Genomic DNA, 72089 nt, shown 5'->3' on the forward strand with positions numbered 1-72089 from the left:
AAAATTATTTTCCGATGCACGCAAAAAATGGAATTACTGCCCAGGCCTCGTGGTAGCTGGGCGGTAACTCCAAATTGACATGCGTTGGGTGTGCATAGGTGCCTATCAGCCTTATTTTCGAAAAGTGATGGGTGCCCATATTTCGACCCAAATCGGGAGATGGGCGCCTTTCTCCGGTGGGCACCCAAATCGGTATAATCGAAAGCCAATTTTGGACGCCTCCAACTGCAATCTGTCACGGGAACGAACAAAGTTGATGGGGGCGTGTCGGAGGTGTGGTGAAGGTGGGACTGGGGCGTGTTTATCGGCCGAGCAAAGATGGGTGCCCTCGACTGATAATGGAAAAAAGAAAAGTGTTTTTAGCGAGAAGTTGGGTCACTTTTTCTGGACCCTTGTTTCTCACGAACAAGCCCCCAGAAAGTGCCCCAACTGCCCAGATGACCACCGGAGGGAATCGGGGATGACCTCCTCTGACTCCCCCAGTAGTCACTAACCCCCTCCCACCAAAAAAAAAAAAAAAAATTAATCTTTTTTTGCCAGCCTGTATGCCAGCCCCAAATGCCGTACCCAGCTCCACAGCAGCAGTATGCAGGTCCTGGAGCAGTTGTTAGTGGGTGCAGTGGACTTCACCCAGGTGGCCCCAGGCCCATCCCCCCCCCCCCCACCTGTTACACTTGTGGTGGTAAATGGGAGCCCTCCAAACCGCCCCCAAAACCCACTGTATTCACATCTAGGTGCCCCCCTTCAGCCATAAGGGCTAATGTAATGATGTAGATTTGTGGGCAGTGGGTTGTGGGGGGTATTTGAGGGGCTCAGCACCCAAAGGAAGGGAGCTATGAACTTTTATTTCAAATTGTTACAAGTGCCTAGGGTGCCCGGTTGGTATCCTGGCATGTGAGGGGGACCAGTGCACTACGAATCCTGGCCCCCCCCATGACCCAATGCCTTGGAGGAGTTAGTTTTTGAGCTGGGCGCCTTCAGTTTCCATTATCGCTGAATAACGAAACCGCCCAGCTCAAATCCGCACACACCCAATGCACTTGCCCGGCACAAACTATTATCAAAAAAAAAAAAGATGGGCGCCCATTTTTTTTCGAAAATACGGTCTGTCCAGCCCCTTCACGTACCCATTTTCAGACATAGATGCCCATGGAGATGGGCGTTCACGTTCGATTATGCCCCTCCACATGGCTTAGTAAAAGGGACCCTCGTATCCTGCATTACTTTGCTACAAAGTGACTTTTCTTCCGTGAACTTACAAGTCATTGGTACTGCAAGTATGCAACACCACCAAAGGAAGTGGAAAACAACTTCAAGAGATCAATCCGAGACACCAGGGTGAGATGCTCCAGAAAACAAACTTTATTTGGACCCTACACGGTCCGTGTTTCGGCTTTTAAAAAAGCCTTCATCAGGGGTCTATAAAATAACATATATATAATAATTAAATTAAAATCAGACAAAATCTCTCTATATAAAAAGCAACACCAACGTTCTATGAAGCCTCCAACCGGAAGTGTGAAGGGGGCGAGATATCCGGTTTCCCTATGAGTGTCTGCCCCGCTCTCTCTGTAACACAGTCAGTGAAGGAAAACAGCAGAGCACGAAATCAAATCGCTGGCTCTGTAACAGTGAAGGACTCAGAGGGGGGTGGGGAGAGAGGCCAGAGGGCAGGGACACACACACTTGCACATGCACACAGAAGAAAACATTGCTAGCCCCCGTTTCATTTGCATCAGAAACGGGGCTTTTTTACTAGTATTATATGTTATTTTATAGACCCCTGATGAAGGCTTTTTTAAAAGCCGAAACACGGACCGTGTAGGGTCCAAATAAAATTTGTTTTCTGGAGCATCTCACCCTGGTGTCTCGGATTGATCTCTTGAAGTTGTGTTTTCCACTTCCTTTGGTGGTGTTGAATTTTTTGTGGAAACTGCGAACCCCATCTGTTTCTGCACTTGCAGAGATGCAACATTTTGGCTTCCACAGACATTCATGCATTTTTAAGTTGGGGGGTCTTTTACTAAGGTGCGCTAGCATTTTCAGCTCATGCTATAAGTCAGCTGGTGCTAAACACTGAAACAGCCATAGGACTATAATGAGCATCTCAGCGTTTGGCACAAGCTGATTTTTTTTAGCATGAGCTACCACCACTAGCGCACCTTAGAAAAAGGCCCCTTCGTTGCATTTAATTAACTTTGTTTAATGCAGTTCAATTGGCCTTGCTTCATCACATTAACTAGGTGGTCAAGTATTACATGCTTGCATGCTTATATACCTACTATTGTTTGAAGCTGTTATTTTACCTTTAATGACATTGTTTTATGCTCATTTGCTTGAATGTAGTTTTACCATTGACCGTATGCTTTGTCTACTCAGAAGACGCTATCAGTTACATTTAATGTGAACGAATAAACACACACCCTTATATTTTTTTTAACTAGTATTTCAAGCTGTTAAGCACTTGTTTGCTCACTATCTTGAAATAAGAAGGGAATCGTAGGGGCAAAGCCCCTGCCTATAACACTATGAGAGCTTAGAAACAACCTTACTACCAGAAACTGCAAATCATGCCTAAATACAGCATGACTTGTGCTCTGATTCTTACCGAGGTCCTGCATAACAGAAAGGGATCGCTTAAAATCGTGTTGCCTAATGTAATCAGCTGGCAAACATTCTTAAGACTATGACATGCACCCCAAGTCACAGTGACCCAGGCCATTTCAGAAAGTGTGCATCAGCATAAAACCAAAAGCCACATCACTGGATCATGTGGAGCCCGGGGCACTGGAGTTGCAATTTGCTGATACTACACGACTTTGCAATAGTTTCCTGGGACAGAAGCTCCAGAACATGGAGCTTGCAAGTTTCAAGGACTTCTGCCTCCACCAGAACCAAATAATGAGATGCTGGAAACAAGGAAAGTAAGCTGGTTCTTCTGGCCCAAGTAACATTATGCAGGTTGCTGTCAGAGATCCCCCTCTGCCTGCACTGCTGGGTATCTTCTATACATAGCTGTTCATCTGATGCCCTCATCTACAGTCAGGTTGTTTGTTATCAAAAAGGTAATAGAAGGAAAAATTAATTACCCGATAAGGATCTAGTCCCAAAGGACCAGTTCAGACAAATGGGTTGTGACCACCTGCCAGCACAAGCACTCTCAAAAAGAACTGCAGTGGCTGCTTTTTTTTTTTTTTCTTTTTGCTAGGAGACAGGAGAAAGAGAAGGGAAGACAGAGAAAGAGATCTAAAGTGGCAATGGGGGAACAGGGAGGGACCTAGACCACTAGGCTTACACCTGAGGTACAGGATATTCTCAACCCCAAACTAAACTGAACCTGCAAGTAGGACAGGAGGCCAGGGGCGTAGCCAGACACCCAGTTTTGGGTGGGCCTGGGCCCAAGATGGGTGGGCAGAAGAACTCTGCCTTGTCCCACAAGTGATATGGTTTTGCCCTCTCTCGCCTGCATGCCATATGGTCTCGCAAACATCTCCCCTCCCCCGCATACCTTTTAAATAGCAGATTTTCACCGGCAGCGAGCAGCAACTAATACACACTGCTCATATTGGCCCCACAGCCTTCCCTCTGATGCAACTTCCTGTTTCCGCATAGGTGGGGGAATACATCAGGGGGAAGGCTCAGGGTCTGGAGTGAGCAGTATCTATCAGTCGCTGCTCACTGGAGGTGAAGATCTGGGCGAAGATCTGCCTCCACCTACCCTCCTCTTTCCTCTACACATTAATTGATTTGCTTGCTTTATTTTTTGTCTATTAGATTGTAAGCTCTTTGAGCAGGGACTGTCTTTTTTCTATGTTTGTGCAGCGCTGCATACGCTTTGTAGCGCTATAAAAATGCTAAATAGTAGTATTAGTACCCAGGAGGGACAGTTGTTGGGAGTTTTCGGCTGGTGGGGCTTGGGGATCCCTGCCAGTCACATCATAGGTGTGCTGCTACTGGGTGGGCCTGAGCCCAAAGTGGGTGGGCCTGGGCCCATCCCAGCCCACCCTTGGCTACACCACTGCAGGAGGCAACAGAAGTCACCACAAAGCACAGGAGCAGCTATCCCACCTGCTGGAGATAGAGAATACTGGCTTGGTTGCTAAGTGCAGGAGCTTATGAGGTACAACTCAGAGTTTCATCTCCACCTGCTGGTCACAACCTATTTGTCTGGACTGATCCTTGGGACGTAATGGAATGTAAATTATACACAAAGTGCAATAATTTACACCTGCCTTACCAGACTGCAAAAGGGGGGGGGGGGTGATAGAATTAATAGCACCAGTGGAACCAGAACTGACTAAAATCTGACAAACTGGTTATTTGCCTCATTTTATCCAAAGAGCAGCAGAAAGCTGTGATGATTAAGACACTTGCTACTGCTTGATGTGATGTACTCCATATTGTCATTGCCATTACATGGATATTAACTTCCTACCATGTGGAGGAGTGGCCTAGTGGTTAGGGTGGTGGACTTTGGTCCTGGGGAACTGAGGAACTGAGTTCGATTCCTGGCACAGGCAGCTCCTTGTGACTCTGGGCAAGTCACTTAACCCTCCATTGCCCCATGTAAGCCGCATTGAGCCTGCCGTGAGTGGGAAAGCGTGGGGTACAAATGTAACAAAAATAAAATAGATACTATTGGAGATTCTACATGGAATGTTGCTACTATTGGAGATTCTACATGGAATGTTGCTATACCACTAGCAACATTCCATGTAGAAGGCTGCGCAGGCTTCTGTTTCTGTGAGTCTGACGTCCTGCACGTACATGCAGGACGTCAGACTCGCAGAAGCCTGCACGGCCACATTGGTGATCTGCAAGGGCCGACTTCTACATGGAATAGCAACATTCCACGTAGAATCTCAAATAGGCCCATATGGATTTATTTTGAACCCCATACAGAAAGCATGGAAATGGTTGGGTAGGACATATAAGTGGAACAGTGTAGTTTCCCCATTACTTCCCATAAAGGGCAATCTGGCGTTTCCTAAGGAGGGGGGGGGGGGGGGGGCCAGTCTGCTTTGTTCAAGAAATGGGACACTTGTGGTATCAAATACTTGTTCCAGGTGGTGTCCGAAACGGGGACTATTAAAACCTTTCAGGCCATGTGTGAAGAATTCGGGCTAGGGCAGCAAGATCATTTTCAGTATATGCTGCTCAAGCATTATGTTAGAACATTGCCTGCATCAGACCTCCTTACACAGGAAACATGGGACTCTGTGTGATTTGCTGGGCCTAGAGGCTCAGTTAAAAGTGCCGCTCCGATATTTCAATCGTCACCTCAGGGACCTGCAGGAGTCACTGGACTATACGCACATATCGCAACAATGGCAGCAAGAACGGAGGTGGAAACCGGATCCAGGACAGATTCAACTTTGTCTGACAAATGTGTACCAGGTGACAGAATGTGGCACGGCAAGAAATACAATACAAATTCGTTATGAGCCTGTATATTTCACCACATAGGGCCTATACAGCGTCCCTGAGGGCCACAGATGACTGCCCAAAATGCGCCAAGGGGGAGCTTCTTTAGGACACATGTTCTGGTTTTGCGCGGTAGTGACCTCTTTTGGACAAGACTAGGACAGCAGGTCTCACAAATGTGGAAAGTGCAATGGCAGCCAACACCAGAACAGCTCTTTGATGTTTACAAGGTCCGTGGCAAATCGCCGGAAGGACTTAAAGCTTTTTTTGAAAAAAGCAGTATTGATGGGTAAAAAGATCATACTACCGGGGGGAAGAGGGGTTGGTGGTTGAGAGGCTAGGATGGGGGAGGGCAGACTTATACGGGGTCTGTGCCGGAGCCGGTGATGGGAGGCAGGACTGGTGGTTGGGAGGCGGGAAATACTGCTGGATGGTCTGTGCCCTGAAAAAAAGACAGCTACAAATCAAGGTAAGGTATACACATGAGTTTAACGTGGGCAGACTAGATGGACCGTGCAGGTCTTTTTCTGCCGTCATCTACTATGTTACTATGTAGCAACAGTGGAGGAGTGGCCTAGTGGTTAGAGAGGTGGACTTTGGTCCTGGTGAACTGAGGAACTGAGTTCGATTCCCACTTCAGGCACAGGCAGCTCCTTGTGACTCTGGGCAAGTCACTTAACCCTCCATTGCCCCATGTAAGCCGCATTGAGCCTGCCATGAGTGGGAAAGCGCAGGGTACAAATGTAACAAAAATAAAATAGATACTATTGGAGATTCTACATGGAATGTTGCTATTCCACTAGCAACATTCCATGTAGAAGGCTGCGCAGGCTTCTGTTTCTGTGAGTCTGACGTCCTGCACGTACGTGCAGGACATCAGACAAGCAGAAGCCTGCGCGGCCACATTGGTGATCTGCAAGGGCCGACTTCTACATGGAATGTTGCTAGTGGAATAGCAACATTCCATGTAGAATCTCAAACAGTAGCAACAGTGGAGGAGTGGCCTAGTGGTTAGGGTGGTGGACTTTGGTCCTGGGGAACTGAGGAACCGAGTTCGATTCCCGGCACAGGCAGCTCCTTGTGACTCTGGGCAAGTCACTTAACCCTCCCATTGCCTGCCGCATTGAGCCTGCCATGAGTGGGGAAAGTGCAGGGTAGAAATGTAACAAAAATAAAATAGATACTATTGGAGATTCTACATGGAATGTTGCTACTATTGGAGATTCTACATGGAATGTTGCTATTCCACTAGCAACATTCCATGTAGAAGCCTGCACGGCCACATTGGTGCAATAGCAACATTCCATGTAGAATCTCAAATAGTAGCAACAGTGGAGGAGTGGCCTAGTGGTTAGGGTGGTGGACTTTGGTCCTGGGGAACTGAGGAACTGAGTTCGATTCCCGGCACAGGCAGCTCCTTGTGACTCTAGGCAAGTCACTTAACCCTCCCATTGCCTGCCGCATTGAGCCTGCCATGAGTGGGAAAGCGCGGGGTACAAATGTAACAAAATTAAATTACCATATAGTGCTGCCAAAACATTTTCACCACATTATACAGATTTTATTTAAGTTTTCACTAAATTCAGACATCCATCATAAGAAGCATTAACAGTCGAAGTCACCAGGTATGCCACTTTGGTACAGCTAGCAAAAGCTTACGAACAGATCACAGCACTAGAAAGATCCCAGATTCAAAATATTACATTCTATATACTGCCCTGAGTCGAAAGGCCAGCAAAGATCCAAAAATCATGGCTTTACAGAACCCTTCCAGTACAGCTTCTTGACCACATACGAGTCAGGTAAGAAGCGGGCCCGAACATACTAGAACGGACACAGCCAGTTTACAGTCCAAAGTCTGCACATTCTGGTTTCCCCTCCAAGTACAACTTCAGATAGCCCTCAAAATCTTCAGAGCTGGTCAGCAGTGCTTTCACAGCTGGATCCTGCATCATGGCTTCACCCCATTTTTTGAGCTTTGGAGCATCATTTAAAGTCCTGTTGAAGAAATGAAAAACATTAAGCTACAGGTACAGGCCGATAAAGTGGCCATACTGGGTCAGTGGAACAGGTCCCATCAAGCCCATCATCTTGTCTTGAGCTGCATCTAATACAGGTAATATTGAAATCCCTTTTCTATTGCTTACTGCCATAAAAGAACGTGGTAATCCCCATTATAGAAAGTTTGTCCAAACCAAAATCACTAAAGTCAGTTAAGGAAATGTCATCAAAGGGGTCCCTTTTACAAAGCTGTGGTAGAAAGTGGCCTTAGCACATGAGGAAAACCCACCTAAGACCATTATTTTACCACAGCTGAAAAATGGCTGATTTTCTATTTCCTGAATTAATAACCATGTGCTAATGTTGCCGTTAATGTGTGAACCCTTTGTAGGTGGTAAGGGCTCACATGCTAATAATCCTCCTATGTTAGTTAATCAGCTAGCGTGAAGCAACGTAGATGTGCTTAGTGCAGAAACACCCACTCTGCTCCCCAGACACACCCCCTCCCAGAAAAATTAACACTTTTAGCATGTGGTCTGCGTACAAATTTGGAACAATCTTACGGTAAGCTGTGGTACACATATTAATGCTTACTGCAGCTTAGTAAAAAGGAGCCCAAAAATGTCTTAACAGGATAACACCGGCATATTTTCAAAGCACTTATGGAACTTTGGAAGGCTAAGTGCTTTGAAAATATGCCTCATAGTAAATGACGGCAGATAAAAGACCTGTACGGTCCATCCAGTCTGCCCAAAACTGATTTTACATGGTATGCGATACTTTATACTAGAGTGATTAGTCCTTGCCATTCTCAGGGCACAGACCGCACCTACAGCCACGGCATCTATTAGGGATGCATATGGCCGAAGAGGTCAGTCTAAGCATTGAAGTTCTTGCAATTGTGTCTCCATCCCACCCCAATTTATTTTTTGTGCAAAGTGTACATGCACAAGAATTGCTGCATGCAAATAGATTTAACAACATGTACAATTCCTAAATATGTACACACAAGTTATTTGTGTTCACATTAAAATTCAGGTGCCTCCCCCCACCCCCCCCCCCCCCCCTTTATGAATGCACACCTCTCTAGATGGAAAGTTTGCCTTTATACATCCTTAGAAATTATCCCAAGGAAAGTAGGTTATACATTTGCACCTAAGGCATTTGTTTTGTTTTGTTTTTTTTACACTAAAAACATACTGATACTGGCACACAAAGATGTACTGAAAGTGTCAATCCTCGCCCCAGCAACATCTACATTATCACCGAAGTGCCGCGACCTCTGCACCTCTGAATGCATAGATCATAGGTTTTGGGGTAATTTTATAAGCTAGTTGACCACATAAAATTGTATTCTAAGAAAAACCATGTTTTCATAAAATGTCTCTCACTAAACTGCAGTAAAAATGGCCTTAAAATGGGGCAATGCGGGATTTTTTAAAATGGTAAGGCCATTTCTACTACAGACCATTAGCACATGGTAAAAATAAATAAATAAAAATAAAATAAAAAGACATGGGAGCACTTACTGCCTCCTATATATGAAGTGTTAAAGGCTCCCATGTTAAGCCCATGTAAACCAGCGAGTGCGCAGTAACGTCAGCACAGTAAATAGTTTACACTTCCATTACCATTCTCTGCCCTGATCCACCCCTTCCATTCTTATTTTCCGGAGTTACTGCTCCCACTTTTGCTATCAAGACCCAGCAACAAAAGTAAGCAATCCCATTTTTTTTTTTTTAATATTTATATCCTCTACAAAAAGTGTTCCTACCCCCATTTTTTTGTGGCTTTTTAAATTGTAGATTTCTGGCCTAAATCTTAATCTTATGACCTTTTTGCACATCTCACAAGCAGGTCCTTTTGTTTAAGTGAGGAATCCTCCACTGATGTCTTACCCCTGGATATTCAGCCTCCCCCCCCCCCCCCTCAAGATTGATTAAATTAGGGGAGGAGTTAAGAGAAGATTGCAACTAGGAAGTTCTTTAATAGACAACTTATCTGGACACTTACAGGTGGAAACTGCTTCTCAAACTCCATTGCATACGTTTTTCAACTGTCCATTTCCAGTGACCACAGAGTGGGATATGGTTTTATCAGCCAATAACATACTCTTTTTTTTTTTTTTTTTAAATGTCTATGTAGGACACCCATCTTTCAAAGTCAATGCTTATTGGATCTTGGTCTACAGCAAAACTTGTCACTGTCCCAAATCATGCAGCTGGTCACACTTGACTTGGTAATTTCATGTTGTCATTTAGATAAAAATTTTCACTATTTGTTTCCTGGTCAGATTCCCCCCCCCCACCCCCCCTAAGGTCCATCAAGCCCAGCATCCTGTTTTCAACAGTGGCCAATCCAGGTCACAAATACCTGGCAAGATCCCAAAAATGTACAAAACATTTTATGCTGCTTATCCCAGAAATAAGCAGTGGATTTTCCCCAAGTCCATTTTAATAACAGCTTATGGATTTTTTTTTTTTTTAGAAGCAATCCAAAACTTTTTTTAAACCCCACTAACTGCTTGTACTACATTCTCTGGCAACAAATTCCAGAGTTTAATTACACATTGAGTGAAGAAATATTTTCTCAGATTTGTTTTAAATCTACTACTTTGTAGCTTCATTGCGTGCCCCCTAGTCCTAATATTTTTGGAAAAAAAAGAGTAAACAAGTGATTCATGTCTACCCGTTCCACTCCACTTTAGGAATGATCTCTACCTGTCCAGCTGTTTTATTCCACAGAGAAATTGATCAAAAGCAACCCTAACTCCTCAAGATCACCACTTGATTCCACTACTCATTCGAGTGCACTGGCTCTGTCCACATCTTAGGAAGGCCACATGGTAAACTTAGCATGACATTTCTTTTCATACGCAGTTCTGCATTAAAAACCCAACATGCTGAATGATCTATTCAAAAACCATTTCACACTGATTTAAACAAGCACCTTTTACATAAGTACATAAGTAGTGCCATACTGGGAAAGACCAAAGGTCCATCTAGCCCAGCATCCTGTCACCGACAGTGGCCAATCCAGGTCAAGGGCACCTGGCACGCTCCCCAAACGTAAAAACATTCCAGACAAGTTATACCTAAAAATGCGGAATTTTTCCAAGTCCATTTAATAGCGGTCTATGGACTTGTCCTTTAGGAATCTATCTAACCCCTTTTTAAACTCCGTCAACCTAACCGCCCGTACCACGTTCTCCGGCAACGAATTCCAGAGTCTAATTACACGTTGGGTGAAGAAAAATTTTCTCCGATTCGTTTTAAATTTACCACACTGTAGCTTCAACTCATGCCCTCTAGTCCTAGTATTTTTGGATAGCGTGAACAGTCGCTTCACATCCACCCGATCCATTCCACTCATTATTTTATACACTTCTATCATATCTCCCCTCAGCCGTCTCTTCTCCAAGCTGAAAAGCCCTAGCCTTCTCAGCCTCTCTTCATAGGAAAGTCGTCCCATCCCCACTATCATTTTCGTCGCCCTTCGCTGTACCTTTTCCAATTCTACTATATCTTTTTTGAGATACGGAGACCAGTACTGAACACAATACTCCAGGTGCGGTCGCACCATGGAGCGATACAACGGCATTATAACATCCGCACACCTGGACTCCATACCCTTCCTAATAACACCCAACATTCTATTCGCTTTCCTAGCCGCAGCAGCACACTGAGCAGAAGGTTTCAGCGTATCATCGACGACGACACCCAGATCCCTTTCTTGATCCGTAACTCCTAACGCGGAACCTTGCAAGACGTAGCTATAATTCGGGTTCCTCTTACTCACATGCATCACTTTGCACTTGTCAACATTGAACTTCATCTGCCACTTGTCCAAGCATCATCAAGGTGCTAGGAAAGCTACTGTATATCAATTTCCATTAAAGTTTCAGATGTTTTCTTGTTTCAGAGCTGATAAAATTTTATATTTCCAGAGTGACAAAGGGAGTTTCTATTACCAACCAAGACATAGCTTTATGAGGCTAGCTTGCCTTGGCAGGATCTATGTGAAGATGCGCAAGAGGCTTTCAGAGGCCTATACGAAGTGGGCTTAAGTCCGGGCTTAAGTCAAGGTTCTGCAGAAGTGGATTATTATAAACTGGCAACAGACATGGTTGTTGATCTGCAATGTGTTCTTTCACACACACTGCTACAGGCCTTTGTGATGGAGTATACACAAGGGCTCCCGGTGTACTCTTCAATTAGGAGCTTCACTATGAAGTTGCACCGTGACTGCTTGTTTCTCTATGAATTTGCACCATGAATGCTCGTTTCCCCTAAGAGATGTCATCTTGTGGGGTTTGCACCTGGAAACTGTTGCCTCAAGCGATCGGCAGCCGGGGCCTCCCTAGGTCATGTGTTTCGGTCCTGTCTGGTTACCACCTCATTTTGGAAACAATTGTTTGCAAGGTTTGCGGCCTTATAGTCACATAATGTGCACTTGGACCCAACTGTTTTATTTGGGGACTACCATATAGAATCACCAGTGCCTAGGAGTGGATGGCGCTTCTTGCAGCAATCTGTGCTGTTGGCAAAAAAAAAAAAAAAGACAATTTTAGTGGAGTAGCCATCACCCTCGCCTTCTAGTGCACAGATGTGGCATTCCCGTATGTCGACTCAGATGCGTATGCAGAGGCTTGAGGTACAGGATACTGGCACCCCTGCAGGTCTTTGCTTCCAGCATATTTGGGAGAACTTATGGTCTACCCTTCCTCCAAAAGTCCGAAGTAGAATTTTAAACCTGTAAATGGATCTTGGGGAGATAGTCATTTGGTTTGGGGATGGGGTGGGAATCCTGTTGTAGTGCTGTATACAAAACAGGCTTGCTTCCCTATGGTTGGTGTTAACTGTCATTTATTTTTAATACTGTTGTTCCATGGTTGATACAACCTAATAAAGATGTTTTAAACATAAAAATACGTTTTAAAAAAATTTTGAAGAAATTTATGCCTTACTCTTCCACACCGAACATTGACAGTCGTTCAAACCAAGGCCAAACCATGTAGTCGATCATAGATACCGAGTCTCCATCAAGGAACCGTGTGTCAGGTATCAACTGAGAAACAAAAAAAATACAGAATCTTTTTCAGACACCAGGTCTCAGTTTATCATCATAAGAACAAAGGACTGTCTCCAGTAACTGCTTTACACTATCCAATTATTTTCCAAAGACTACATTTTGTTAGCATTTTCAATAATACATCATACATTAACAACAGTTCCTTGTTCACATTCTGCTGTGTTACAGAAATGCATTTTTTTTTTTGTTACATTTGTACCCCGTGCTTTCCCACTCATGGCAGGCTCAATGCGGTTTACATGGGGCAATGGAGGGTTAAGTGACTTGCCCAGAGTCACAAGGAGCTGCCTGTGCCTGAAGTGGGAAGCGAATTCAGTTCCCCAGGACCAGAGTCCACCACCCTAACCACTAGGCCACTCCTCCACTGTTGCTACTATTTGAGATTCTACATGAAATGTTGCTATTCCACCAATGTGGCCACGCAGGCTTCTGCGAGTGACGTCACAGAAACAGAAGCCTGCGCAGCCTCAGATTCACAGAAACCTGCACAGCCTTCTACATGGAATGTTGCTAGTGGAATAGCAACATTCCATGTAGAATCTCCAATAGTAGCAACATTCCATGTAGAATCTCCAATAGTATCTATTTTATTTGTTACATTTGTACCCCACGCTTTCCCACTCATGGCAGGCTCAATGCGGCTTACATGGGGCAATGGAGGGTCTATTAGTCAAAGCTGCATATACAGTATAAGTTCCTACGTTCATAGAACAGAGTAGACCACATAACAGCAACCAGCAAATGAGGCGAGGCAGGACAGAACTTTCTTTAGTCCTCAAAATAGTTCCCCTGCTTATGCACACATTCACAACAGTGTGCATGATGTATACTTATCTGCTGTGATTTGCTACTAAAAGCAGAGATTCTTCTGCATTAATTTTACAGCTCTTGTCTCTTCAGGAGTTTCTATGGAGATTAACAGTAGCATTAGAGCCACAGAACGACTATTATAGTAACAGAAGTGGCTAAATCATGGAGTTGCTTAAAGCTCAGAACCACATTTACAGTACTGCCACCGTTTAACCAGTTTTAGACTCCCTCGTGTTCTGCTTTTTAAACTTTTGATTCTTGAGGCTAACTCAGCATGTCGGCTAGCAGTGTAGAACGGGCTGTAAAAAAAAAAAAAAAAAAAAACCAACAACAAAGCAGATACTCAAAACAGTATTTAATAGAAATTTGTTTGTGACAGATGTCGACCCACGGCTTTGGAGTGACTTCTCTTTTGAAGTGTCTTCGGTTAAGTTGTCCTTTTATTCCACTTTACATTTGTGAGTTCAACAAATAGATTTTTTTTTAAGTGGAAATCATATGATCACACAGATATCCATTAGCCCCTGATGCAGCTCAGTTGAGCGAAACACGGCCTGTGTCGGACTTTCTAATTTTATTTTTATCAAATTTCTATTAAATACTGTTTTTTTCATATACGCAGTGGTGTACCAAGGGGGGGGGGGGGGGCGGTCCGCCCCGGGTGCACGCCGCTGGGGGGGTGCCGCTTGCCTGTCGGCTCTTCGTTTTCATGCTTCCTTTGCCCCGGAACAGGTTACTTCTGCTAAAGGCTGCAGCTGCCATTTTGAACCCAGAGCTGGCACAGGCAGGAGAGAGACTGGGGATTGCTCCTGCCCATCTTACCATAACCACCAGGGCATCACAAAAGTAGACCTGGGGGGAGCCAAATCAGGTAAGCAATCTGAATATTCCCACTATCTCAGGGGTGGGCAAACTGAGGGCTGCAACCCATATGGGTTTTCAGGATTTCCCAAAATGAATGTGTGTAAGATCTATTTGCACAGAATGGCAGCAGTGCATCCAAATAGATCTCCTGCATGCAAATACTGAAAACTTGACTGGGTGGCAACCCTGGACTGAGGTTGCCCAGATAGTGCAGTGGTAATCAAAGGGGATCTTCAGTAGCATTTTAAAATCACTGCCCGGACAGTACTGATAAATTCTGTTTATAGTTTTAAATCAGGCACATGAATGCAATATTTTATATTTTTTAAATTGGCTATATTAGCAGGGTATTCTGGAAAGCAAGTTCCCCTCAGCTCATACCACCATAAATGCCATGCTGCTTTTCAATACATACCTGCTCAAACTTAATGAGCTGCTCTTTAAATGCTGCCTTGGGTGCAGTAAGGTCCTCCCCAGCTTTCCTGGCCATAAACACCTTGAACACAGAGGCAGTCACCTGGGGAAACCAAGAATTGAATTTTAGTCAGCATAGACACAAGCAGCACTATGCAGCTAGAATGGGGGGGGGGGGGGGGGGGGGGAGAATGTACGAGCATGGTAGTCTGACCTGGATATGTTCCACATTATTCAGCTTAGATTAAATATTTTTAGAAATTAGCCTTATGTCATGAATCCATTTGTCATTTTTCCAGGCTGCACCAGGGCCATCCATAAGTTTAAAAGAGCTATATGTAATTTCAAGCTAATAGTTTGGCTTATATTACAGCTTGCATATCTGAAAGGATGTGAAAAGTGCCCTTTGATGATTCCTTAGGATTTAGAGAAGAAGCCACAGAGGTGCATACTGGGGGGGGGGGGGGGGAGAGAATGAGCAAGGGAAATCCCAAAGGACCCCCACCATGTGTTTCTGTAACCTTCTCCAGGGAAGCACACACAGCCAAATATTATCCTGAATGACTGCATAAATTCACACTGCTATATAGCATAGATAATTTACTTTCATATTAAGGCACATGTTGTATGGTGTATTATAAGGAAGTGGGGACAAGCAGTTGAAAGATTGTATCATTTCCTATATAATTTAAAGGAATTTGCTTTTGTTTTCCTGACCACCCTTTTTGGAAAAGGGGAGGGCTAAGAGTGCACATCAAAACAAAAAATGCTGCATTTTCTACATGTTAATATGGGATATCTCATTGCAAACAGGCCATCTCTATGTCATGCCTGCATTTCCACATAGCTCATGCAGGGACAGCCTGAACGTGATCTACTGTAGGACCTCAGCCTGTTCTGTCCCATAATCATTGAGGCAGGGTATATTGTGATATATATTTAATATGAGTATTTGTATTCAATTGCATTGTCTGTGTGTAGATAGAAACTGTGCATTAGGACTGCTTTTCCTATAGCTTGCAGTACCCTGTGATTGACTCCTTGTTAGCTTTCCCCATCAGCTGCTAACTCTGAGCTAGGGACAGCCTTCTCTCTCTGCCTCCACAGGCTGTGAGAAAGAGCCTAGTCTTCCTTGCATGCCTTGGTGATCAGCAGCTGATCAAGGGGGCTGATCCCTCCTTAATCTACTGTAATTCCATTAAGATATTTCACCATTTCCCCAAGTCATTCCCCATTTATTTTCCTTGCATTTCTCCCCCTTATTCTCCTTTGAGTGTTAACAGCTTTTCTTCTCAGCTGGGCTGAGGTTCTGGCCATCTCCTTTTCTCTGGGGTGACTAGATACAGGTTTTTTTTTATTTATTCCGAGATACAGATTGTGCAGAAGGCAACAATTCTGTCTAAGCAACTAAACTAAGTTGGATTTTCTTTGTTTATTCCAAGTACTACAATAAAGTTTTGCTTAATAATAGAGTCTACTGGTAAAGCTTCTCCTTGGGGATGAGTTGGCTGTTAAAGCTACTCTATACTTTGTTTAGTACAGTACACAGGTAATCAAGGTGATGGCCTCCCCCCACCAAGACACTTCCCGTCCAACATGTGGAATTTTGACATATACATAGGCGTTTTAAAGCAGAATTTCACTTGCTACTTGGCAGAAGCAAATATGCAAAAATCTTAATGTACTGTTTTAGTGATGGTGAGAGCCCTGATCAACTCCATGAGGAAAGGCTGAAGAGGTTAGGGCTCTTCATCTTGAAGAGCCTAGGAAAGACATGAGGACTAAAATCTTAAGTTGAGTGGAACAGGTAAACAATTTTTTTTGAAAGTATAGTGTGTAAGACTAGGGGACATACCTTGAAGTTAAGCACTACATTTAACACACTGGAGAAGTTTCACTCAGCACAATTAAGCTCTAGAACAGGCTTGTCCAACTTTTTTCTAAATCAGGAACCACATTTATATTTTGGAAAATTCAGAGGACCAAAACATGTGCGCACACATGCACTCACACTCCCTATTTCTAAGCCCTCTCCATACCCCCACTTAACCAAGCAGGTGGTAATGGTGAACAGGTACCTAAGTGTTTCTTGGGCACACCCAAACCACCATTACACATTTCAAGTATACCCCGCTGAAGTTTCTGTACCCACATTTCCCCACTCATTTTTCCTTATAGCTATTAATTTATCCAAAGCATAAAGCTTGCTTAGCCTCTTATAAACCCCCTCCATACCCAGAAGTCTATCATGCCTCCAGAAAGCAGCAATTTCACAAGCTCCACTCCCGTTTCTCTCACATATTCCCAACACACACACAAGACCTTCACCCATTCTCTGTCTTCACTGGGGTGTTGGGGGGTGGGGGGGTGGGGGAAGAGATGAACAGTCCTCTTGTTTTGGTTGGCCTCCATGCCTCCAGCTATAGATTCCTCCAAGGAGATCGAGCCACTTGGTGCTAAACGTTTGGGTTGGTCTTGCAGTATTAAGTTTCATGAGACGAACCCGAACTTCTGAACCGAGTGGCTCAAACTCACAGTTAGGACGGAGTTGCAGCAGAGAAGCAGGGATCCCGCCAGTTAGCTCAAACTCAGATGACTTGTGTAAGGCAACCCGCCAGATGAACATGGTTTTTCCACCAAGCTTTTCTGCAGGCCACAAAAATGAAGTTGGTGGGCCAGGTTTTCACCAAGCACGCTCTAGAACTTTGTTTAATGTGGTAAAAAGCAGCCAGTGTAGTTGGTTTTTAAAATGTTTGGAAAAGCTCCTAGAGAAGTTCAGAAAATCTCTCTACCAGGTAGAGTTGAGGAAAGCCACTCTTTAGCTGAGGAATAAACAGCATAGAATCCAATTTTTGGGATCCTGCCAAATACCCAGTGTACCTGAATGTAACTCACCTTGAGCTACTACTGAAAAAGGTGTGAGCAAAATCTAAATAAATAAATAAGATTCTGGAATCTTAAAGAGTGACAAGATTCCATGCAGAATCTCAAAGAATAGCAAGAGGAGTGGCCTAGTGGTTAGAGCACCGTCTTGCAATCCAGAGGTGGCCAGTTCAAATCCCACTGCTGCTCCTTGTGATCTTGGGCAAGTCACTTAACCCTCCATTGTCTCAGGTACAAACTTAGATTGTGAGCTCTCCAGAGACAGAGAAATACCCAGTGTACCTGAATGTAACTCACCTTGAGCTACTACTGAAAAAGGTGTGAGCAAAATCTAAATAAATAAATATCTAAATTAATAAATCCCACCTTGAACGTTCTGAAGCTCACTCCAAGGCAGAGAAGCACAAAAATCCTGTAGTCTTCATAGGCTAGGACCAGTCACCCTCACTCATAGACCCGCCCTCAGCCACGCCCCATCTGTACATAAAACGCTACCTCAACATTCTGAAGACAACCTGCTGGCCATCTGCAAAATCCCTAAACAGTTCGTAAGTTCATGGTGGCAGGGGCGTAGCTACGGGTGGGCCTGGATGGGCCCAGGCCCACCCAGTTTAGCCTCAGGCCCGCCCAGAAGCAGATCCAGTTGCCGTGACCGTCTCCCACCCCTCCCGCAGCGCTTCATTTAATGTTGTCGGCGCTGCTGTTAGTTTCCCACCCCCGCGGCGGCGCTTTACACTTTACCTGACGGCAACGCTACAGATGCAGCGCTGCCGTCAGGTAAAGTGTAAAGCGCCACCGCGGGGGTGGGAAACTAACAGCAGCGCCGACAACAACATTAAATGAAGCGCTGCGGCAGGGGTGGGAGAGGGTGAGGAAGTCAGTGGGGTGCTGCGTGCTGGCCCAGTAAGGAGAGGCAGGGAGGGGAGGGAACAGAAGGGTGCTGGACTTGGAAGGGAGAGAGATTTTGGGATTTGCAGAGGGGAGGTTGGAAGGAAGGAGAGAGGTTTTGGGATTTGCAGAGGGGAGGTTGGAAGGAAGGAGAGAGGTTTTGGGATTTGCAGAGGGGAGGTTGGAGGGAAGGGGAGAGGTTTTGGATTTGCAGAGGGGAGAGGTTTTGGATATATAGGGGAGAGGTGCTGGATATGCAGGGGGGGTGGAGGGAAAGGGAGAGGTGCTGGACATGTATGGGAGTTGGATGAAAGGGAAAGAGGTGCTGAACATGTAGGGGGGCTGGATGAAAGGGAGAGATGCTGGACGTGTGTGTGGGGGGGGGGCTGAAGGAGAGGTGCTGGATATGCAGATGATATGCAGAGGGAAGGGAGAGAGATGCAGGGAGAAAGAGCCAGATGCATAAGGGGAAGGAAAGAGAGGAAGAGAAGCTGGTTGGGGGGGTGGGATCAGAGAGGAGAGGGACACATTGGTGTGGAGGAGGGAGAAAGGGGACATAGGGAAGTATACAGATACAGAAGGGAGATGATGGGCATTAGGTGGGAGCATGGGGACAGGGACACAAATGTGAGATGCTGTATGGGGATGGCACATGGGCACAGAGGGGTAATGCCTGACCAAGGGGGGGGGTATAGAATAGAGATAAAATGCTGAACACTGGAGAGGGGGGTATATGGACACGGGGGGGGGGGGGGGGGGGGAGGAGATACCAGACAAGGGAGAGAATAGGAATGCAGAAGGGATATGCTGGGCATGGGGTGCATAGGTGCACAGAGGAATGATGATGGATGAGGGGATATGAACACAGGGGAGATACTGAACAAGGAAATATAGGAAAACAGAGATGGGAGATGGATGATGGACATGAAGAAAGAAGAAATGTCAAATAGGAGACCCTGGCAAGTGAGTTAAGAGAAGACAGAGGGAAGCAGAAACCAGAGACTGGGACCAATAGGATTTGAGAAAAAATGACCAGACAACAAAAAGGTATAAAAAATATTTTATTTTCAATGTTGTGAATATAATATGTTAGATTTGGAGTGTACATCTTGCCAAAGTTGATGGTAAACATGGCTGGGGTCCAGGACAGAAATCTAGGAAAGGACCCCAAAGTCCATTACCAGGCTGCTCCTTCAGCTTCCAGCATGCAGGCTCTCTCTGGCCAAGGAACCAAGCACAATTGCCCTAGTTCCATCCCCTAACACCATCCCTGGCATGTGCCATCTTTATATTTTGCACAGGAGCAAGTGCCTTTCTTTGTCTCTCTGGTGTTGTACTACATGCAAGGTCTAGTTTCTTGGGGTTTCCGTTTAATTTATATTTCTAGAGTTTGTGGTCACTTATTCTGTGTTTGGCATTTGTGTCTTGTGTGTGTGACTGAGGTATTCTGTTAGCATGAAGTTTCCATGTAGCATTCTGTAGTAATTTGGCTTGTTCAGCTTCCCTGATAAATGTATTTGTATTTTAGGGCCCTACTATAATATTTAAGGCACTTCTTTTTCATAGGTAGGATCTTTGTGTTTGGAAGTTAGTGTTGGCATGGTAGATTTGCTCTAGGTTCTGAGTGACTTTTGTTTTATAGATTTTTTTAAGTTAATTTATGTCTGTAATTGAGATTACACTAGAAAACAAAATTTCTTTATATGATGAGTTTTATGGTGAATTGTCCTTGCTGTGCTCTGTATCCATTGTTGGTGGATGGCCAGGAGGTTCTCTGGATGCAGAATGTGTTTGGCTTCAATACCATATATGTGTTGGAGGACCATGGCTCAGTGGGGCTGAATAGTGCAGTCTATTGTACTTCCCTTAGCTCTCAATTGGCCTGCAGCCACTGAAGCCTGCACTGCAACCCTCATTGAAGTTATGGGGAGTGGGGTAGGGACAGGTTTGCATCAGGTTTGCTGTTTTTTTCTTTCAAAAAAGTTGGCAACTCTAGTGCCCACCCATCCAACCTGTTGGCCCACCCAAAAATTGCCTTCTGGCTACGCCACTGCATGGTGGTGAAGCCATCCAACTCACCATGTCTCTCTGCCCCGCCCTCGAGGGCAGAACACAGAGAGTAAAGGGATCCATAAAGGCACCCCTACCAACTGGCAACCCCCTCCAACAAACAACGACCCAGGCAGGGGGAGTGTTTCCGTACTCCTCCCCCTGCCTAGGAATCGCTACAGACTGCTGGCAAACTCCCCAACCACACGACCACAAAAGCCACCCGCACCTCCCCCACACACACACACACGCAAACACACACACACACACACACACACAGCCTCGACGGTGCACCTCTAAGTGCCCCCCCCCCCCCCGCTGCATCGCCACAACAACCCGTGCAACGGGGCATCAGAAAGCCCCTACCCCCCTTCTCTCCTCGCTGCATCACCCAACCCCTCCCCCGCCGCTTCACCAAGCCCCTCCCCCCCCCACATCGACCGCCTCGCCACCCGCGACCACTAATACAAACTCTTTCCGGCGGCTGCTGCTGCTTCTATTCAGCAGCAGCAGCCCGTACATAAAGAAAACAAACAAACAAAAAAACAACCTCCTAAAACGCACCTCTGTGGAGAACCATCTCACATTGGCTGACGTCTCTGCAGCCGCTCCTCCTCTCCCCTCAACGTCAGTGCCCCTGCCGGAAGACCCCGGAGAAACGCCGAGACGTCAGAGGGGAGAGGAGGAGCGCATGCTGAGACTTCAGCCAATGTGAGATGCTTCTCAACGGAGGTGCGTTTTAGGAGGATTTTTTTGTTTGTTTTCTTTATGTACGGGCTGAATAGCAGAAGCAGCAGCCGCCGGACACAGTTTGTATTAGCGGTTGCGGGTGGCGAGGGGGTTGCAGGTGGCGAGGGGGGGGCTTGGTGATGTGCCACGGTGGGGGGGTCAGGTGATGCAAAGGGGGGGACAAGGGGCTTTCGCTGGACATGGGTGGCTGGAAGGAAGCAGGGGGAGGGGAGGGGAGGGGAGGGTCGCTGCACATGGGTGGCTGCAGGGGGAGCAGGGAACAGGGAGATAGGGATGGGGCTCCACACACCACATGGGTGCCTGCAAGGGGGACAGGGGATACAGGACGGACACTGCAGGGCGGGCAGGGGGACAGAAGGGTTGGTGGTCATCAGGGGGGGACAGGTGGGTCGATGGACATGGCTGGCCACAGGGGAGGAACAGGGAAAAAGGAGAGGAGTGTCCTCAGACATGGGTGGTTGCACAGGAGAGGAGGGTCGCTGGACATGGCTGGCTGCAGAGGGGACAGGGGAGAGAGGAGGGACGCTGCACATGCGTGCCTGCAGGGGGACAGGAGGGATGCTGAGGGGGGGGGCTGAGACCACATGGGTGGCTGCAGGGGGAGCAGGGGAGACGGGAAGGACGCAGCAGGGGGAGAGGAGGGTTGCTGCACATGCCTGGCTGCAAGGGGGCAGGGGAGAGGGAGGGGGTTCCTCACACCACACACGCAGTCACTCATTCTCTGTCTGCCACATACACTCTCACCATCTTTGTCCCTCTCTCTCACACAGTGTCACACAAACACTGTCTCTCACACACTCTCTCTCTCGCACAAACACATACACACTGTCTCTCTCTCTCTCTCTCACACACACGCTCCATCTCTCACACACGCTCTTTCTGAAACATACACTCCAAGGAAAACCTTGCTAGCGCCCGTTTCATTTCTAACAGAAACGGGCCTTTTTTACTAGTATGAAATGTTGCTACTATTGAAGATTCTACAGAGAAATACCCAGTGTACCTGAATGTAACTCACCTTGAGCTACTACTGAAAAAGGTGTGAGCAAAATCTAAATAAATAAATATATGAAATGTTGCTACTATTGAAGATTCTACATGGAATGATGCCACTTTTTGAGATTCTGGAATGTTGCTACTATTTGAGATTCTAGATGGAATGTTGCTAGTGAAGGAGTGGCCTAGTGGTTAGAGCTCCGGTCTTGCAATCCAGAGGTGGTTCAAATCCCACTGCTGCTCCTTGTGATCTTGGGCAAGTCACTTAACCCTCCATTGCCTCAGGTACAAAATTAGATTGTGAGCCCTCCAGGGACAGGGAAATACCCAGTGTACCTGAATGTAACTCACCTTGAGCTACTACTGAAAAAAAGGTGTGAGCAAAATCCCAATAAAATACTTCTATTTTGGTTATTTACTATTGTTATGCTAGTAACTAATTTTAAGTTGTACAGTCTCGGGTAATTCCCAATAAAGTAGAACAGGCCCTTCTTTCAGCAACAGGACAGTAGCACACTATAATGCTTTATTCTGGTTGAATTCATCTATACAGATTGGAAGACATTTCAACAGAAAAAAAAAGGCAATCTTTGTCCATATAGAAAATGTTATTTCTCAGAACAAACCCTAGCCACGCCCCCCCCCCAACCTATGAAGAACAGGGTTGAAAAGAGATTAGGGGCCAATAGTACTACTACTTATCACTTCTATAGCGCTACAACGCATTTGCAGTGCTGTACACCATACATGAAGAGACAGTCCCTGCTCAAAGAGCTCACAATCTAAATAGGACAAACAGAACAACTAAGAGGTAAGGGAATTAAAGAGGTGGGGATAAAAGGGGTACAGGGCAAGTGAGTAGTGGTTAGGAGTCAAAAGCAGCGTTAAAGAGGTGGGCTTTTAGCCTGGATTGGAAAACGGTCAAAGACGGGGCTAGACGTACAAGCTCGGGAAGTCTATTCCAGGCGTGAGGTGCAGCGAGATATAAGGAACAGTCTGGAATTAGCAGTAGAGAAGGAACTTAGAAGCTTTAATCCCCGCCCCCCCCCCCCTTACATTTCTACTTGGATCAGGCTGCAGCAAGCAGAACAGTTAAGTAGCATGGTCTGAAGTACACTGATGGGGGAGAGTTGGTGTGGGAACAGCAGTAGTATGTGTGTCTGCACTGCAGGGAACCAAATGGTGCACCTGCCACATACTGGCCCAGAGGAATGATTAGGCATCCTGATTCCATGTCAGCTCTTCCCTTCAACCCCCCCACGGAGATATTGCCAGGTGCCCTTCTCTTGTCTGGAGCAGAAAAGTGCTATGACAAAGTACTGTACTACTCCAGCTCCACTGAGATTATGGGCCCAAACCATTGCCAACAGAACCAACATCGGTTCAGTGAGACATGTAATACAGAACATTACTTGGTTTCAGGCCACATAAGAGAGACTACTTTGGCTACTATGCATAGCAAGAACCATAGTGCCCTTGATGGATAACAAATTCAAATTGTATGGGTAGAATATTAACCGATTAAATGCCACCAGCAATGCAAGGGTTCTTGTCTATTTCAAAGGTGATGGCTGTACCAATGCTTGTGACAACATACCTTGGAAAAGTGTTCCAACAGCATTTTCTGCTTTGCTTTCTTATACGGGTCTACAGGGTTCAGCTTCTTCCCAGGGTAAGCTTCATCTAGATAGTCGCACGTAATTGGCGATTCATAAATCACCTGACCCTTTTCTGTTTCCAGCACAGGGACCAGGCCAAATGGTGCTTTCTCCAGGAACCATTCAGGTTTATTGAGCAGATTTACATTAATTGTTTCATACCTGAAAAGGAAAAAAAAAAATTAAAATTAAAATCCAGGTCTTTTTTGTATAGCCCACTGAATCCAACGCGGGTCACAACTAAACATATGTAATAAATTAAACATTAAGGCATAAAATAAAAAAGTTTTATAGCATGATCTTAAACATAATGCATATATTTCACGTAAGAGTTGGGACAGGCAAGTAAAATGGGTTTTAAAGTTGTCCCATCCCTACAGACCCCTCCAATTTACCAAAAATATAGAAAATATAAATAGGGAAGGAAAAGCTTCCATGGTGATAGCAGCATAACTGGAAAGCTGTGTGGCGAATTACTTACCCCCCCCCCCCCCTCCGTTTACTAAGCCTTGCTAGTAGCTGCCATGCACTAATGCCGACCTGGTCCATTCACTTGGAATGGGCTGTGTCGGCATCATCATGTAGCTTAGGGGTGCTAGAAAGCCAGTTACCTCAACATGTGTTGAGCTGAAGATCCACTACAACACTGAATGACAAATTGGCTGAGCCGTGTGACTAGGTGGCATTTGTTGAGCCTTGTCGTGCTGCCAGATTGGCACCTAAATCTTTTCCACGCAAAAAAAAGGAAAGGCAACCCTACGTATAAAATCCAAACAGGAAAAAGTAGAATGTTTTGTCTCGTTGATAGTTTACAAGATCCGTGCCTGGACTTTTACAATGACGCTGCACAATTGTGGTGCTGGTTTTGATAAGCTCTGATTTAGCAAGTTTTGAGGATACACAACTCCTGAGGCAGGCACCAAGGACAGGTCTGTGTCGAGCCTACTTGCGTTTTTACCGACACTCCAACAAATACTTCCAGCATCTGTATCCCTACCAAAAGCTTTTCTTCATCCAGTACTGAACAGACTGGCAAGCCTTAAACTGAACTGGGACAATGGTCACATCTTATGGCTCCAAGATTTAACAAGAAAGCAAAACAGAACAGTAATAGAGATTAAAGATTTTAATTGAAAAAAAACAAAACATTAAATAGTGGCAGAGGATACTGAGAAACAAAAGTACATAAGTGCATAAGTAATGCCACACTGGGAAAAGACCAAGGGTCCATCAAGCCCAGCATCCTGTCCATGACAGCGGCCAATCCAGGCCAAGGGCACCTGGCAAACTTCCCAAACGTACAAACATTCTATACATCATGTTATTGCCGGAATTGTGGATTTTTCCCAAGTCCATTTAGTAGCGGTTTATGGACTTGTCCTTTAGGAAACCATCTAACCCCCTTTTAAACTCTGCCAAGCTAACCGCCTTCACCACGTTCTCCGGCAACAAATTCCAGAGTTTAATTACGCGTTGGGTGAAGAAACATTTTCTCAGATTTGTTTTATTTTTGAATAATTTTTATTGAATTTTATATACTATTACAGAAATTTATCTAACTGCAAAGTGTAATACAGCCGTTCAATAAAGAACTAGAAGAATTTAAACAAGCAAAATACAAATAATATTGGCTTCCTTAGACCCCTATTTTAGAAAGGGGGGGTAGGAATATAGTGAAGATATACATTAAGATAACATATAAAGGAAAATTTTTATGGTTCCGTGAATCCCATTATATCACAACTCTCTATCGTTGTTTGTTGTCTAGTAGATTCTGAAGCTGATCAGGCATATAAAAAATATATTTAACTTGGTTTAACTTAATAACACATTTACAGGGGTAAGCCAGGAGGAAAGAACCTCCCATTTCCAATACTTTCGGCCTCATTGAGAGAAATTTTTTCCGTTTTTCTTGTGTAGATTTAGTCACATCTGGATACAGCCAAAAGATCTCAGATTTGTTTTAAATTTACTACATTGTAGTTTCATCGCATGCCCCCTAGTCCTAGTATTTTTGGAAAGCGTGAACAAACGCTTCACATCCACCTGTTCCACTCCTCTCATTATTTTATATACCTCTATCATGTCTCCCCTCAGCCGTCTCTTCTCCAAGCTGAAAAGCCCTAGCCTCCTTAGTCTTTTCTTCATAGGGAAGTCGTCCCATCCCCGCTATCATTTTAGTCGCCCTTCGCTGCACCTTTTCCAATTTCACTATATCTTTCTTGAGATGCAGCGACCAGAATTGAACACAATACTCAAGGTGCGGTCGCACCATGGAGCAATGTAACGGCATTATAACATCCTCACACCTGTTTTCCATACCTTTCCTAATACCCAACATTCTAGTCACTTTCCGAGCCGCAGCAGCACACTGAGCAGAAGGTTTCAGTGTATTATCGACGACGACACCCAGATCCCTTTCTTGGTCTGTAACTCCTAACATGGAACCTTGCATGACGTAGCTATAATTCGGGTTCTTTTTTCCCCACATGCATCACCTTGCACTTGCTCACATTAAACGTCATCTGCCATTAGGCCACCCAGTCTCCCAGTCTCGTAAGGTCCTTCTGTAATTTTCACAATCCTGTTGTGAGTTAACGACTTTGAATAACTTTGTGTCATCAGCAAATTTAATTACCTCGCTAGTTACTCCCATCTCTAAATCATTTATAAATATATTAAAAAGCAGCAGTCCTAGCACAGACCCCTGAGGAACCCCACTAACTACCCTTCTCCATTGTGAATACTGCCCATTTAACCCCACTCTGTTTCCTATCCTTCAACCAGTTTTTAATCCACAATAGGACTTTTCCTCCTATCCCATGACCCTCCAATTTCCTCTGTAGCCTTCCATGAGGTACCTTGTTAAACGCCTTTTGAAAATCCAGATAATATCACCAGCTCCCCTTTGTCCACATGTCCAGAATGAAGAGGTTGGCTAATTACATTAATGACCTCAAGCTAGACATGAAAGATGTGGTTGACAAACTTGAGACTATCTCTCTATATAAAACGCACCTCCAACGTTCGAATGAAGCCTCTGTTAGCCAAAAGTGAAGGGGGTGAGATCGCATTGTGTCTGCCCCGCCCACGCGTCAAACGTGATGACGTCGAGGGCGGAGCAATGACACTCAACCAATCGCAACGCTCGGCAGCGAAGCGTCAGGGAAGGAGGCGGCGCTCTCAACGTCTAGCCTTCCCTTCGCTGTGTTCCGCCTTCTTCTGACGTCAAGGATGACGTCAAAAGAAGGCGGAACACAGCGAAGGGAAACCTAGACGTCGGGAGCACCGCCTCCTTCCCTGACGCTTCGCTGCCGGAACCGCCACGGAGGTAAATTTAAAAACAAGAAAAAAAAAAAAAAAAAACAACCATGTTGGGGGGAGCGAAGAGGGTGGCCACAAAAGAAAAACAATGGGACCGGGAGGGCAAGGGGAGAAACGACAGCATGGATGCGAGGGGGGGGGGGGGGAAGAAGAGGGCGGCCCAGGCTGGGACATGGGAGAGAGAGGAGCATGGATGCAAGGGGGGTCATGGAAGGGAGACAGGGGACTTGCTGGAAAAGGATGAATGGAGGCGGCAGGGGACAGAGGAGCATGGATGGGCATGGATTGGGAGGGCAGGGCTCAGGGAGAGAGGGCAATTGCTGGAAAGGGATGAATGGAGGGGGCAGGGGACAGAGGAGCATGGATGGGCATGGATTGGGAGGGCAGGACTCAGGGAGAGAGGGAAATTGCTGGATAGGGATGAATAGAGGGGACAGATGGGCATGGATGGATATGGATTGCAGGGCAGGCCTCAGGCAGAGAGGGGAAATGCTGGATAGGGAAAAATGGAGGGGCCAGGTGACAGATGGGCATGGATGGCCATGGATTGGAAGGCCAGGACTCAGGGAGACGGGAATTGCTGAATAGGGATCAATGGAGGGGACAGATGGGCATGGATGGATATGGATTGCAGGGCAGGCCTCAGGCAGAGAGGGGAAATGCTAGATAGGGAAAAATGGAGGGGCCAGGTGACAGATGAGCATGGATGGGCATGGATTGGAAGGGCAGGACTCAGGGAGAGGGGAATTGCTGGATAGGGATGAATGGAGGGCACAGATGGGCATGGATGCATATCAATTGCAGGGCAGGCCTCAGGCAGAGAGGGGAAATGCTGGATAGGGAAAAATGGAGGGGCCAAGTGACAAAGGAGCATGGATTGGAAGGGCAGGACTCAGGGAGAGGGGAATTGCTGGATAGGGATGAATGGAGGGCACAGATGGGCATGGATGCATATGGATTGCAGGGCAGGCCTCAGGCAGAGAGGGGAAATGCTGGATAGGGAAAAATGGAGGGGCCAGGTGACAGATGGGCATGGATGGCCATGGATTGGAAGGCCAGGACTCAGGGAGACGGGAATTGCTGAATAGGGATCAATGGAGGGGACAGATGGGCATGGATGGATATGGATTGCAGGGCAGGCCTCAGGCAGAGAGGGGAAATGCTAGATAGGGAAAAATGGAGGGGCCAGGTGACAGATGAGCATGGATGGGCATGGATTGGAAGGGCAGGACTCAGGGAGAGGGGAATTGCTGGATAGGGATGAATGGAGGGCACAGATGGGCATGGATGCATATCAATTGCAGGGCAGGCCTCAGGCAGAGAGGGGAAATGCTGGATAGGGAAAAATGGAGGGGCCAAGTGACAAAGGAGCATGGATTGGAAGGGCAGGACTCAGGGAGAGGGGAATTGCTGGATAGGGATGAATGGAGGGCACAGATGGGCATGGATGCATATGGATTGCAGGGCAGGCCTCAGGCAGAGAGGGGAATTGCTGGATACGGATGAATGGAGGGGCCAGGTGAAAGAGGAGCATGGATTGGAAGGCCAGGACTCAGGGAGAGGGGAATTGCTGGATAGGGATGAATGGAGGGGACAGATGGCCATGGATGGATATGGATTGCAGGGCAGGCCTCAGGCAGAGGGGAAATGCTGGATAGGGAAAAATGGAGGGGCCAGGTGACAAAGGAGCATGGATGGGCATGGATTGGAAGGGCAGGACTCAGGGAGAGGGGAATTGCTGGATAGGGATGAATGGAGGGGACAGATGGCCATGGATGCATATGGATTGCAGGGCAGGCCTCAGGCAGAGGGGAAATGCTGGATAGGGAAAAATGGAGGGGCCAGGTGACAGATGAGCATGGATTGGAAGGGCAGGACAGGGATGAATGGAGGGCACAGATGGGCATGGATGCATATGGATTGCAGGGCAGGCCTCAGGCAGAGAGGGGAATTGCTGGATAGGGATGAATGGAGGGGCCAGGTGACAGAGGAGCATGGATGGGCATGGATTGGAAGGGCAGGACTCAGGGAGAGGGGAATTGCTGGATAGGGATGAATGGAGGGGACAGATGGCCATGGATGGATATGGATTGCAGGGCAGGCCTCAGGCAGAGAGGGGAAATGCTGGATAGGGAAAAATGGAGGGGCCAGGTGACAAAGGAACATGGATGGGCATGGATTGGAAGGGCAGGACTCAGGGCGAGGGGAATTGCTGGATAGGGATGAATGGAGGGGACAGATGGCCATGGATGCATATGGATTGCAGGGCAGGCCTCAGGGAGACAGCGGAATTGCTGGATAGGGATGAATGGAGGGGCCAGGTGACAGAGGAGCATGGATTGGACTCACACTTTCACTTTGACTCTCAAACACTCACTCTCACATACACTCTCCCAAACATACACACTCCGAGGAAAACCTTGCTAGCGCCCGTTTCATTTGTGTCAGAAACGGGCCTTTTTTACTAGTAGGAAATAAAAGGTTAGAATTTAGGGAATACTGGAATGTAGTCAGCATACCATGCGGGGGTGGTCCAGAAGATAAAAGCCTCATCTGGGAATGGATAATGACCTGAAGTTTTGAGCACACAAATTATTGCCACCTCCCCTAATGGACATTGTGATACGTTTTTCATTTTACTGAAATATGCAGGCAAAAACGAACGTGCAGTGGTAAGGTAATGTCACAAGCTCGTAGTATAGTCTCAAAGAATCGTTATAAAAACAAGGTGAACATGAAGGAAATTGATTTTACTGACTCTCCCCCGCTGCCGGATTGCTCTTCAAAATGACCACCGAGACTTACAAGGGCGGCCTACAAGACTTCAGCAGAAGTCTCGCGAAGCCGCCGCTGGAAGTCTCGGTGGCCATTTTTAAAGAGCTACCCAGCAGCGGGGGAGGGTCAGCGCCGGCAGGCAAGACTGCCTGCCCTGAAGAATTCACTGGACAAGGGAGGTGACTCAGGTGAGGGACCGGATCCTGTAGGAGGGAGGGAGGGAGGGAGGAAGGAAGGAAGGAAGGGAGAGCCGGCTCGCCCTCAGGAACAACCGGCTCGCAAGTCTGTACAAAATTTAACAACCAGCTCTTGCGAGCCAGCTCCAGCACACCACTGGGACCGGAAGACTTGCAGGTGGATAGAAGGCTCGTGAATAGCCAGAGACTGATTTTCCTAAACACCAGTGAACTGCATACTTTGTAACAAATTCACAAGGTTCGCTCAGCTACAGTTTACGGCCTTACTTATGACCGTGTAATCTGTGTCCAGAATACAGATCTCAGACTTTATTCCTGGACTGAGAGACTCGCCGGGACTTCACCTTGAGTCTACGAAGAGGAATCCGCTTCTTTACCATTGGAAGTCTGCCACAGACTGCAGGGTGAGACACCAGGATTTACTACCTATGGTCTTGGGGATCATTAGTTCTTTGCTTTGTCTGTGACAGATGGGTTACGTCATGACTTATGGTCTTTGAATTTAGCTGCTAATGGTATTTTCCATAAAACGTGTGGTGTAACTTCTCATAATAATCACTATTGTGATTGGTTGTGTAATCACTCATTTAGTTAGTCCATTAAGATAATCATATTCCTTTATATTTTGGATGATAAATCTATTTTAATAGCAAGTTATTTTATATTTTGCTTGGCATTTTGCTTCAGAACTATTTATTTATATATATATATATATATATATATATATATATATATATATATATATACATACACACTAGTAAAAAAGGCCAGTTTAAGGCAAGGAAACGGGCGCTAGCAAGGCAATCCCCCACCCTCCCTCACAGTGTCGCTCTGTCCCCTCTCAGCCTCCCTGGCCTGCCACCCACCCAGTTCAAAGCCCCCTCACGCCCCTCCCACCGAGCTCCAGACTCTGCCCTCCCTCCGTGTTACAGACCCCTGTACCCCCCTTCTGTGACCCTGTCGACCCCCCTTCTCACCGAAAACCGTCCCCCGCCGCCGAATACCTGTTCTGATGGGGGGACGCCCAACCCCCGTCAGCCGAAGTCGTGTTCTGGCTTTCGCAGCATTGCTTCCTCAATGATCTTCTGTTCAAGTTTCTGTGCATGCGTCCGACATCAGACGCACGTTCAGGAACTTGAACAGATCATTAAGGAACGCAGCAAAGGCCAGAACAGGACTTCGGCTGTCGGGGGTTGAGGTCCTCCGTCAGCAAAGGTACTCAACGACGGCGGCAGGTGGGGGGGGGGGGGGGTGTTGAAATCGGAGGGAGGGCAGAGTGTGGAACTCGGTGGGAGGTGCGTGAGGGGACACGGGGTGTTGATGTTCGTCGGGTGGGGGGTCTGTTGCCCCGCTCCCTGCCACTTGCTCCGAAGTGGTAGGGAGCGGCATACTGACAGCTGATTGCCAGGCAGGGGGAGGAGTAGGGAAACACGCGGTTCCACGTGTTTCCCTACTCCTCCCCTTGCCTTGGAATCAGCTGTCACTGACGTCAGTGCGGTCTAGCCTGCCTAGCAGACCACCTCCTGCGCAGCCAATCAGTGGGATTCATGACTTCAGTTTATCTACAGCACCTAGCAGACCACGGCGGAAGCCAGGGTCCCAGGCAGCTTCAGAACGTTGGAGGTGAGATTATATAGGATATTTCTTTACTTAATAATATATATTCCATCTGTGGCATTGTTCCAGCAACTAGCTAGTCATTGGGACAAAGAGGTACGCATCCCCTAGACATGAGTTCAGATCAATTGCTATTTAGTAGTGTTCTGACAGCTAAGTACCTCTGGATACCTACAGGAGGTGAGGGGTTAGTGCTGGCAGCCCAGGAGGGGAGGGAAGAGAAGATACCATTTTCATTTGGGTTTGGTATCAAGCAAAACCAAACAGCAAAATTTTGGCTGCTGACTCTGTTTTGGTTGGCCTCTACCAAACTGCGCAAATTGGATAATGAGCTCTGAAATCAATAATCGGGTGCTACCAACCAATTGTGGATGTTAATTGGTACACACGTTTGGATGCACTATTCTATAAGGGCCAGTGACTAAGCCCCATGGTGCGTATCTCAAAAGGGGGCTGTGGCCATGGGCGTGTTAAGGGCATTCCCTAAAGTTGCACACAGAATTACAGAATACTGCCCAAACACGCTTAACTTGGGTGCCAGCATTTACACCAGGTTTCAGAAAGCACAAGTCCAGCGTGAGAATCAAGCTAAATGCCTTTTTAGAACAGGGCTTAGTGCTGAATTTTTCAGTGCCTGAGTATGAGAACTGTGAATTGAATTCTCTCCAGTGTGAACACCAAGCCATGAAGTTCTGGTATCCTTGGTCCTAAAGAACAGACTCCATTGAAAAGTTACCATAAAATCAGGGGCGTAGCTACATGGGGCCACGGGAGCCTGGGCCCCTGCAAATTTCATCCAGGCCCCTGGTTTTGCTGGTGGGGGTCCCCAACCCCCGCCAGCCGAAGCCTTCTTCAGCACCGGTCTCCGGCGCGACACGTTCCCTGCCCTGTGCTCTCTTCCTCCTGACGTCCTTTGCACGTTCCTTTAAGTGAAACTGAGCATGCTCAGTTTCACATAAAGGAACATGCAGAGGACGAGCAAGAAGAGCAAGGCAGCAAACGCGGCTGCACCAGAGACCGGCGCAGAAGGCTTCAGCTGGCGAGGGTTGGGTACCCCCGTCAGCAAAGGTATTTGGGTTTTTTTTTTGGGGGGGGGGGAGTGACGAGGCAGTGAGGCCCAGGGAAACGGCGAGGAGGTGAGGGGGAGCGGCAGACTAAAATGTGCCCCCCCCCCCCCCCCCCCCCACATCTGGCTACGCCACTACAATAAATTACATTTTTAACCTTCAAACTAGGCTCAAAATGTTAGTCTGACATTTCCCAGCACAGTTCATGGACTTCTTATTGGGAAATCCGTTATGAAAACGGAAGAATCAGTTAAAAAAAAAAAAAAAAAAGATTCAGTACATACCATAAAAATATTTCTGAAGAGCTACAACACCCAACTTATCTATATTATGCTATCTACTATACACAAAGAAACTAGATCTACCCTGCTTCGGTGTTACTCTTTCTATTCAAAGATGCTACAGTCTTGCAAAATGGTGCAACACGGCTTCTTTATCTTACTTGATTCCTTTGGCTTCCAAGACAAGGCGTGTTTTGTGTGCAAAGGGACAAAATCTCATGCTGTAGATACGAATTAGTCCTGCAGGAACAGGGCCTGGAGCAGCACTCCCTGAAAAAAATAGTGCAAGCATTTTAAGTATGCGTAAACCATCCTGCTACTCATTAAGCAAATTCTGAAATGTGTAAACATTTCCCTAAAGTTGGGCTTACAATAAAAGTAAAACCATCATTAAAGACGTGGGGAGGGGGGAGGGGAAGATGCATGGATCCATAAATTGCTATGAGACCTAGAAATCGCCCCAGTGTTTTGCCCTAAATATCCCACCACTCTCAAAGGCATTGCTTTCTCCTCCTCCTTCTCCAACATGGGAATACAGCTTTAGTAGCTGGGGCACACCTTGGAGAGAGAACCCTCACCTCCCTAAGAATCCCTTGCCTCCTCAGCGGTGATAAGTACTTTTGAATATTAGGCAGTCAGCTGTTATCTGGATAGCAGCCACTACTCAAGACCTATCCATGAATATTTAGTAGCAGTGTACAGCTAATGCTACTAACAATTCTTAGAATTCCATTATTTGTACAGTGCCAGAGTAGAGAATGGGCATTCTGCCTAACTCTACAGATAATCTGATATTCAGCTGCTCTGTGAAAAACTGGATGATTAGTTGAGACACTAATCTTGCATTAATCTTACCTACATAGCTATGTGAATAGCAGTTGAATATCATCAATACTGTCAGTACCAGACAGCACCGATACTTCCTAGTACCATCCATTATCCTTTCCTTTAATGGTTTTCGTCTCGTGCATTACACCAATGGTCTCTAATGTTTCTTATACCTCAAACTATCTGCTTTTGTCTCACCTAGAATGTAAACCACAGTGACCCCTGGAAAGGTGGAGGAGTGGCCTAGTGGTTAGGGTGGTGGACTTTGGTCCTGAGGAACTGAGTTCAATTCCCGGCACAAGCAGCTCCTTGTGACTCTGGGGAAGTCACTTAACCCTCCATTGCCCACTGCATTGAGCCTGCCATGAGTGGGAAAGCGCGGGGTACAAATGTAACAAAAATAAAATATACTATTGGAGATTCTACATGGAATGTTGCTACTATTGGAGATTCTACATGGAATGTTGCTATTCCACTAGCAACATTCCATGTAGAAGGCTGCGCAGGCTTCTGTTTCTGTGAGTCTGACGTCCTGCAGGACGTCAAGACTCACAGAAACAGAAGCCTGTGCAGCAGGGGCGTATCTGCGTGGGGCCTCAGGGGCCTGGGCCCCCGCAGATTTCGCCCTGGACCCCCCTACCGCTGCCAACCCTCCCCCTCCGTTGCTCGCCTACCTTCGCTGGCGGGGGACCCCAACCCCCGCCAGCCGAGGTCCGCGTCCTCCTGCCGCTGCCGGCTGCCTTTGGTCCTTTAATTCTTCCATTGAAGCTGGCGCCGACGAAAGTTTCTTTTGAGTCTGACGTCGCTGCACGTTGTACGTGCAGGACGTCAGACTCAGAAATTGTTTCTGAGTCTGACGTCCTGCACGTACAACGTGCAACGTGCAGCGACGTCAGATTCAAAAGAAACTTTTTCGTCGGCGCCAGCTTCAATGGAAGAATGAAAGGACCAAAGGCAGCCGGCAGCGGCAGGAGGACGCGGACCTCGGCTGGCGGGGGTTGGGGTCCCCCGCCAGCGAAGGTAGGCGAGCAACGGAGGGGGAGGGTTAGCAATGGCAGCGGCTGGGGGGAGGGGGATCGGCAATGGCGGCGGGGGGGGGGCTATAATGTGCCCCCCCTCTCTGGCCCTGGCCCCCCCTACCGCCGCAGTTCAGATACGCCCCTGCTGTGCAGCCACATTGGTGATCTGCAAGGGCCGACTTCTACATGGAATGTTGCTAGTGGAATAGCAACATGCCATGTAGAATCTCAAATAGTAGCAACAGTGGAGGAGTGGCCTAGTGGTTAGGGTGGTGGACTTTGGTCCTGGGGAACTGAGTTTGATTTCCATCTCAGGCACAGGCAGCTCCTTGTGACTCTGGGCAAGTCACTTAACCCTCCATTGCCCCATGTAAGCCGCATTGAGCCTATCATGAGTGGGAAAGCGCGGGGTACAAATGTAACAAAAACACTAAATATAGACACTTTAAATGCCACAACTAGTGCTTAAACACTTATCCTGGCATTTGATCCATGAATTCCCACAAGATAAGCTTGGCTCCTGGATTCAAGAAACATTTGAAAAGCCTGCTCAGATGCCATATACCACCTAAAGGTGAATGTGGCTTACAGTCTTCGGCTGGGCTTGGGTAAGGCCTGGAAGGCTATTCAGTATTCAAAGACTCACACAGGGGGTATTTTACTAAAGGTAAGCTCGAGTTATCTGCAGCAGGGCCCATTCTATTCCTATGGACTCTGCTATGCTATACCTCCTTTATATGGTGTATAGCCCCACCCAGCACATCCCAGGATACACTGGGAGGGCTGGGCGCCACCATTTTGCGGCGTCGCAGGAAGAGGAGAGAGGCAGGCTACCCTCCCTCCTCCAACACACAAGGTAGGGGGGACTGGACCACCAGGGACCCCTTGCTGGGGGACTAGGGGGGGCTGGAGACCCACCAGATCTCCAGCCCTCCCTGAACCTGGGGGGGAGGGGACCGGAGGTCCAGCAGCCCTCCAGCCCCCCTGTCGCTGGGAGGGGGGTTGGTTGGTCACCAGGGACCTTTTGCTGGTGGAATTGGGGGGGGGAACCGGAGGTCCAGTGGACCTCCACCCCCCGTCGCTGGCAGGTTTGTTGTTGGGGGGAATGGGGGCCTGCTAGCATGCAAATGCATAATGGACAGGGCTCACCATTCCTCCCCAATGATCTGCAAACCCTAACGCCAGCTCAGAGCTGGCATAGGGTTTGCCACGGCCAGCGACCCAATCTTTGGCACACTGGCCGCCGATCATTGGGGATGAATATGTTTAGCTGTGTTTAGCATGCATTTGCATGCTAGTTGCATTAAGAGCCCTCAAGCACGTTGTTTCACGCGCTTGAGGGCTCTGATCATGGGGTGTTAGCAAACACCGGCGCTAATATGGCGCTAACAGCCTCTAGCGCCGGTGTTTGCTTCTGATCATCCCCCTGCCAGTCTTTTAAGTGGGTGCTTCCATTTAGATGCCCCAAGCCCATGTGATAGGTGTCTTTCTATAATAAATCCAGGCGCCCAGGTTCTGTTATAGAATACTAGTGTGACCGGGTATGGGTGCACCCCAAATTTAGGTGTCTGTGTATTACACCAGGCCTAGAACTAACATTAAGGGCCCCGTTTACTAAGGTGCACGTGCACAAAATTAGAACACGCTGTGTAGGCACCCATAGGAATATTGTGCACGCCTACAGAGTTAGGACACGCTAATGGTTATCACACGCTAGCATGGCTTAGTAAACAGGCCCTAAGTGCAGGCACCTAAATACAGAAGGGATGCATGTAACTAATACTGTAAGTTATGCACATTAACCCCCAAATTCTATATATGACACTCAAAATTACACGTGCAAATTTCCATGCACAATTGAATGAGACAATTAGCACCAATTGTGTATTCCTGGTGTTAATTGGCAAATTAGAATCTACATGCATAGCTTCCTAGTCGGGATTTTATAAAGATGCATACACATTTTCCGTGCGGACCTAGAAAGGGGCAGGGCCACAGTAGGGCCATGAGTGGATCATAGGCATTCCCAGAATTAGCATGCAGTGTTACAGAATATGGTATATTTGTGTCTAAATTAGGCACAAGGATTTATACCGGGTTTCAGTGGGAGTAAATTCTCATGCCCAAAACTGAGCACAGATCCTGGCACTAAGCAGTATTCTATAAACAGCACCCAACTCGGGGAGCCGTTTATAGGATAGTGCTCAAGTTTCCATTTACAGAGTTTTAGTCTTAAGTGAGACCCCTGCCTATATCCCACCTGTGCAGCTGGGAACTGGAGAGGCTGGCGCCTGAGGAGAGGTAGCCTGTATGATGGGGGAATTCTGTGCAAAAATAAAATGCTGCATAGTATATTTGTACACTTATGCAAAATTTTAGAATATTGTGCACAGAATTTTAAAATGTTTTGTGCATAATTCCATAAGGCGTAAACTTTAGGTAGAATATTTTGAAGTTCTCATCCTGCCATGACTGATCCAGAGCAGGGGTAAACTTAAAGTTCCCCAAGTGCCCACTTTACCAGAATTCACAAACCTTTTCCTCCCACTGAGGGACTAACTCCAGCCAAAACAACAGTTTGAGAAGACTAAAGACTTCCAGAGTGAGAGATCAGTTCCAGACTAGCATTTAAGGGGGCTATTTTACAGCTACTATAGTATCAGTATACAGCACAGCTAATAGGCACAGAAAGCCTCAGTGTAGACTTCAGTTCCCACCCACCCCTAGCCTAATCTCAGATTTATAGGCCTTTGAACCAACTAGGTTACAAACTTAATTAGGACATCTATCAGCCACTAATTAGTTCATAGAAATACAGTCTACTTAGATCCATAGAGAACCTAGTAACATTAAAATAACAACAGCCTATTAGCATAGCCTAGCATATAACTAACAATCTTAGGGGACTTTAGTGTACACATTCCAACTCCATTAGCAACTTAAGAAAATTACCAAGATGCAGGCAGCAGTGAGATAGGAGGCTATCCAGGTTTTTGCACCGAGTGACAACTCTGATTATCTCCCACTTGGTAAGAGGTTGCATGTGTGTACTCAGTGCAAAGAGCTCCTACCACTCAGGGAACAGGTCCTATCCCTGGAGATTAGGGTGTCTTTTTACTAAGGTGCGCTGAAAAATATGACTATCAGATTTAGGAAGTACTATTTAAGTTTGATCGTAAGATGCTGTCGCCATCTTAGCGGGGATTTTCCCATAAGCATATGCTGAGCTGGCGCTAGAGACGGCTTTGGGTAAGAGCTTTAGAATGGTTTGCTTTGTTTGAGAATAGTGAAGGATTACTCTCATGTATTGCTGTATTCTTTTTAGGGGACAGTCCTTGAGACAGCCTGGGGAGGCGAAACGTGCATGTCGGTCATAGTGCCCCCAGTCCGACATTATTTAAGATGAGTATTGAATAGCACTTTAAAGGATTACGTACAAGTTTGCTCAATCGGGTGAACCGATGAGGAGGTGTGCTAATAATCTTCCTAAAGAGGTTTCATAGGCAAGAGGCACCGCTGAGGTCACCAAAAACAGAAAATCATTTTTGTGTTTGACATTTAAGTATGCCTAATTACTTGTTGAATACAGTATAAGACTGGTAATATAATCAACATAGCGGGAGTGAAGAGATTTAGTCCTCATTGCAGTCTCCTGCTTAATTTAATTGAACATTGTGTGCCATTTGTGAGATACATGCAAATTAGTCATGTGGACAAAAAAAAAAAAAAACAGATAACAGTAAAGTGACCCTCAGCCTGCACCAGAACGCTATACCTTCAAAATGAAACATAAAACATGTTAGCATAATAGCACGATATCACGTGTCATATGCAAACAAAATGATTTATTAAGCAAAAAGTTACAAGTTATTGCACCCGTAACTGAAATGACCAACATCAGCTTATTGGTCTTATGCTGTCTTTTTTTGTCTTTTTCCATAGCCACTTTGCATATGATCGGCACATCTGACGTGCCTTTTAAAGCAGCGTGTTTGAAGATGCATGGCATTTTGAACCTGTGGGGAGAGCACAGGATGCATGGAGTGCACACTGCACAATTAAGATAACAGTAAATTTAAAATGAATCAAGAGGAAATATTTCTTCACTTGTGTAATTAAACTCGAATTCGTTGCCAGAGAATGTAGTAAAAGTGGTTAGCTTAGTGGGGTTTAAAAAAGGGTTTGGATGGCTTCCTATAGGAAAATCCATAAACCATTATTAAAATGGGCTTGGAGAAAATCCACTGCTTATTTCTAGGATAAGCAGCATAAAATGTATTGTACTGTTTTGGGATCTTGCCAGGTACTTGTGACTTGGATTGGCCACTGTTGGAGACAGCATGCTGGGCTTGATGGACCTTTGGTCTGTCCCAGTATGGCATTACTTATGTAGTTATATGTAAGTAATCACTTCATTTTCAGTTTTATTTGTTTTTGTAACATTTGCAATAAAGTACAGAATTAGATACCTTGGCAAGTGATTGATGACAAAACCATAAAGCTTTGATCTGAAATAGCTGGGGCGATAAGCGGTATCCTAGCTTTTTTCTTATGAACTTCTGATGCCACTGTATCCTCTCTCACTAATTAAAAAAAAAATGTAGGTTTTTTTTTTTTTTGGGGGGGGGGGGGGGAGTTGATATGTTAGAGTTTGCCACCTGGTACGTTCCTCCTTGATCCTTTAAGAGCAGCCAGATTTTCAAGATTGCAAACTATCACCTTTAACTGCTGAATAGGAACAAATATTGTTTGAAAAGTCTGTAAGCAAATGCCAGATGCCTAACAAATCAGATGGGAGAGTTAGAATATATTGCACTACATGAAAAGATAGATAATAGACATCTATGAGACCTGGTGGAACATCACCAATGGGACACTGTCATACCAGGGTACAAATTATATCACAGTGATAGGGTGGATTGAATTGCTGGAGGAGGTAGCATACTTAATAAGGGCCTTAAATAGACAAATTTCTGCAGGACACAAACACACATCTTGGCATCCCTATGGATAGAAGTTCCATGTGTAAAGGGGAACAGGATTATTAATTACATTTGTACCCCGCGCTTTCCCACACATAGCAGGTTCAATGCGGCTTGCATAGCAAATAGAATTACAAAGTGTTGAAGGAGAATGTTACAAGTTGTAGTAAACATAGTAGTAGTGGGAGCATGGAAAGGTAACAAAGATAGGATGAGCAAAAGGAGAAGAGATTGGGAGGGGTAAGGAGTAGGAAGAGATTGAGGAATGAGCATAAGGAGATTGTGAGACATGGTCAAAGGTATGTTGGGGCAGGAATCATGTGGGTGGGTTTAAAAAGTTAAATTGGGTCATTAGGGTAAGCTTTCTTGAAGAGATGGGTCTTCAACATTTTTCTGAATGGTAGATGGGTCGTTGATTGTTCGGATGGATCTTGGCAGAGCGTTCCAAAGCTGGCTGCCCTAAAGGGGAAACTGGATGCAAAGGAGGTCTTGTATTTAATACCTTTGCAGTTGGGAAGGTGTAAATTGAGGTAAGCACGAGAAGACGATCTATTTCTGGTTGGGAGGTCGATGAGATTATTCATCTAGTTAGGGGATTCTCCATATATGATCTTAGTGATAGGAGTGAACTACCCTCCATCTGGCAGGTTCTTCAGCCCCTAGGACTGAGCATGCACGAAAAGTCTCGGTGCTGCTTGATAGAAGCAGCAGCAAAGAAGAGGAACAGGTTACCATATGGCTCCAGAAAAAGGAGGACGCATTGATCCAGTCTGGGATTTGCTTCCATTGAAAGCAATAGATGTAAAACCCAGACTGGCTCAATCTGTCCTCCTTTATCTGGAGCCATACGGTAACAGAGGCACTATATTTACGTCCATTTCCCCCCCTAGTCCGCCTCTGGGCAGCCCCAAAATAGGAGGGATGGTTACGACTCCGGCTACACACAGAGACTACAAAGTAATATCAAAAAAGTGGCAGAACGTGTTCAGCAGGCTCCTTCCTCCGGCAGCAACTCCCAAGACCCCTAAAGGTTACCAGATAAGTACCCAACACAGTTAACCGGGGAAACCGGCCGAGACCAAACCAAACATAATGATACGGCAGAGTGACTGCAATAGTATGTGAACGCCTTTACTGTAATGATCTGGCATTTTTGCTGCGTTTAGCACACGAATCGTTTTAAAGAAGTCAGCGCCTACACCCCCCCCCCCCCCCCCGTAGACAGCCAGATGAGGATAAACACAGACCCCCCCCCCCCCCTCAAAGACAGCCAACGTTACGTGTCCATCACTCTTTATGCTCTTTGCTGGCCATTTAAACCGAAGAGGTACTTAGTTTTTGCCTATCTTACTTCATTTTCTTCCTCGCACGAGGCCACGCGTCAATATTTCTCTCCCAGGTCAATTAAAGTTTCACACGCCAATTGTTACGGCTACTGCTGCTTTAAAGTTTACGGGGTTAGCTATATTTGCATAGCCCTCTGTTGATAGTTTGAGCCTGGCGTAACATTCTAACAATAGGAAATGCTAAAAGGAATACTGTCATTCTTAGCAGCCAATTAGTTCATTTATGCGTGCTGTTACACTTATTTGTAGCCTCAGTAACAGAGCAGGCTCGAGCACAAGGAGCATGAATGAAACGGGCTCTCAGGCTACCACCACCACCCCCTCACCTTTCTGAAGACTCGCGGCCGAAGGCATGACAGCAATTCCGACCTGATTCCAACTTTCGAGTAAAGAGACAGAACCCGACGCGAGGCGCGCGGATTAATGGAGTTGGCGTCACGCGTCATAAGCCCCACCCACCCAGTGGCTTAGCTAGGTGGGGTGCAAGGGTGGAGCGGCCGCTCCCCTAATCATCAGATTACAAACAAAAACGGCTCCACGACCTCGTGCTGCTGCTGAGTCGCCACACGGCAGCTTGGGGTTTGTTTTTGTTTTTACATATCCTACCAAAACGACTGTCCCTGAGACTCTTCTTTCCTCAAACACTCCCCACCCCCCCACCCCCACCCCCCCGAGCCTAGCAACATCGGAGGGGATTTGCTTACTTTATTTATTTTTTGTCTATTAGATTGTAAGCTCTTTGAGCAGGGACTGTCTTTCTTCTATGTTTGTGCAGCGCTGCGTACACCTTGTAGCGCTATAGAAACGCTAAATAGTAGTAGTAGTAGTAGTAGTAGCTTTCGCTTTCTCTCCCCCTCCCCGGTTCCTCAAACCTGCTTTCTCTAGTAGCCCCTCCCTGCTGCTTTTTCCCTGCAGCGATCACAGGCTGCCTGAGTCTGATGCTTCCTTCGGCTCCGCCCCTCTGACACAACTTGCTGTGTACGCGAGGGTGGGACCTGGCAGTAACTCAAAGGGAAGCATTGGGCACCGCCTCAGGCAGCCTGTGATTGCTGCAGGGGCTGTTAAAGAAAAGCAGGTTTGAGGGATTTGGAAGAGGAGAAGAAGGTTAGATTCAGAACAGAAGAAGGTATCAGCCAAGGAAGTTGGATAAAAACAGAAGACAGGGTGAGTGCACCCAGTGGCGTAGCAAGGGCGGGGCGGTCCGCCCCGGGTGTCAACGGGTGAGAGGGTGCTCTGTCCACCCCCCCCCTCCCGGTGTGGCACGGCACCCCCCCTGGCGTGGACTCCCTTGGCGCAGCGCCTCTCACTCCCCCCTCGACAGTCCCCACCTGCCTACCAACTGAGCTCCGTGCACCCCGAATCTGCAGCGCTGCTGACTGTAAAAGAAGAAAACCGTCTCGTCGTTGGCCCTTCACTCACTGTGTCCCGCCCTCGAGGAAATAGGAAGTTTTGGCATATAATTCCCTGGAGTGTATTCAGTAATAGAGATACTAGGGGAATGAGTAGTGCAGTTGCACCAGAGACACAGTGAAGGGGTCCTTCACTGCTGTGTTCAAAAGTGCCCTCACTGTCCCTTTGCTGCTGACATAGGTGCTGCCTTCACCCTAAGGATTTTACCTAGCCCTGCCCCAACCCCACTGTAGGCCCACCTCACTCCACCTTAGCCTCCCCAAACAACTGAGTCACTGACCACACATGTATGCCTATGAGGATTTTAACCCTTTCCTCTCTCCCGGCCCTTCAGTCTCGCACTGGCGTCTATTTTACAAAAGTCTGCTCCCCCTGATGTCAAAACCTGGCTATGCCTCTGCACCCACCCTGGCGCTGGGCTGCCTCAGCTTCCTGCCTCTATGAGATCACGGATGGTGGGACTTTGTTCACCAATGCTCACTGCATTGGGCAAAGCAGAGGCTTTAATGGTCAATATAACCAAAAGTCCTCATTTTCCGGTCTTACCCCCTCCCCCCCCCCCCAGTAGGATTTGTGGCCAGCTCTGGTGCAAGACAATTAGGCACCTTCAGCTTTTCTCCTTTTCCTACCTTCCCCCCCCCCCCCCAATCAGTCTTCAGAGCCACTTACAGATTTTTGATCATTAAACTGAACACTCATGATCCCCCCCTTACCCCAATCACTTCAGAGCAATCCTTTAAAAAACATACAATAATTGAACATCACACTTTTAAATATGAAATTTAATCATTTAAAATGTGTAATTGTTTATGTAATGTATTTAGGGGCTTTTTACTAAGCTGCACTAGTACATGGGTTTAAGTCCCCTAAAGTGGAACTTTCCCGTGCACTAAGCCGGGCAAGGGTGACGGGGCAATTGCACAGGGCTTGTAATCCTAGGGGCCCTGCAGCCCCAGCATGTCTGTCCCCCTGTCTCAGAGCACCCCCCCCCCCCCCCCATCGTGCATCCACAGCAGCAATTTTCATATCCCGTTGGCCATCAAGCCCAGAGCCTCCTTGCTGCTGAGTCCCGCCCTTGTGGAAGCAGGAAGTGACATGAAAGAGGGCGGGACGCAGCAGCGAGGAGGCTGAACAGCCATCGGGTTATGAAAATCGCTGAGAGGTTAATTGTAAGAGAACCACAGAAAGGCAGGCCTGGGTTAGCATAAGGGTTTCCCTAGAGAAATAGGGATCCCTGGTCAGTGTTGGACTCAAGCCAGTGCATGGCAGGGGATTGGGCATGCTGGGCAGTCAGCATTGTGGGACCTGGGGAAGCAGGCATGTTAATAGTATGGCTGGCTCCTTCTGCCTTGAATGCAACACAGTCATCCAGCATCATTGTGGAACCCCTGGCTGTAAAGGAGAGTTCTGGCTCAGCAAAGCAGCAACTGGGGAGAGGAGCTCCCGGTGGGCAGAGGAGAGACCCAGGAAGTGCCCATCCCAAGACCAGGGTGGACCTGAAGAAAAGGCCATCCTGGAGGGAGGTCAGGCCATAGGGGTCTGGACGTGAGATACCAAGGAGAGCACAGCCTTTGGGGCACTGTTCTTGTGGATAAGCATGGACAGGAGCCTCTACAAAGTGTAAATAGTCCTGCCTCAGAGCACTTATAAATATATCTCAGGGAGGAGGATACAGGAGTTCTCCTGGGGAATACCAGAAGGACAATTAATTTAAACATCGCACCATTTGATGGGGAGTTCATTCCGTTAGATGTTCCCGTGGTTTGAAGTTGAAGAATAAACAGTTTAAGTTTTTGTCAAGCCCCTCACCTCATCAGCGTCAGTGTCCTCTGGCGATGTGGGACTTCCCGCCATCATAGCTGGCCAACATTCCCTCCGGCGACGCGGTGCTTCCCACCTGCCATTGCCGACACTTGGCGGCGCACACTGCCCTCCTTTCCTTTGGCGCTGTTCTCTCCTGTGCTCGCCAGTTGGGTCCCGCCTTGCTGCCCTGCTGGGATTGGGGCGCACCGGTTGGGTCCCGCCTCTCTACCCCGCTGGGATTGGTCGTCGGCCCACCTCTCTCCTTCACTGGGATTGCTCTCCTCCACGGGTGGGTTCCTGGTTCCCCTCTCATCCTGCCCTCTCAGCCTTGGTCTGTCCCTGTTTTCTTGGAGGTTCTCCTCCTATTGGTGGCTTGTCTGAACCTCTTGTTTTCACAGCTCTATGGCAGCTCTCCCACTCAGCTGGTTCCTCATGTCAGATGCCAGCACTATTTCTGTGGAGCTCTCCTCCGCATCTTTGCTTCGGCTTCTGCTTTGGTAGATCTACTCTTCATTGTGCTTTTGCTCTCTTAGTTTTCTGGTTACCAGTTCTCTGTCGGTCCCTGGACATCTCTCTCTGTCTGCCTGTTTGACGCTGCCTGAACCTGGACCGCTCTTTGTCTGCAGCCTGCTTGTTTGATGCTGCCTGTTCCTGGACCACCCTTAGTCTGCTACATGCCTGACTGACTCTCTTGTGGCACCCTTCTTCCAGCCTTTTCTTGTAAGTCCTGCCGGCTGCCTGCACCTGGTGGCTCAACCTCTGGGGAACGGCGGTCACCGCAGGTGAAGTGCGGGGTTGCCCGACTGCCAAGAGCCCTGGTCCACTTCCCCAGACTCTGCAGCGCTCTACTTTGTACAAGAACTCACGAGCCTGACAGTTTTATAAGCTGCTGACTATGGAGTGATCACTGGATGCGAAATCTAAAAAAAATATAAACTTAAAAGGATGAAAAGAACTGTAATGATTTGATAGGAAAGAAGCCAAGCCATCAAACAAAGAGACAAAGGTCTAAGGGAAACCAGTACATTTGGGGGGAGAGAGAGAGAAGGGGGGGAATAACTAGGATGGAGGATGGGACAAAGTAGTAGTAAGGGGAAGGAACAGGTGATGACTCGGACATAGACAATAAACAATTACAGCCATAAAAATATAAAAATAGAACAAATTATACCACAGTATGTTACTTGCAGTGTCAACTCAATACACATTGAAACGTCTTAATAGAAAGCATAAGGGTAAGCAGAGGTGGAACATATCTCTCTATATGAAAGGCACCACCAACGTTCTAAATGAAGCCTCCAGCCGGAAGTGTGAAGGGGGAGAGATATCCGGTTTCCCCATGAGTGTCTGCCCCGCCCTCGCTCTCTCTGTAACACAAACAGTGAAGGAAAACACAGCAAAGCACAAAATCAAATCGCTCTCTCTGTAACAGTGAAGGACTCAGAGGGGGGAGGGGAGAGAGGGCAGAAGCCCTCACTATCTCTGTAACACAAACACAGCACAGCAGGAAACAACACTGAAGGACTTGACTCCCAGGGGGGAGGGGACAGAGAGCAGAGGGGACAGACAGCACACTCCCACATGCACACAGAAGAAAACCTTGCTAGCCTCTGTTTCATTTGCATCAGAAACGGGGCTTTTTTACTAGTAGGAAGATAAAAAGGAAGAACAGCAGTTAGATAGAAGACATGGCTGATATCTTAAGGAGAAATTGAACATGATATCATGAGCCATATATGTAAAATCAAAAAGGTCTACAGGAAAGAACAAAAGTGAAAAATATACAAAACAATATATCCTATATAATAATTCTCACCTCCAACAGGATGTGCTTGGGACCGTGCCTGCCGGAAGTGGTCTGCTAGGCAGGCACGCACTGACCTCAGTGACATCAATGACAGACAATTTGGCAAAGCAAAACAATCTGAGTGCTGGCCATTAGGACACAGGGTTGATAGGAGAGTTTTAAAAGACTGAAGGAACTGAAAGTGTTAAATGGGGGGAGGGGGGAGTTCTGAACGACTGAAAGACATGAACATTTGGGAAAGGAAAACAATCTCAATGCTGGCCATTAGCACACAGGGTACATAGGACAGTTTTAAAAGACTGAAGGAACCAAAAGTGTTCGTGGGGGGGGGGGGGGGGGGGCAAGTTCTGAATGAATGAAAGAAAATACAATTTACAAGATCTGAATGCCGGGCATTTGGACACAGGGTAGATAGGACACTTAAAAAAAAAATGAAGGACGTGAAAGTGTTACATCTTGGGGGAGGGGTGAGGAGGAAAGTGGTGGGGTATCCGGATACTGGGCGTTAGGGCCACGGGGGTACATAGACTTTTGAAAGCCTTAAGGAACCCAAAGTGTGGGAAGGAGGAGGAAAAGGAGGGGAGGGAACGGGGTGAGGGGCATTAGGAACAGGGGAGGGGGCCCTGTCACACACACTCATTCTCACACACACACTGTCACACAGACAGTCTCACTCTGTCACACACCCGCACATTCACTCTGGCTCTCTCTCTCAAACATACACACTCCCAGGAAAACCTTGCTAGCGCCCGTTTCATTCGTTCCAGAAAGGGGTCTTTTTTTTTACTAGTTTTTATATAAGAAGACACATTTTTATATAATGAAAAAGTGTGTTCATCACTGATAAAATTTAAGGGGAGGGCAGCCACTGCTTAGTGTGCTGGCCGAAGTTATTGTTATCACCCTCCCCCTTTTCTGCGGCTGTATCTCCCCCTCCCCCGCATCAGTGGCGATGTATAGTGCACGTTGCCTCTGACATAGGGGTGCTGGGTCAGGTGATTGGGAAGCTGCAGGGTTAGAGCAGATGCCCACAGTAAAAATATTTAGTAATTAGGCAGCTCTTTTAAACTCACCGTAGGCAGTTTTCTACAGTCACAGGTTGTCTTTTTTTTTTGCTGAGCCAGTCTCTCTTCCCCCCCCCCCCCTCCCGGCTCCTTACATTGTTTGTTGGTGAGCTCAGGCAGCTCCGAAGGGGACCTCCCCCACTCCCCCACCTGCTCCTCAGGTACCTGTTTTGAGTGTTGGGCTATTTTTAGGCAGTGAAACTTTCAGACATCTGGTGACTCTGAGGGGAAGCTGGGCTCTGTGTCCCACTACTGCTGGCACTCGAGTTTTTCCCTCCCTCTCACCCACCCCTTTGCTCCATCGGGGAGACGGGTAGAACTCGAGATACAGGTACCTTAATGTTTACAGATCTGTTGCTATTTGGAATCCCCTGATTGTGCCAAGTCAGTCTCCTTGCTGGTAAGGTTAGGGGGAGCCCTGGCTGGTTACCTATTTTGTCTGGTTTAGAACCTTATATATCTGTAGGGTGACATATCATTGGCAGTCAGTTGAAACACTGTTTAGTTAGTTTCTGTTCTCGGTTTGGAACCTTATTTATCTCTAGGGTGATTTATCTCTGGCAGTCACATGAAAAACTGTTTTGTTAGTTTCTGTTCTTGAATTGTTTTCTGTCGCAGCTAACAGGAATGGGAGCACCTGAGCCAATAAACCGCCATCAAGAGACCAATTTGGTGAATCATAGTACTTGCGGAGCAAATCAAATTGACAATCAACTTTCTGCTGACTTGCAATGCCCAGCTGGATAGTAAGGCAGGCGTGGACTGAGCCACATAGTTGAGAGAGATTCCACCTACTCATGACCTAGCTGGACATCGTGATAGCAGGTCATTGTGCATCCACATAGAAGGACATACCCCAGCTTGCTGATGGTGAGGCAAAGCCCAGGACATTATTTATTTATTAGGATTTATTTACCGCCATAGGCGGTCGGTGGCCCAACTGCTTGGAGAGGCTAAAGGGGGTGGGGTTAGGGGTGGGGCCAGGGGTGGAGCTTAAATCCATAATTGTCTGATAACACACAGAAAAAATAAATAAAAATAAAAGTCACAATTAATACCTTTTATTAAATTTAGATATTAGATATGTATCATATGTCAAAGAATAAAGTGGTTGCTCAAAGCATATTCTAATCACAATCGCTCAACTGCAAAACACTATGCACAACATTGTGCAAAAACACACTCAGAACCTTACTGTACCATAAATATTACACTGGGCAGAACCTAATACACCAATATACCACCCATACGGAAAATGCAGACCATCAACAATATGAAACAAGGGATCATATCATCACAATTCTCATGTAGAGCCACAAAACACCCTAATTCATGTTTAATGTGGGATAAAATGCCATAAATAAGTAAATAAATATAAACTTTTAATGTTGAGCACCTGATTCTCAAAGTGGACATATTCCAAACACTATAATGAAAATAAAACGATCTTTTGTACCTTTGTTGTCTGTTGACTTTTTCTGATCATGTTGGCCCAGTATCCGATTCTGCTGCTATCTGTCCTCAGTGCAGGTCAGGAAGTCATCCTCGTTAAATATCTCCCTGGCAACCCAGGACACCTCCAGCCAACCCCCCCCCCCCCCCCGCGCTCCCAGCAGTAAGGTAAACAAATTAAACCATAAACCAATTTCTACAACTGGTTACACAAGGCTAGAGGGCTTTCACTGTATCTCCTGCTGTGAGGATGGAGGTAAATCAACAATTTAAACCCCTCAGGGGAGGCTTAGCCTCTCCAAGCCTCTTATACTGGGCGCCTATGTTTACCGCCTTTTTGAAGGAATTCACTCAAGGCGGTGTACAGTAAGATAAAGGACTAGGGCTCGGGTGCTCCGTGGAATTGTTGATGTTTGTTTTGCCCACATCGGAACAAAGTTTATTGCCTGTTGTCAATAAAGCTGTTGCCTTGTTTTGCACTCATCTGAATGAAGTTCTTTTTGTTATCTTGTCCAGAAGGTGCGAGTGGGGTGAGAGTCCTGACATGCGTGCTGCCTGCCTATGTTATGGTGTGATGAGTGTAGGTCATGTCCTGACAGGACTTGGCCACCAGAGGGAGTTCTCCATGTAATGACTTGAAAGAGGTCACTAGAGGGCGCTCAGAGGCTGAAGGGATTATGCTTAGTCAGGAAGAGGCCATTAGAAGGTGGTCTAATATCAAAGAGGCTTGCATTAGGGAGCCCTGTCGCACAGACAACCCAGACACAGATGGTTGGGGAGAGGGGCAGATAGTACCCTTAATAAATAAGTTCTGGACCCTTCTAGAAGCAGGAGGAGGTGCCTGGAAAGGGGTGGAAGAAGCTATTAGCAGCTCCATAAAAAGGCACTTCCCAGGAGAAGGGGAATTGAGAAGGGAAGGGGACCTTGGAGAGGAAGGAAGGAAGGAGGGAGGGGCATGGATCCCAAAGGAAGATCCAGAAAGACCCGAGACAAGATACTTACCTAAATGCCAGGATGATATGAAGGAAAAAAGAAACTATGGTATGGACCACATTGAGGAGGCAACACTGTGCCATTTGAACTAAGATTGTGATATTAACAGGACCGTTGGCCGACATGCGGCATGTTTCGCTAGAGCTGCGTCAGGGTTCGGTCCACGCATTGAACACCATAGCTGCAATATTCCTAACAGTCCTTACATAAAGTAATCAAGTTGAATCTAGCAAGCTGTATTTATGAAGCTTATTCAATGAGAAAATTGTTTTATATTTAAATTCTTCAAGCAACTGGAAAATAAAGAATTTCTTATAAACTATAAGACATTGGGCCAATCATTTTTGACATATAATTGCTCCCGTCTTTTTGAAGGAGTTTGTGTCTTTGAGTGTGTCCGTCTAAAGCTGATTTATAAAGCTGGATCATGCATGGAAAACTCAGGGGTTGATATTTAGGCTGTGGGAGGCAGGCCGACTTAAGTCCCATGGTCAGCGCTGTTCAAGCCTCTCTTAGAGGCAGATGCAGCAACCAAACGTAAAAAAATCTAAATCGTTAAAGTCCCTAACGATTTTAAAATAACGAAAAATGCACCAAAAAAAAAAGTCACACATGCTGGAATCGGTATTGAAACGTACAATGTATCAAAGAATCACAATACACATCGTTAATCGGCCCCCAAATCATGCGCAGAGCAGCCAAGCGTTATGTTAGCTGCTCTGCGCATGCCACAAACAGTCAAATCACAAGCACATGGCAAATTGAATTGACACATAAAAAAATAAAACTAAAAAAAGGATCGGGAGGGGGCAAGGGCGCTCATCAGGAGCGTCCTGTACGGACGGCCTTGCCCCCCCCGCCGCTGCTCCCCACTTTCCGCCGCTCCCCCCACCCCGAAAAAGCAAAATTGTAGCAGCCCCTGCCCCCCTCCCTTCCTCACTACTCTCAGCTCCGCCTCCCGACATCCTCCGTCTGTGCCCCGCCCCCTTTGGGGGTCGTCGCCGCCATTCCCCTTCTCCATCGGGCCCCCCTCCCTCTTACCGGGCCCGTGCAGCGCCTCTCTCCTCTGTCCGAAGGCGCTGCACGGGCAAGAAGAACGCTGAATCAGCTGATGCCTGCCTTCGCGATGGCGCGTCTTTCTCCTCCTGGGCCCGCCCCTGTCTGACGTCAGTAACTGACGTCAGACAGGGGCGGGCCCAGGAGGAGAAAGACGCTCTATCGCGAAGGCAGGCATCAGCTGATTCAGCGTTCTTCTTGCCCGTGCAGCGCCTTCGGACAGAGGAGAGAGGCGCTGCACGGGCCCGGTAAGAGGGAGGGGGGCCCGATGGAGAAGGGGAATGGCGGCGACGACCCCCAAAGGGGGCGGGGCACAGACGGAGGATGTCGGGAGGCGGAGCTGAGAGTAGTGAGGAAGGGAGGGGGGCAGGGGCTGCTACAATTTTGCTTTTTCGGGGTGGGGGGAGCGGCGGAAAGTGGGGAGCAGGGGGGGGGGCAAGGCCGTCCGTACAGGACGCTCCTGATGAGCGCCCTTGCCCCCTCCCGATCCTTTTTTTAGTTTTATTTTTTTATGTGTTTTCTGAGGTCCTTTGGACCAATCACAGCGCTTTTAGCTCTGCTAATGCGCTGGGATTGGCTCAAAGTTTGTTTATTTTTTCACTTAACACTTTTTCCTGGCACAGAGCTGTCCTAACGAGAGGTCCAGACCTCTCGTTAGTTTTCCTGCCTTTTTCCTGCGTAAAGGCAATCGGAAAAGGTTAGTGCATGTCGTTTCAATGGGGTTTTCACACTAATTGCTCATCTCCATTCCGTTTTCGTTAGCTGCTACTGTCGTCGGAAAATAGGCTTAAGTGCATGGAAAGGATCGGAAATTCTTCCCCGAGGGCTCATTTAACGATGAAAAACGTTTAGTGCATCTGCCTCTTAGACTTGTTACTGCAAAGTCTATGATAGCTTGGAGTATAACCTTGGCACACTAATCACACCTGAAGTCTCTGATATTTTTCTAAAGCCTCTTTTATTGAATAAATCACAGGTAATTTACTCACAGTCAGATGCTCAGAAGTATTGCTCCAGGGCAGAAAGACTCCGTAATCCTTAGAGCTGTTTCAGTGGTTGGAGGTGGAGATCTGAAGAGAGGTAGCTTTATTGCAGGTGAGAACTAGTTGAGCAGATAGAAGTGATTCAAAGCTGGGTGACTGGAATGTGCGATATCTCATTAGGGAGGAGATATTTTCAAGGTAAAAAACCAAGTTCGTTGCAGTGAGTTTCAGCAGGACAGAGCTGTCTGGGGCACGATGATGCATGCTCCATGTCTCCAGCAAGATGGTGAAATGCCTCATGGCTGAAGGGACAAAGAGGTGTTGAAGCCTCACACAGGCTCAGGGAGGAGCAGATAGAGACCAATGGGGACAGAGCCTGCCATTGGGTAGCAAGGGGTGGCCCTAGAGGACGGCTCTCGATTGGAGGGAAAGGTCATACCTGGCTGACCTCTCAGGACAGAGATAGTAAGACTGAACAGGAAATGATTGCAGGTAGACACAGAAGCCAAGCTTGGCTAAGAGAGAAAAGAGGTCTGGGCAGCCTCACAACCAGTGGTAACCGTTCTTATACAGACAGGCAAGTGTGGTTGCATTGCCTGTGAACTATATTCAATGCCGGGCCATTTCCGGTGACCAGCATTGACTATCCAGGGGGGTTTTGGCCGCTATAAATTTAACTGGCTAAGTTAGTATTCAGCAGTGGCTGGTTAAGTTTATAGCACCAAAGTTAGTTCTGCTATTTATGTAGTCCGATATGGCCACTTGGCTGGCGAAGCGTTGAATATGTGTGGTTGGCCGGTTATATCACTATGACCTGACTGTGAATATTCAGTTGGAGATAACCAGCTATCACCCACTGAATATTCATGGCCGGTTAAATGCTATCACCCACTGAATATTCATGGCCGGTTAAATGCTATTTAACCAACCAGGAGCCATTCTTGGCTGGCTTTATAGCGCTGAATATCGGCCAGACTGTGTCAAAAGTATTGGGCTTTTTTGCTTGACTGCAACGGCAATAACAGTGAGACTGTATTGAGAACACAGCCTCTAATGCAATAGCATAGCCAGACCTCAATTTGCGGGTGGACTGGGTAGGCACGACCAGGGCTTTTTTTGAGGCGGTACTGAGTACCGGAACCTTTTTCCATTGTCTGCTAAAACTGACCCATGGACCCCAAGTTTTAATGAAAGAGCTCAGGCTCTACACACCAATTCTGCCTTGTTATAGATTCTGTGGCCGGTTGCAGGGGGCCTGGCTATTGTGGGATGAGTCCCTCAGTGATCACCCCACCCCTGAAGGGTAGCCTAGCATTTGAGTACCGGCACCTTTTTTGCTAGAAAAAATGCACTGGGCACGACACACACATTTCCTGTCCCCCATCCCCCAAAGCATCCTTGATTCCTTGGCTGGTGAAAATCCCCAGGCCCCACCAGCTGAAGAGCCCTTTCTGGAGTCCCCCGAGGCCTGAGCAGTCTCATCCCCACAGCAAGTCAGAGCATTTCCAGACACCGGCACTGCCCCCTCCTCCCACTCATGCTCAGTTCATCCAGCATCCCCTTGTACACACACGCACAGCAAATGGAGGGAGTGCCAGCATTGGTAGCTGAAAATGCACTGCTGACTGCCACAAGGATAACACTGCTCGGGAGACTCCAGAATGGACTCTTCAGCTATTGGGGCCTGGAGATCCCTGCCAGCTATACCAACGATGTGTGTCGCCACTGGATGGGCCTGAACCAAAACTGGGTAGGCCCCTGCCCACCTGGGCCCACCTGTGGCTAAGCCACTGCCCTGATGGAACCACCAAAATTAAATGCAGGGCCAATGTCAGGTTCAGATAAGTGTTTTTGTTTTTGCTTAAGCTGCCGTGTGAACATTTGATGGTTTTAAAGGCACCTAAACTTAGTAAAGAACATTTTTTTAAAGTTGAATGGAGGTTTTTGACCTATGAAGGTGTAACCACATGGTTGTATATACATAGTTAGGCAGTTGCCTAAGATAAGGACAGAAGAGTAGGGACAGGAGTACAAAATCACACTTCTTTATTGAGTGACAAGGCCAGGAGGACTGGTTTATACCAGGAGCCTGAATCACACCTTTGGCAAATAAATTCCACACAATTACTCAGCAGACTCGTTTCTTATCTGAACCATAACCTTTAGTGAAAACTGGCATGAAGCAACTTGAATCACAACAGGACATGTCAACTGGGATTTTAACTTTAAACTAAATACCCCTTCCTCACAAAAATGATATTACATAGAGCTGCATGAATACAAATGTAACTTTCTCAATGTATCTGTACATAGGTAAGGTGGTTTTCAGTGCTGTTTACCTTACTCTCTCAACAAGTAGCCAGGTAAAGACTAGATAGCACCAGTCCTGAGTATGTCAAACAAGCTCTCAAGGTGATGTAAACATTCTTCCCCAGCTGTAAAGGACTAAAATACAAGATGATGCACGCCACCACCTTCTCTTACATGAGCATGCAACTATGGAATGCATTACCCACAGACCCGAAGACAATCGACGAAACAACTCTCTTTCGCAAATCTCTGAAGACATACTTCTTCAACAAGACCTACAATGAGAACTAGAGCCCCACTAGCCCCACTAACCCACTTCACCAACCCACTCAGTTATGAAAACCCAACTCCTATAATTTCCCTAATGAACCCCTTCCTTCTTCTTTCTTACTTAATTAGTCTCCACACAATATTAACTAGACCTGATATACTGGAATAATCATGTTTAACAGTACTATGTAAGCCACATTGAGCCTGCAAATATGTGGGAAAATGTGAGATACAAATGCAATAAATAAATAGATAAATTCTTGCTGAGTGATAATTATAACAGTCCTTCAGCCTTAAGATATTTTCTTTCCCTAATATGCCAAATGGCACAGTACAAACATTGATTAAAGCTAAAGGGGGATGTAAACATACAAATATTACAGTCATAGATTTCAAACATGCTGACTTTATTAAAAGGAGGCAATAGCTGTGGAAAGAGCTAGCAGGATGGGAGGATATAAGAGAAGTGGAAGTCGGTGGTCCAATCTGAAAGAACCAATAAAAGTGACAACGGATCTTTATGTAAGAAAAATAAAAGCAAGGGGGAAAGAGAACCTTTATGGTTCACCAAACAAGTATCTGAAGGAATAAAGGCAAAACAGGTGGCATTTATGAATTACAAAAGAATACAGAAATGAAAAAAAAAAAAGAAAAGAACACTGCATAAAACTCAAAAGTGAACAGAGAAATACAGTTGGCAATAGCATTGGCAGTGGAAAGCTGGCTAGAGACATAAAGAGAGGTGACAAGACTTTTTTTTTTCAGGAATATTGGGGAAAGGAGGAAAGCTAGAAATGGAATTATGAGACTGAAAGCTGCTGAGAACCGATATGTGAAGAGTAATGAGGAAAAGGCAGACATACTAAACAAATTCTTCTGTTCTGTGTTTGTGTAAGAAAATCTGGGAGAAAAACCTCTGTTGGCTGACAAAGCTATATATATATATATATATATATATATAGTCAGGCTCGGTCGCCAGATCCGCACCACTCTTTCTCAGTCTCTTCCTTTCCTCACCAAGCATGCCCTTCACTCCCAAGTCGACAGTCTGCAATCAGGGTCTCCGGACAACAGGCAAATCACCAGAAGTGCTTTATTATCTCATGAGTACATTTAATCTGCTTTAAGGCTTCACAGGCCTTCCCCTCTCCTCCGTGTAACTCCACTTTTAAACACAGTTCATTGGAGCCCTGCTTGCAATACAGTTCAGCTTGGGCCTGCTTTCCACACAGTTCACTTTGGCCCTGCTTTCAATATGGTTTCCTCCAGCACTGCTTCTAATCCAGTACTTAGTGGTGAGGCAGCCTGGGCAGAGAAATCATATTTGTTAATTTTGTTTAAGTTTGGTTCAGTCCTGTAAAGTGGTGGAATGCCATCTGGTTTTGATTGCTCAAATGTCTAGCTTTTGCTAGACTAGAGGTTAGAAAGGTCAGAGAGAAATGAAACTTTCTTTGTCCCTTTTTGAGTGATGGATTGTTCATAGGTATTATTTACCACATCTGGATGCCATTCTGTGTAAGGCATACTGGATAATCTCGAGGGGATCAGCAAGCAAGCTTTTTTAAAAGATTAGACTGAACGCTGTTTAGAAGGAGATAGAGTAGGTTTAGATATTCTAGATGATTTAGATTTTGTCTTATAAGGAATTCTGATTTCTGCTTATTTTAAAATATGTTTTATTCTGTTTAATTAATAAGTTCTATTTCTATGTAGAATATCTTTTCAATTCAGTGTCTGACTTTCAAGTGAGCTTTGTCTGCAGTTTAAGAGGTCATCATCTGGTTTGAATTATCCACAGTCCTAGCTAGGTGAAAGAGGTCAGGGAAAGTCAAGTCTTCTCCTTGATGAATTATAGCTAAGTGTAGGACTGGTCTTCTGAAAGTAATAACAAACCATGTCTGTGTGCCATTAAGCAAGACTGGCCCCTTGGCCCCTTGACCCCTTAATGAATGCCAGAGTCCAGTTAGCAGTTAGTATGAAGCTATAACTGGGAATCTGAGAATTTAATAATAATAAAATGCAGGATATAGGTGCCACATTGTCTAGTTTGAGAGGCCCCAGGTCATAGGTCAGTTTAGGAAATATCTCAAACCTATGTAACTGATATTTTTAAGTAAATGTGTAGAAATAATTAGTTCAAGACAGGGTAATCAATCTATTCTTTACCATCTGGTGAGAAAGGGGGGCCAGAAGGGCTTAGGACCCTATATAAAGGAGAGCAGAAGCAGCTTACATTAGAGAAGGAGCTGAGACGAGAGAGGACAGACAGGAGACGCAGGATCCAGAGAGCTCAGAAGACAGGAGACACAAGACACAGAGAAGAGAAGGAGAGAGCTAGAGCTGATGTCCTACTTTGTTTGCTGGCAAATAAAGAAGATTTCTCTCTCATTCTGGTGTGTGGTGTTTGACTCCTGAAGTACCACAGATTCTGCTAACAATAGTGGTAATTCCTGCAACAGTGGTACTGCTCTTTCCCACGGCTAATGAGCACTGCTCACAATTCAGTTCAGTTAGCAATGTTTTCCTCCTCAATTCAGCTTAGCACTGCTTTCAAACACAGTTTAGTTTAGCATTGCCTTCAAACACAGTTCAGTTTAGCACTGCTCTCCAACACGGTTCATCTTAGAAATGAAATTAAACAGTTTGATTCAATGGCAATATGGTCTAAGTCACTTTCTCACTCTTAGACCTAATGACCCACCTCCCTAGTTTGTCAGCACAAAACCACCTGACATCCACCAACCGGGTCAATTCACCAAGGCTTCATTCACTCCCTCCAGTTCATAACTCACTTTAAGAGCCCTCCACCAGCACTTCCATTTCCTCCTCATTCTCCCGTCCTTCCACCTCCTCCAGTTCCATTCTCTCCTCCCCTTCCTCTCGGCCTTGGGGCTCCTCCCTTCCCCCATCTGATTCCATCTCCCAATCACACCCCAGCTCCTCCCTCTCTTGCATAGAATCTTCTCCCTTCACCTGATCCCTCTGCTGTTGCTGCACTGCCTTCTGGACCTTGTAGTTTCTTAGCTCCTGGCTTCTCTGACGTTGCCCTGCCTTCTGGGCTTTGTAGTTCCTTGGTTCTGAATCTCTCTGGTGCTGCACTGCCTTCTGGGGCTTGTAGTTTCTTTGCTCTTCACTATATATATATATATATATATATATATATATATATATATATATATATATATATATATATATATACACAGCTAGACCTGATATACTGGAATAATCATGTTTAACAATACTATGTAAGCCACATTGAGCCTGCAAATATGTGGGAAAATGTGAGATACAAATGCAATAAATAAATAAATAAATAGATAAATTCTTGCTGAATGATAATTATAACAGTCCATCAGCCTTAAGATATTTTCTTTCCCTAATATGCCAAATGGCATTCAGGGTACCTGGCACAGTACAAACATTGATTAAAGCTAAAGGGGAATGTAAACATACAAATATTAAAGTCATAGATTTCAAACATGCTGACTTTACTAAAAGGAGGCAATAACTGTGGAAAGAGCTAGCAGGATGGGAGGGTATAAGAGAAGTGGAGTGGGAGTGGATTAGATTTCACACTGTTCACTGAAGAAAATGGTTATGAACAACTGGAAAAACTGAAAGTGGACAAAGCCATGGGGCTGGATGAGATAAATCCAAAGAGGTTTTGGTGGGCCCTTTTAAAGATTTGTATAATAGATCCTTGGGGATGGGGGAGGTTCCACAGGACTGGAGAAGGGCAGATATGGTCCCTCTCCACCAAAACGGAGACAGAGAAGTGGGAAACTGTAGATCGGTAAGCCCAGGGCTTTTTTTGAGGGGGTACTTGGGGGTACTGAGTACCGGCACCTTTTCCATTGTCTACTAAAATTGACCCATGGTCCCTAAGTTTTAATGAAAGAGCTCAGGCTCTACACACCAGTTCTGCCTTGTCATAGACTCTGTGACTAGTTGCAGGGAGCCTGGCTATTGTGGGGTGGGTCCCTCAGTGATCACCCCCATCCCTGAAGGATGGTCTGGCATTTGAGTACTGGCACCTTTCTTGCTAGAAATAATGCACTGGGTAAGCTTTACTTCAGTGGTAGCAAAAATTATGAAGGCTGTGCAGTACTAGGCAAAGTATATCAGTGTAGCTTAAACAGCCAGCTAAACCATCCCCAAGCAGTAGACTCAATTCTTAAGCAAGCAAATCTTACAGTTCAGTTGCTTGGACAGAATTATTGCCTTCTGCACATAGTCTGCATCTAGCCACCTCTGAAGCAAGAAGATGGCCAGAACCTCAGCCCAGCTGAGAAGAAAAGCTATAACACTCAAAGGGGAATAAGGGGCAGAAACTCAGGAAAAATGAATGGGGAATGACTTGGGGAGATGGTGAGTGGAGTGGAGGAGTAGCCTAGAGCACCAGTCTTGACATCCAGAGGTGGCTGGTTCGAATCCCACTGCTGCTCCTTGTGATCTTGGGCAAGTCACTTAACCCTCCATTGATACAAACTAGATTGTGAGCCCTCCAGGGACAGAAATACCCAGTGTACCTCAATGGAACTCACCTTGAACTACTACTGAAAAAAAGTGTGAGCAAAAATGTAAATAAATAAAACTCTTGATGGAATTACAGTAGATTAAAGAGGGATGAGCCCCTATAGCACAGCTGCTAGAAAGACTGGGACTCTCACACAGCCCGTGGCAAAGTGGGAGGGCTGGTCTACACTCATATCTGAGAGCCAATAAGGGAAAGCTCACAAGGAGTCAATCACAGGATATTGCAAACTATAGGGGGGAAGCCCCAGTACACAGTGCTATTACATAGACAGACAATGCAATTAAATACAAATAATACTAATATTAAATATACATAACAATGCACCCCTGCCACCATGAATATGGGGGTAGAACAGAGGCACTTCTGAAAGAAAAGAGTGTTCAATTAGTAGAATCCAGTGGTTTATGGCATCCAAGGCAACATGGTTTTACCAACGGAAAATCATGTCAAACAAATCTGATTGATTTCTTTGACTGGATGATTAGAGAATTGGATCGAGGGCACATGCTAGATGTGGTCTGGATAGGAAAGCCTTTGACATGGTTCATCATTGGAGGCTTGTGAACAAATTGAATGGGCTGAAGTTAGGACCCAAAGTGGTGACCTGGATTAAAAACTGGTTGACTGACAGACATCGGAGTGTGGAAGTGAATGGAATTCACTTGGAGGAAAGAAAGGTGAGTAGCAGAGTGCCCCAAGGATCAGTATTGGGACTGATTCTATTCTATATATTTGTGAGTGATGTTGCCAAAGGGTTAGAAGGGAAAGTTTGCCTTTTTGTGGATGGTCTAATGTTTGGCAATTTAAATGAAGTGCAAAGAAGTGTAGAGTGATGCACATGGGGTGTAGAAACCCAAAAGAGTCATATTTGCTAGGGGGTGAGAGGCTGTTAAGCACAGACCAGGAGAGGGACCTTGGGGTCTTAATTTTGGAGGACCTTAAGGCAGAAAACAATGTGACAAGGCAGTGGCTATAGCCAGAAGGATACTAGACTGCTTAGAGAGGCATATCCAGTAGAAGAAAGGAGGTGTTACTACCTTTGTACAAGTCGTTGGTGAGGCCCCACTCAGAGCATTGTGTTCAGTTTTGGAGGTCGTATCTCAATAAGGACACCAAAAGAATTGAGGCGGCTCAGAGGAATGCGACAAAAATGATATGGGGCTTGTGCCGAAAGACGTATGAGAAGAGGCTTGAAGATTTCAATATGTACACCCTAGAGCAGTGTTTCCCAAGTCCAGTCCTGGAGTACCCATTGCCAGTCAGGTTTTCAGGATATTCACAATGAATATGTATACACTAGAGGTAAGGGGGGGAGGGGGATAGGGAGGATATGATACATTTCCATTTTCCATTTATTGGCTCTTGTATCTTACATTTTCCAAAACAGGGTTCAGTTCAATGTGGCTAACAGTGGTAACAGTGATTACATATGGAGATAACATTTTAAGCAGCTACAGAATATTATGTAATTTGCAAAAGCATTACCAATAAATGCACCTGGGAGCTTTTACATAAAGTTATAGACACTTTAAATGTTTAAAAGATAATAATATGCAAACTAATCTTGTTTTCAGGTGGGGAACTGGTAGATTGCAGGGTGGGAGACTTAGGGGCAATATCAGGAAATATGTTTTTCACAGAAAGGATGGTGGATGCCTGGAATCAGTGGCGTTCCGTGGTTGGCTGACACCCGGGGTGGATCGCTGCTGCGCACCCCCCCCCCACCCCGGGTGCAGGGCAGCATGGCACCCCCCCTGGCATTGGCGCACCCCCACGGCACCCCCCCCCCGACACAGTCCCCACCTGCCTACCAGCTCCGTCCACCCGGCACTGTGCAGCGTGGCGCCTCCCATCTGCAGCGCTGCTGTAAAAGAAGAAAATCGCCTGGTCGTCAGCCCTTCCCGCACTGTGTCCCGCCCTCAAGGAAATAGGAAGTTACATCAGAGGGTGGGACACAGTGTGGGAAGGGCCAATGATGAGGCGATTTTCTTCTTTACAGCAGCGCTGCAGGTGCGAGGCGCCACGCTGCACAGTGCTGGGTGGACGGAGCTGGTAGGCAGGTAGGGACTGTGTTGGGGGGAGGGTGGACGGAGCTGGTAGGGACTCGCCAGCGGAGCACCCCCCACCTGTTGACACCCGGGGTGGACCACCCCCACCGCCCCGCCCTTGCTACGCCACTGCCTGGAATGCCCTCCCTAGGTGGGGGGGGGGCACTGTTTAGCCCCCCTCCCGCTGATGCCCCCCAGCTGATGCCAATGCCACATTGCACCCCCCTCCCGCCGACCCCCCCCTGCGATCCCCTTGAACCCCCCTCCCGCCACCAACCCTCCCCCGCCGCCCGCCCCACCGCTTCAAATACCTTGTTTTTTGCTGGCCCCGCCAAAGAGAATCTAGTTCTTCAGCGCCGGAGTAGCGCCTTCATTCAATGCAGTTCCTGGCTTGATCAGCTGTTTCTGACGCCGTACGTCATATACAGCATCAGAAACAGCTGATCACGTCAGGAACTGCATTGAATGAAGGCGCTACTCTGGCGCCGAAGAACTAGATTCTTGGTTGGCGGGGCCAGCAAACAACAAGGTATTTGAAGTGGCAGGGCAGGCGGCAATGGCAGGGGAGGGTTGGTGGCGGGAAGGGGGGTTCAAGGGGATCATCGGGAGGGGCCAGGGCCAAATCTACGGGGGCCCAGGCCCCCTCAGGCTCCACGTAGCTACGCCACTGCCTCCCATGGGAGGTTGTGAAGACAAAAATGGTGACGGAATTCAAGAATGTATGGAATAAGCACATGGGAACACTATAAATACTATAAAGAAAAAGGATGTATTCCAGTTAAAGCAAAACTTAAATGACTTCATAACTAGAGTGAGGTTTGATGGCAGCTTCAGAGGTTGGGAAGTATAACCAATGCCAGGCAGACTTCTAAGGACTGGGTCCCATAAATGGCAAAAACAGATCAGGATCAAGGTTGGAGTGGGCTTTGATAGTAATTGTAGTAGTTGGGAAGTAGGACTGGTGCTAGGCAGACTTCTACAGTCTGTGCCCCAAAATTGACAGGCAGATTAAGGAGCTCATTTTCAAAAGAGAAAGACATCTCAAATGGCATAAAGTTCTCTGAAAAACACCCAAATCATGATTTTTGAAAATTGGATTGGAGATATTTTTTTCTGAAGTGTGTGCAAATCACAAGGGGGCATGTTGGGGGTGAGATTTGGGTGTTTCAAAACGTGAACATTTTTTCTGCCATAATGGAACAAAGCAAAAACATCTAGGGTTAAAAGTTGGACATTTTGGTCTAGACCTGTTTCAATCATGCTTAAATCACAAAAAGGTGCCATAATTAAACGTGTAATTAAACTCTGGAATTCGTTGCCAGAGAATGTGGTAAAAGCGGTTAGCTTAGCGGAGTTTTAAAAAGGTTTGGACGGCTTCCTAAAGGAAAAGTCCATAGACCATTATTAAATGGACTTGGGGAAAATCCACTATTTCTGGGATAAGCAGTATAAAATGTTTTGTTCTTTTTTGGGGAACTTGCCAGGTATTTGTGACCTGGATTGGCCACTGTTGGAAACAGGATGCTGGGCTTGATGGACCTTTGGTCTTTCCCAGTATGGCAATACTTATGTACTTAAATGTCCAGATGACCACTGGAGGGATTAAGGCATGATCCCCCCCTTACTCCTCCAGTGGTCACTAACCCCTCCTACCACCCCCCCCCCCAAGTTGTGAAAGAAACAGTACATTCCAGCCTCTATGATGGTGTCAGATGTTATGGCCAGTCCTATTAGAACAGCAAGCAGGTCACTGGAGTAGCCTAGTGATTGGTGCAGTGCACTGTAGAGCAAGGGATCCAGACCCATATCCCACTCTAACTGGTATACTTGTGGTGGAACATGTGAGCCCTCCAAAACCCACCAAAAACCTACTGTACCTACATACATACCTACATGTTTATCTACTCCTACCCTAGCTGAGATCATATTTAACCATCTCTCCATACGCCTGTGCAACTTTCTTTAAATCAGTCACCTTACTTTCTAACTCTTCCTACTGTCTTACCTATCTATATGAAAATCAGAGGGGGGTGGGGGGAAGATAGGCTTTTTCCAAACAATGGAGAAGACGTATGATTTTGAAGTTGACTCAACACAGCCGTGTTTTGGCGCTGTGGCACCTTCTTCAGGAGTCTTCCAAAGGTATGAGAGAGAGAAGAAGATCTTGAAGACGTCTTGAAGGCACCACAGGAAGGGCACCAGCAACAGTGGAATGAAAACCCAAGGGAACAAGAAAGTTGCAGAGCAGACAGAAAAGAAAAACTGGCATCTACATACAAAGATACTGATCACAGAGGATGTAAATTGATGGATCAGTTGGATCATGTGTTAGTAATGTTAAGTAGCACAAGTGGTATCAGTGAACGGTGAAGAGAGAAGCAGAAGCTTTACATTAGGAACTTATTTAATAATGTCAGCATAAGCCAGCAAAAATTAGATTATTTTCCCCCTTTATAGTATTGCCTAATTTATTATGTATTCCATGTTCAATATGTAATACATGATAGTAACATAGTAGATGACGGCAGAAAAAGACCTGCATGGTCCATCCAGTCTGCCCAAGACAAACTCATATGTGTATACCTTACCTTGAATTTGTACCTGTCCTTTTCAGGGCACAGACCATATAAGTCTGCCCAGCAGTATTTCCCGCCTCCCAACCACCAGTCCCGCCTCCCATCACCGACTCTGGTACAGACTGTATAAGTCTGCCCTCCCCTATCCTCGCCTCCCAACCACCAACCCCTCTTCCCCCCACCTGCTCCACCACCCAATTTCTGCTAGGCTTCTGAGGATCTATTCCTTCTGCACAGGATTCCTTTATGCCTATCCCACGCATGTTTGAATTCCATTACTGTTTTCATCTCCACCACCTCCTGCGGGAGGGCATTCCAAGCGTCCACCACCCTCGCCGTGAAAAAATACTTCCTGACATCTTTCCTGAGTCTGCCCCCCTTCAATCTCATTTCATGTCCTCTCGTTCTACCGCCTTCCCATCTCTGGAAAAGATTCGTTTGCGGATTAATACCTTTCAAATATTTGAACGTCTGTATAATATCACCCCTGTTCCTCCTTTCCTCCAGGGTATACATGTTCAGGTCAGTAAGTCTCTCCTCATACGTCTTGGAATGCAAATCCCATACCATCTTCGCAGCTTTTCTTTGCACCGCTTCCATTTTTTTTAACATCCTTCGCAAGATACGGCCTCCAAAACTGAACACAATACTCCAGGTGGGGCCTCACCAACGTCTTATACAGGGGCATTAAAACCTCCTTTCTTCTGCATGTTCTTCTCTTTTGTACCTAATTGTTCATTATATCATCCATGTTTCTATATATATATATATTACCAATTGTATCTGCACTCTGAAATGGCATGTGTCATGACGGAAATTGTAAGCCACATTGAGCCTGCAAATAGGTGGGAAAATGTGGGATACAAATAATTAAATAACAAGTGCTTGAATAGTTAACCCACCAATAGACAATGTACTTAGAACTACACAATTCCTTCTCTCCAAAGACTATGGCAGTATAACATATACCCCACATTTTCCCACATGTTTGCAGGTTCAATGTGGCTTACAATAAACCGAAAAGGCTATCGCCAATCCGGTAGTTATACAGATACAATAGATTGTAGTAGTCAACAAGGATAGAAAGAAAAGGGTCTGAAGGAAAAGTGGGTAAAGGTAAGAGAGTCCAAAATGGTCCATTTATATGCTGTTTTGCAGGACTTTCTGTCAGAGCTGCCAAGTTACCCATTCCAGGAGGGAGATTTTTTGGCCAGTCCTGGGTATCTGTTTACCTCATTCTAGTGCATTATGGGACTTGCAACACTGACTTCCATGTATAGAATCATGGACTACAAATACTACACCGCTTTGGGATGTAAGTTTAAAGCCAGGACTGTCCAAAAAGTCTCCCTCCTGGAAGGAATGGGTAATTTGACAGCTCTGATCTGCTTCCTTTGTTAACCAATCAGCCTCCTTTGAGGCAGGCTCAGGAGAGTGAAGAGGCAGATCAGCCAATGGGGGTGCTTAAGCACTCACAGCACGCTAGTGTTGCCAGGGCTGCGGGTTTCTCGCCCAATTGGGCTCCTTTCCGCGAGCCGCTGTGGCTTTTTCACGCCGCGTGCGGGTTGCGGGATTTTGGGCGGCTTTTTAAAGCCCCGCCGGCGGTTTTTTCGTCCACTGCGGTTTTTTTCCCCGCGGCCGCTGGCTGGCTGGTTTTCCCACAGCCGTGGCCAGCAGTGTTGCCAGGTGGGCGGTTTTACCGCCCAATTGGGCGGTTTTCTGCGACCCGCCGCGGGCAATTTTTGCCCGCGGCGGGTTGCGGTTTTTTGGGCTTCTTTTTTCTGTTTTGGGCGGGTTTTTGGCAGTTTTTTCGGCCGCGGGGGGCGGGGTTAGTGACGTTTTGGGCGGGGCCGATGACGGGGAGGCGGGGCTGATGATGGGGAGGCGGGGCCGATGACGGCGGGGGCGGGGGTGATGACGCGGGGGTGGGGGTGTCAGGGGCGGGGTTTGAGTTTGGGCGGGTTTTGGGCTGGATTTAGGCTGGTTTGGGTGGGAAAAAAATTTTCCACCTGGCAACCTTGGGCCGGCCAGTAGAAGCCCCATCGAGGCAAGCTTAATGACATCATTTGTATGTAAATGGACTCATTAATATTTATTAATGATGTCATTCACATGCAAATTGACTTTGTGTGGTTTTGGGCTGGCTTTGGGTGTGACAAATTTTTTCCATCTGGCAGAACTGCTAGGGATTTGACATTTTTGAGAAGTGAGGGTCAGACAAAAGGAGAGGCATAGAGAGAGCCTGAAAACAGAGACATAAATATTTGGGGGGGGGGGGGGGGGGAGTTCTGTTAAGTGACAGACTTAAGAGTGACTTCCCGGACCTGCTCCTTCAGTCAGCACAGTCTCCAAAACACAAAGAAACTTGCAACAACACTGACTGAAGCTATAGGTGTAAGTACCTTGCACGAAAATTCTCCTCAGGAAATAAGTAACCCCCACCCAACATTCGATTTATATTTATTTGAATTCACTTCTGTAGATGTTCATGCCTCATTAAGATCAGTCTCAGTCCACTCAAGCTATGGGGCTACATGTTCCTCTCTGGAGGAAATAATTAGAGGAAACGAATCTCCATATCGCTCACTCGCATAAGGTAAGGAGAGAGAGAGAGAGAGAGAGAGAGAGAAAGCCGCGTCCTCAACGCTTCATCTTAGCAACTGGTCGTGAAGGGAGCTCCGAGTCCGCTCCATTCAATCATCGCCGTCCTTGAACAGGAGTGGGCGGGAGAGAGGATTTCTCTCCCGACCAATAGGAGCGTCTGGTTCTGTTTCCTAGCTACGGATGAAAGCTGGCGAGGCTGTCGTCGGCTCGGTGAAGAAACGGCTCGAGATCGATCCTGGATGCGAATAAAGTTTTTCTTTCTTTCTTTTTTTTTTAAATGTATTTATAAACAGAGTTATTAATCCGTAAACAGGGAACTTGGGCCTTTTGTTGCCAGAGGAGAGAGTGGCTTTGGGGAAACCATGGACTCAGTACCTCTTGGCATCAGGTATGAGACACTTCACGAAAAATAAATAAATAAAATGTAAAAAAAAAAAAAAAAAAAGGAGGAGGAAAATAAAATAAAGCACATCACTTGTGGCGTGGCCAAATAATTGCTATCTGGATTGAGGGGAAGGATAGGAATTCTAAATTTTTTGACCCCAGCTCCTGCCCTCTCCACCATGCAGTACATCACACACACTTTTTACCCAATGCAACATCTCAGAGGTGTAGCAAACAGCTGATGCAGCACATCATCAGGTGTTGATAGTTGCACAAGCTTAAAAAAACATAAGTGCTTTAAATAATTTCCAAATGCACATAACATAGTAGATGACGGCAGAAAAAGACCTGCATGGTCCATCCAGTCTGCCCAACAAGATAAACTCATATGTGAATACCTTACCTTGATTTGTACCTGCCTTTTTCATGGCACAGAGCGTACAAGTCTGCCCAGCAGTATTTCCTGTTATCCATCATGTGAATTTATAAGCCAGTGGTTCTCAATCCAAGACCACCTAGCTAGGCAGGCTTTCAGGATACCCTATGAAGAAAGATTAAGGAGGCTAGGGCTATTCAGCTTGGAGAAGAGACGGCTGAGGGGAGACATGATAGAGATATAAAATAATGAGTGGAGTGGAACAGGTGGATGTGAAGCGTCTGTTCACGCTTTCCAAAAATACTAGGACTAAGGGGGCATGCGATGAAACTACAGTGTAGTAAATTTAAAACAAATCAGAGAAAAGTTTTCCTCACCCAACGTATAATTAAACTCTGGAATTCTTTGCCGGAGAAAGTGGTGAAGGCGGTTAGCTTAGCAGAGTTTTTTTTTTTTTTAATCTTTTTTATTTCAAGACAATGCAAGACAGTTAAATATTCAAAAAACATTCAATACAATAATTATTTTGTCTGAAACATTTTAACATTTCAATCTATCTTAACCCCCTCTTTCCCCCCTCCCATCCCCTCCCTCTCTTCCTAACCCTTCTAAGCGTCTTATGTATTCAATATCTTGCTTCTTGTTACAGGAGTAAGAGTGTCCCAAAAGGGAGACCAGGTACAACAAAATTGGGCACCTCTTTTTGAGGCTAAATCTTTAATTCCTTTTTTCTCTATAGCACAGGCTTGAATCATTGCTGATCTCCAATGTGATATACTCGGTAGATCTGTTACCAACCACAATTGCAGGATGACACGTTTTGCCATTAAAACTGTTCTTTTCATGAATGCCCTGAATCCTGCTGGAGCCGGTCTCTGTATCTCGAATAAATCAAACAGCTGCCTGGCGGTTGGTTGCCATGTGCAATTCCACATTTGGGATACATGTCTGCTCAACTCAGTCCAGAAAATGCTAATTGGAGCACAAATCCAATACATAGCTTAGCAGAGTTTAAAAAGGGGTTGGACGGTTTCCTAAAGGACAAGTCCATAAACCGCTACTAAATGGACTTGGGAAAAATCCACAATTCCAGGAATAACATGTATAGAATGTTTGTACGTTTGGGAAGCTTGCCAGGTGCCCTTGGCCTGGATTGGCCGTTGCCGTGAACAGGATGCTGGGCTTGATGGACCCTTGGTCTTTTTCCAGTATGGCATTACTTATGTACAATGAGTATGCTTGAATACATTTGCATACAATGGAGGTAGTACATGTAAATTAATCTCATACGTATTCACTGTAGGTATCCTGAAAACCTGACTGGCTAGGTGTGTCATGAGGATGAGAATTCCTGCACTAAGCAAACACACCGATACTGCGTATTGGTTGCTCTGTGTTTTATGCTTACTTTGTATCTGTGTCTGTGACAGGGCCTACTAGGTAACCATCTGTTGATGAGTGGAGTGAGGAAATGACCAATCAGGAGAAGTTACCCAGATATCTTCTTGGAGTTCAATAAAAAAAAAAAAAAAAAAAACCCACAAGCAGTGGTGTGCTGGAGCAGGCTCTCACAGGCTCTCGAGAGCCGTTTGTTAAGTTTTTAAGAATTTTGGGAGCCGGTTCTCCATGGCTACTTTAACAAATGGATCCCAAAATGTGGGCTTGGGCCCCTCCTGAATTCTCTTTACTTTGCTGGTGAGAGAGAGCCCCCTGTTAACAATTTACTAGCACACCCCTGCAAGGTAGAGGCAAATTCCCATTAGCCAAGAAGGCACCCGGGGTGGGGTTTGATGCGCCGAGGGGGTGTTGATGCACCGGGGGGGGGGGGTGTCATGCTGCACCCTGGGGGGATGGACACCGCTGCACCCGGGGGGGGGGGGGGGGGGGGGTGAGCAGCGGCGATCCGCCCCGGGTGGCAGCCGACCTAGGATTGCCACTGCTTGCCTGAATGGCTATGTTGTGTTTTTCAAAACTGATTTGAGTTGTTTTTTTTCTAAAGTTCATGTTCAGAAAACACATTCCAGGTGTGATTTTTTTAGTCCTGGATTTCAAGCAAAAAGCAAAACACAAGGTAGAGGCAAATTTCAACAGAAAAGTGAAGAAGACTTGGATGTGTTTTATTGTCCAGTTCTTCTTCACAAATTTGGATTTCAAGCAACCCTATCCTGTTGAATTATGAGGCCTGCAGTATTGATTTCAATGGGTAAAATTCAGGGTCTTTATAAGAGTTTTAGACACCTGAGGTGAAACTTTAGTTTTGCACCTGTCTCAATTAATTTCAGTCCCCTAGGTACTTTACCCTTGCCCCACCAAGGTTGTAATAATTAGGCTCTTCAATCAATGTTTATGTTTAGTTAGCACTTGATAATACCATCTTTCATTGAGAAATTTAAAGTGGTTGACAATCCAAACACAGGTAATAAATAGAAATAACACAAAGAAAAGAAAATAAGATGATACCTTTTTTATTGGCCAAAATACATTTTTGATTAGCTTTTGAAGGCAATACCTTCTTCAGATCAGAAATAAGTAAATGTTAACAAATATCAGTATATATAAGTGAAACATAGAAGCATTTCAATGATAGTCTCACAGGAAGAGGTGGGGGGTTGGGTGACAAAGCAGTATAATTTTTATGGTTTATAATGTAATAGGAAATCCAGATCTTTAAGTCCTGTCTGGTTGGTCTGAAAATATTTCATCATATTGACTTCAAAGGTCTTACATTCCTGGATTGTAAGGGAAAAGGGACTGACAGACGTTCCTATAGGAAACACAAGGCTGTGCCACAGGCAGTCAAGGATAAAGGAAGCCACACAAGGGAACACTCTAGGCTGTATCAGACAGCACACAAGGAAAAGGTGAAGCCACCTAAGCAAACACAATGCTGACTTCACAACACACAGGGATAAAGGGAACTGCTATATAGGGATTGTACTGGCTGCGTTTATGCTATTCACTTTGTACCAAAATAAAGAAAAAATCATAGAATAAGTTTAAAGGAATCAGAGAGTTAGAAGTGGTTTTTATTCTTACCAGCACAGCTTCAGATATCAGTTTGAAAGTCTTGGGAAAATATCACATGTACAGAATCTCAGTTAGAAAAATATCATCACATGTACAGAATCTCAGTTGGAAAAATATCACATGTACAGAATCTAATATCAATAGCTTAGGTAATAATAATAAGCAATCAGACTAATTTGATAAGGAACAATTGTAAGGAGAACAAGGAAAATGAGAGAGAGAGAGATCAGCACATGTTATCTGGAAGCATGGAGAGATCAGCACATGTTATCTGGAAGTATGGAGAGAGAGAGAGAAACAGAGAGATCACAGGTGTTTCCTGAGACCAGGCTTTCTTAGAGAGAGAGAGAGAGAGATAGGTCACATGTTATCTGAAAACATGTAGAGATCAGCACAAGTTATCTGAAAGTATGGAGAGAGAGAGAGAGAGAGAGAGAGAGAGAGAGAGAGAGAGAAATAGCAGGAAATATATCAGTGGTTCTGAAGTGAGATAAAATATAAAGAAAGGAGAGGATAGTTCTCTGTTATAAAGAAATAGTTCTTATCAGAAGCAATGCAGAAATAAAGAAGGGAAAATATATTTCCTGGAGAATAGCCAATTAGCAATGATGCCCTGAATCAGGACAGAGAAAAGTCTCGTGCAAAATATGGCTAATTCTGAAGATTTCTTTGTGTGCAGGTATTCTTATAGAAAAAGTGATGTTGTCACCTCTCCCCCCTCCTACACCAATCGAAGGTAGCATAGGTGTCCTGCCAACACCCTATTGGTACATTTGACCTTGACCATCTTGTAACTGAAGAAAAGATGTGTATTCCAGATACTGGGCTGCCATAGTAATGAAAGCCAGGGATGTCTGCATTCCTGTCTATGGCAGCCAGGTACAGAAAAGACAGAGGGGGGATGGGAGGCAGTGCAGCACAGGTAGAATAGAACATCTTTTTACAGGATACACAAGGCTGTGCCACACAGCACTCAAAGGCAAAGGGAGTCCACACACCAGAATGCACAAGGCTGACCTCACAATATACAAGGGAAAAAGGGAAATGCTTATAGGGATACATAAGGCTGTGCCACACAGTACTCAAGGATAAGGGAAAGGTAAGCAAACAGAAGCCGTTGCCTAAACACACACAGATCAGATGAGCAGAGCTCACCAGAAACAGGAGACAGACACAGCAAAGAAAGAATTAAAGCAGGCTAAAGGAAAAGACTGCTTTAAAACACTAACCTGCCAGAAGCAGTGCTACACTGCAGACAAAGGGTAAAGCAAACAAAAGAGCAAAACAACCCTCAGGACGATACAAAGGGTCAGGAGTAGAGAGTTGCACGGGGACAGAAATCTTACCCATCCCCGCCCGTCCCTGCTGGAATCTTACCCGTCCCCACCCATCCCCACTGGAATCTTACCCATCCCCACCCATCCCCGCAAAAATTTAAACCATCCCAACCCGTCCCCACCCGTCCCCGCAAGAATTTAACCCATCCCCACCCATCCCCGTAAGAATTTAGCCCATCCCCACCCATTCCCATAAGAATTTAATAGTACATAAAAGAAAGTTCCAGTCAGCTCTCTCAGTCTCTCTCTGGATTTGAGCCACAGCACTGTAGGCAAGGAAGGAACGGAAGTTGGAACTTGGAACACTCTGGTGTGCACATGTAAGATTTGTCTCTGATTCACTGGCAGTGTGTGCTAAGAGGTCGCCACATGCACGCGCCAGTAGGTCAGGTGACATCTGATTCTCGTGCCTGTGTCAGAGTTGAGGTCTGTGCACCAGCCTGGGAGCAAAGAGGATTAATAGTAACATAGTAAGTGACAGCAAATAGACCTGAACGGTCCATCCACTCTGCCCAATAGTCACACTCATGATCAATTCATCATTAAATCAACGAGTGTGATATTATATACTTGATTATGGTCTTTCTTTCGTGTTTCTGGAACAAAGACCACAGAAGTCTATCTGGCCCCAACCTTATGTTCCAACTGCTGGAGTTGCCATCGAAGCCCACTCCAGCCTATTCATGTTCTCATTTGTGGGACACAGACCATAAAAGTCTGTCCAGCACTGTCCTCATGTTCCAGCCACTGAAGTTGCTGCCTAAGCCCTTTCCAGCCCATCCTACACC

General features: G+C 46.2%; 2 protein-coding genes across 2 annotated transcripts in view; one reads left to right on the forward strand and one right to left on the reverse strand.

The window, feature by feature from the left end:
* Positions 1–6960: 6960 nt before the first annotated feature.
* On the reverse strand, positions 6961–41694 carry LOC115469972 (glutathione S-transferase omega-1-like). Its single transcript, XM_030202782.1, has 6 exons — positions 41591–41694; positions 33251–33359; positions 23768–23990; positions 14606–14707; positions 12392–12492; positions 6961–7422 (listed from the first exon to the last, which is right to left on the reverse strand). The coding sequence occupies exons 1-6, from the start codon at positions 41616–41618 to the stop codon at positions 7269–7271; spliced, it is 717 nt and encodes a 238-aa protein (XP_030058642.1). The 5' UTR covers positions 41619–41694; the 3' UTR covers positions 6961–7268.
* A 24820-nt stretch (positions 41695–66514) lies between these two features.
* Positions 66515–72089, forward strand: part of CFAP43 (cilia and flagella associated protein 43) — a 254521-nt gene continuing 248946 nt past the window's right edge. Inside the window, exon 1 of the mRNA XM_030202783.1 lies at positions 66515–66565. Within this exon, the coding sequence (XP_030058643.1) occupies positions 66540–66565 (26 nt within the window). The 5' untranslated portion in view covers positions 66515–66539. The remainder of the gene's footprint in view (positions 66566–72089) is intronic.

This window comes from Microcaecilia unicolor, chromosome 5 (assembly GCF_901765095.1).
Source record: "Microcaecilia unicolor chromosome 5, aMicUni1.1, whole genome shotgun sequence".
NCBI lineage: Eukaryota > Metazoa > Chordata > Amphibia > Gymnophiona > Siphonopidae > Microcaecilia > Microcaecilia unicolor.

Bases quoted from the DNA above. Each gene is read 5' to 3' on its own strand.
- LOC115469972 (XM_030202782.1), bottom strand. From the start codon at position 41,618: ATGCCTTCGGCCGCGAGTCTTCAGAAAG. The intron at 23,991-33,250 runs GTAAGATAAAGA...TTTCCTTTTCAG, and splicing joins TTGGAAGCCAAAGGAATCAA to GTATGAAACAATTAATGTAA. The intron at 14,708-23,767 runs GTATGTTGTCAC...TGGTTTCCCCAG, and splicing joins TGTTGGAACACTTTTCCAAG to GTGACTGCCTCTGTGTTCAA.